General features: G+C 36.2%; 2 protein-coding genes, 2 long non-coding RNA genes and 1 other non-coding gene across 8 annotated transcripts; 2 read left to right on the top strand and 3 right to left on the bottom strand.

Annotated features, from left to right (window-relative positions):
- Window positions 1-3,924: 3,924 nt before the first annotated feature.
- Window positions 3,925-5,695, bottom strand: LOC133789501 (uncharacterized). The gene is made up of 3 exons (XR_009873583.1): window positions 5,445-5,695; window positions 4,615-4,651; window positions 3,925-4,158 (listed from the first exon to the last, which is right to left on the bottom strand). It is a non-coding gene; the product is annotated as an uncharacterized LOC133789501 (long non-coding RNA).
- A 13,316-nt stretch (window positions 5,696-19,011) lies between these two features.
- On the top strand, window positions 19,012-19,118 carry LOC133792987 (small nucleolar RNA R71). The gene has a single exon (XR_009874452.1). It is a non-coding gene; the product is annotated as a small nucleolar RNA R71 (small nucleolar RNA).
- A 15,349-nt stretch (window positions 19,119-34,467) lies between these two features.
- Window positions 34,468-35,241, top strand: LOC133791485 (secreted RxLR effector protein 161-like). Its single transcript, XM_062229410.1, has one exon. The coding sequence runs from the start codon at window positions 34,468-34,470 to the stop codon at window positions 35,239-35,241; it is 774 nt and encodes a 257-aa protein (XP_062085394.1).
- A 15,781-nt stretch (window positions 35,242-51,022) lies between these two features.
- LOC133789500 (uncharacterized) lies at window positions 51,023-53,525 on the bottom strand. Of its 3 annotated transcripts, none has more exons than XR_009873581.1 (4): window positions 53,233-53,525; window positions 52,864-53,034; window positions 52,448-52,556; window positions 51,023-51,380 (listed from the first exon to the last, which is right to left on the bottom strand). It is a non-coding gene; the product is annotated as an uncharacterized LOC133789500 (long non-coding RNA). The 3 variants fall into 3 exon arrangements; XR_009873582.1 differs by having other exon boundaries at window positions 51,023-51,322; XR_009873580.1 differs by having other exon boundaries at window positions 51,023-52,556.
- A 563-nt stretch (window positions 53,526-54,088) lies between these two features.
- On the bottom strand, window positions 54,089-57,456 carry LOC133789499 (sister-chromatid cohesion protein 3-like). 2 transcript variants are annotated; one of them, XR_009873579.1, is made up of 4 exons: window positions 57,288-57,456; window positions 54,911-55,047; window positions 54,683-54,810; window positions 54,089-54,256 (listed from the first exon to the last, which is right to left on the bottom strand). XR_009873579.1 is itself a non-coding variant. In XM_062227342.1 (4 exons), the coding sequence occupies exons 1-4, from the start codon at window positions 56,600-56,602 to the stop codon at window positions 54,149-54,151; spliced, it is 381 nt and encodes a 126-aa protein (XP_062083326.1). In that variant the 5' UTR covers window positions 56,603-56,792; the 3' UTR covers window positions 54,089-54,148. The 2 variants fall into 2 exon arrangements, 1 of the variants encoding a protein (XP_062083326.1); XM_062227342.1 differs by lacking the exon at window positions 57,288-57,456 and adding an exon at window positions 56,595-56,792.
- Between the last annotated feature and the right edge of the window lie 14,633 nt (window positions 57,457-72,089).

Genomic DNA, 72,089 nt, shown 5'->3' with positions numbered 1-72,089 from the left:
TATCATTAGACTAGTGGATAAGGAGGAGACACCAGCCAAGATTTGGAAGAACAATTTCATCAGAAATCACTCACCAATAAAATCTTTTTAAAAGAGAGGATTTTTGGGTTCAAGATGAGTCATTCAAAGAATCTTGAACATAATTTGGATGAGTTCCTAAGGATGCATATTGAGTTAGCAAACTCAGGGAAATATGAAGCATTGAGTGATGAAAATCAAGCCATTATTGTAACGCCTCAACTCCAGGGACCGTTACGGTGTGCCATGTAAACAGTGCTAAACTCGCTAATCGAATCATTTGGCCAAAATCGTGTAACTAAGTATGATTAGCGGTTTAGGGATTAAAATTTTTGGTTAAGATGTAACGTTTCACTAGAATGTTTAATATATACATTGGGATCCCGAAAACATAGTTTCAGAATCTATTACAGAAAATATTTACAACAGGCCGTTCTAAGCGGCAAAACGAGGTTCAACCCTAGTTCCACTTAAAACCTCGGCCGTGGTGGACGAGCAGCTGCATATGTACACATCATCACCTAAGCTCTCCAACTCAAGGATGTTCCAGCTTTCTTTTGCCTTTACCTGCACCACATAGCACCCGTGAGCTGAAGCCCAGCAAGAAAACTTAATATGCTCATGAACAGTTATAACATGTCATCAGATCATAAGGCACACGCCTAGCAGAGATAGCCCTATTCGGCAGGCAAATGAGTTCACGTAATGTTGAGTATAACACATCAACCAATGATCATAATAGCCATCCAGGGCTTTTAGCCCCAATATAGAAGAGTGACAGTGGTACAGTCACTAAAGTGGGTTTCGCTCCCAACAGCCTTGTGACGATAGGGTCACCGGGGCTTAAAGATAAGTGATCCTTTCACTAGCTTAGATAGAATAGGTGCATGATGATTAGTCACCAACATAACCTTCCTCATGACCATAGAGTCATAACCCTGGAACATCGTTCCCTAGCCATGTGACAAGTGGTCACCTAGGCCTTAGGCCCTGGCTCTCAGTAACTAGTCTTAGACTAGGCAAGCGCTTATAAGTTCATCGACCTTAGGGTCGGTCTAGCATTAATGTTGTAGAGCCATTCAATGCTGGTATCGATTAGATCTAATCTCCCGACTCTAGAGTTGTAACTATGGACATCGTCCCCTAGCCATGTGACAAATAGTCACCGGGGTCATATACCTTGGCTATAAACATCTGGTCTTAGACCAGGCAAGCGCTTATAAATTCTTCGACTTTAGGGTCGGTCCAGCATTAATGCCATAGAGCCATTCAATGCATGTTCATCGACTTTAGGGTCGGTCCCTGACTAGTCAGTGCCATACACAGGTAAGCCATGCTCCAAACATATATCACATGTTAAATATCCATAAACAAGGTATTCAACATGCTTACTAAATAGGTACTAGTACAATTAGGATCATGCATAAACACAGAGGCTCAAGCTCCGAACGATAACATACTCAGTTTACAAAGCATGTCCTAATCACATGTTTCTCAAGCATCATATGCATAATATTCAACAATCCAACATGCACCAATAATAGCCATGCATGTCACATTTAATAATCTACCAACATGCATCAAGAATAGCCATGCATGTCATACTTAATAATTAACCAACATGCATCAAGAATAGCCATGCATGTCATCCATATACACAGGGTGCAGTTTTCTTACCATTGGTCCAAGCACAGGTTACCAACAAGCGAGCAACAAGCACGGTCCTGATTCCAAGCCTCTAGTGATAACCTAGTCACAACCACAAATGGTGATCCAATGAGTTCAAGTTCTAAAACCAATCCCAGAACCAAGACCTAGCCTCCGAGACATCAAATGCCACCAATCCGGGTAGTAGGAATGATCCCGAGGCCTAAGGTTTGAGTTCCCATGACTAAAAACCCATTTTGGTCACTTTTCCTCTTTTGAGCCGCGGCCCCAACCCTTAGAGCCGCAGCCCCACTCAAGTCAGGCCCAAAAATGCCCTCTGACAGCAATTAGAGCCTCAGCTCTACCCCATAGAGCCGCAGCTCAAATAGCCCATCAGCACCAAAATAGCAACTTCTTCAAGCTTGAGCCGCAGCGCCTAAGAACAGAGCCGCGGCTCAACCTCGAACCCAGCCAAAAATCCTCCATTTCTTCATCTAAAATCCTTTCATAAACATAACCAAACATCTCCATACTCAAAAATCAAAGTTCCCAAACATCCCCATGATCCAAAACCCATAAAACCCAAGTCTCAAATCACCCAAAAACACATTAAAACACAAAATCCAATTCAAGCTTAAAAACTTTAAAAACTTAGAACTTAAAACTTGAATTACCTCCAATTGAGTTGTTTCCAACTAAATCCTCCGGCTAATAAGCTTCTAATCTTTCCTAGGATCGCTATGCTTCGATCCTCGCTTGAATCCGAGTCCTAGAACTCAAGTTTCCTTCGAAAATGCGATCGGGAGACGAAAGTGGAACTTAGAGGGAGAGAGAACGTACAGAACGTTCTTTTTTATTCTTTTAAAAGGTTACTTCAAGCTTAAGTAGCCTCAACCAAATCCTAATGCTCGGGGTCCCGAAAACACCCCCGGGGACAAAATAGTCAAAACCTCCAGAATTTCCCCCTGATCTTACTAACTCCCAATTTATCACCAAATATTAATTCCCATTACCCAATAACCCGGTAATGCTCTAAATACCCCTTGACTTACTCCAAGTCAAGCTTAAATCCCGTTGTGACTTTCCCACTAGCTTACCTCCTAGGATCGTCTTGTGCTGGGTAACCCTGGCATAACCAAATAATAACAAAGCACCACGCCCATTTCACATATATGCCAAAAATGCCCGAAATGGCCGAAATATGAAAATCACCCAATTCATCACAAATGGGTTCACATGCATATTTAATACACCTAAACATGCATATTATCATTAAATAACACAATAAAGCAATTGTGGCCCTCCCGGCCTCCTAATCAAGGTCCTAAACCTTATTAGGAAATTTGGGGCATTACAATTATAATTCTCAACTCACTGCCAGAGCCATACCGAGAGGTGAAAACAGCCATTAAATATGGTAGAACAAAGATAACACCGGAAGAGGTCATTTTTTCCCTCAAGTATAAATACTTAGAGATGAAGAATGACAAACTAGGAAACACTCATGGGGAGCTAAATATGAGCCATGGGAAACAAACTCAAAAGAAACCTTGGCATATGAGAGGCAGAAGTCAGAGTAGAGGACATTACAAAGGAAATTACAATTTGAGACAGGAAGGTCTAGCTCAAAGGGTCCAAGTGACCATAAGGGATGCTATCACTGTGGCAAGCCTGGGCATTTCAAGAGGGACTGTTATCTACTGAACAGAAAGAATAAAAACAAGGCAGAAGAGCAAGAATTCAACTTTCAGAAAACAAATCAACAATCAGCCAACTATAGTGATGGCTATGATAGTGCAGAAGTGTACATGGCTGCCACATCTTTAAGAGATGAATGAATATTAGATTTTGGCTGTACATTTCATATGACTAACAACAAATGTTTACTTACTGATTTCAGGGAATCTGAAGGAGGAAAATTCATACTTGCCAATAACCAAACCTGTGAATTGAAGGCTTGTGTAATGCCCTAAACTCCAGGGACCGTTATGGTGTGCCTTTTAAACAGTGCTAATGTAACGACCTCCTTTCTTAACATACATATATAGTGTAAAAACAAATTTTAACCTAAATATGACAATACTGAAATTCTGAAATTTACAAAAAACTTTATTAAACAATACATAAATAATGTTTATAACCTCAAACCACATAATACTCACAACTAAATAAAAACTTTATCTTACATACAAATCTTAATACTTTTATAAATCATTTTCGTGGCGTAACTACACCTTAATGTAGAAATGAAAATGTATCCAACTGATAAATTGAAAAGCTTTATGTAAATTACAAAGTTCATGAAATACTTTTAAAGCTTTAAGTAAGTGATAAAGTTCACAAAATACTTTTAATGAAATATAATAAAACCAAGTTTCTTGTTTATTTATAAAATAGCATAGCAGAACTCCACTCCCTTCAGGTCAGCCCCATATGTACAGTCATGTTGGCTCCACGTATACTCATCAACGATTTATATTTGGGGCCTCTTACCTACAATACAAAACATTAACTGATGAGCTAAGGCTCAGTAAGTAGAATAACTACCTCATATGCATTAAAATAAACGTGCAACATGCTATGTATTCTCTTTCTTTCTTTCACTTTCCTTTCTTTTGGGCCCTAGAGGATGCTGCTGCCGGCATTACATAGGGAATCACATTCCCACCTGAACATAAACATGATAATAGGGAATTTCCCTCATAAACATTCATCATATAGGGACGTACATCTCCTTCCTTACATTTTTGGGACTTAGGTCTCCCAAGCAGCACCTCTACTTTAACGTTTTCAATAACTTGTCTGTGAACATTAAGCGTGCTTATGCATAATATAACATTCTTGAAAATAACTTATGCATAAGAACAATATGACAGATTAACATATAAAGCATATAAATGCACATAAGACACATAAAATACTTGTATTGTAGATGAGGATTCTACTTACCTTGCGTCTTGATAAAACAACCGAAATTGTTAGCTTCCTGGTAAAAACACAAACTATTAACTTACATAAAATCTACATGATGTAATTTTAGTTTATAATTGTTGTTATTCTATTTTTCTCTTCTTCTTATTTTATTGTTTATTTTATGTCCAGGCATATGGTCATACTATAATTGTCCATGGCAAGATCCTGGTCTAAAAGTCGTGGTCATGGTCATGGTCATACGGAAATGTCCAGGTCATAGTATCAGTCCATAATAATAGGGAATAAGGTCATATAATAAAAATCCAAATAGTCCAAAGTGTGACCATAGCCTATATAAGTTTAGTATTATAAAGATACATAACAAAAATAGTTTATATTTCAATTTTGGCATTTGTAAAATATGACGACATGGTAAAATAATCCATATATAAATTTTAGCATTTTAATGGCATAGTAAAGTAATCTATATAAATTTTGGCATTATAATGGCATGGTAACATAATCCATATATAAATTTGGCATTATAGTAAAATAATCTATATATAAATTTTTTTTGTATTATAACGGCATAGTAAAATAATCTATATATAACTTTTGGCATTATAACGTCATAGTAAAATAATCTATATATAAATTTTGGCATTATAACGGCATAGTAAAATAATCTATATATAAATTTTAGCATTATAACGGCATAGTAAATTAATCTATATATAAATTTTTGCATTATAACGGCATAGTAAAATAATCTATATATAACTTTTGGCATTATAACGGCATAGTAAAATAATCTATACATATATAATAACTAAATAACTGAAAATAAAGGCTCGGGAAGAGCTTACCTAAAAGGTTTTCGTAGGCTAGCGTTATGGACAGAACTTCGCCTAGATCTCCGAGGTTTAGAACTTTAGAAGGATGTTAAGAAGATTTTTGGGTATAGTAAGAGAAAGGAAAATGAGGTTTTTGTGATTTCAAGATGAGTTTTGGAAGGGCTATTTATAGGAAAAACTTGGGATACTATTCTAATAAAATATTAAAAATAATAAGCATAGTGGAATAATAACATATTCAAAATATCAAGCATAGTAATTTGCTTAAGTCATCAATGTGTCATTACTGCATCAACATGTGGAACCCATGGGGTGGACCCCGCTGTGGGACCCATGTGGACCCTACTGTGGGACCCTTGCGGACCCCACTGTGGGACCCAGTATGAATAGTACCCGGTGAATAGTAAAAAAATGAAAATTTCCCAATCTTCTTATATTACTTAGTCCAGCATTTTTGACTCACAAACTTTTCTGAAAAAGTTTCTCTAACACCCATAAATTAATTATTCCCATCTGTTGGTTACTTTAACAACTTAGAATTGTTAAAATCCCATAATAGAAAACAACTACACCCCCAACGGTCATGAACACTATTCACCAACGGTCATAAACGGCTAGTTTTTGCCCTATAAATACTTGTTCCTTCAACCATTTATTTGCACAACTTCTTCATCTCTTAACCTTCTAGATAAAATTCATCATCAAAACATGAATTTCTCTTTATTTTTCATAACTTTAGTGATTGTTTGCTTGTATTTAGCATCATTCTATGGGTATTATACTAATGAAATGCCCATGAATGTTATAGTTGCATATTCATTAGTTATTCTTCCACTTTACTTAATAGCTCTAACATTCGGTTAGCATTGTAATGCACTAAAAAATGAATAAAAAAAATATTTTCTCTTATCTTTCATAATTGTTATAATTTGTAAAAAGAAAATGGGAGTTACAGCTAAACTCGCTAATCGAGTCATTTGGCCATAATCGTGTAACTAGTATGATTAGAGGTTTAGGGTTAAATTTTTTTGTTAAGATATAACGTTTCATTAAAACATTTACCATATACATTCGGATCCCAAAAATATAATTTAAAGGTTAATTACAACAAAATATTTATAACCAACTGTTCTAAGCGGCAAAATAGGGTTTAACCCTAGTTCCTCTTTCAACCCTCGGCCGTGGCGGTCGAACAGCTGCATATGTACACATCGCCACCTAAGCTCTTCAACTCAAGGATGGTCCAGCTTTCTTTTGCCTTTACCTGCACCACATATCACCCATGAGCCGAAGCCCAGTGATATCGCCCAATAAATTCCTAAGCGGTCACAATAGTAATCGGGCTATGTCGTATCCACAGAGAGGTAAAATACAAAATTAAAAGAAAGATTAGTAAATTAAAAATAATAAACTTTGTAAAAATGTAAATTTGAAAAAGAATATAAACATTAAATGAATAAAATCGAGGAATTAGAATCAGAAAGAAAGTATGGAAGGCATAAGTTTCATTCATGCAAACATATATATATTTTCATAAAATCGATTCATTCTACTCAACTATAATTCTACACCATTAATTATAGTTGGAAAATATATATAATAAAGCTCACCTTAAAATATGTTCTTTAATTAAATTATATTAACTTCTAATTTTAAAAACCTATCATATTATATACCTTAGAGCGACAAAATACCAATGGCAGAATGCAGTAAAAAGCATATAATATAACAAATATCCTAAATTAAATTAAAAGCCTAAATTACATAAGAAGAGCATGACTAGACTTATGTAAAAGACACTAATAAATTTAGAATAAAAATCAGAAGAAATTAAATTTAATTGTAACAAATATATAGAAATGAAGAACAAAATAAAGAATCAATATATTAAAAATATAATGTTAAACATGAACTCCACTCTAGCCTTTCCGCAAGAGAATTTAGTCTAAAATAGGCATTGTTTTCACTCACAAAAATGTAAAAGAAAAATAGGAAAAATAAGTATTTTTCTCTCCAACAATACTCTCTACTCTCCTTCCCCAATCTGATGAGATTTTACCCCATTTGGTACTCTATTTATAGTGTAAATAGGACTCAAAAACGTGTAGAATCGTGTACAAAATAGTGGGAAAAATGGCTGCAAAATAGGTGCAAAGTGGGAAGTGGCTGCTGGTGGAGTGGGGGACAAGGGCCATGTGGCGCATTGTGGTTGGCTGCGTCAGACGTGGCAGGCGGAATGGCAGGCTGTAGTTGGGCACGTGACGACAAGGGACAGGTGGCGTGCTCGGGTTGGATGCTGGACTGGAGGCATCAGTCGTGGCAGGCCGTGTCAGGCAGCAGGTGGTGCAGCTGGCAGCTGGAGGCTTGGCTTTGGTGGCGCGGCTGGAGGCTCGGCTGGCTTCGTCAGGCGGCTGGTGGGATGCGTGTTGCATGCTGTTGGAACGGCTCGGCTCGCGTGGCTTGGCTGGCCGAATGGCGGGCTTCCAAGTGGCAGCGTGAGGAGCAGCCATTGCTTGGGTTTGGGCTCCATTTGGGCCATTTCATCTTCAAAAATCCCATTTTCTTCATGATTTCTTAAATTTTAATTCTTTCTTTCTCCTTTCTTTTTCTTTGTGTCAAAAATATATTTTATTTCCTGAAAATTAAACACAAATTAAATTAAAATTAATATTTTCAAATATAAAATATATGAAAATAAATCCATGAAAATATTAATTAAAACTTAATTAATTTTACACTTTAAGATTAATAAAATGATATTTTTGAGCACTAATCACAACCCCCAACCAGCTTATTGCTAGTCTCTAGCAATTCAAGCGAAATGATAAATGTCAACATGATATATTTCTGGTCAAAATGATAAAAAGAACTTAAGTATTAACACAAAATGTTAGTAATAAGTCAACAAGAGTTATCAAAATTACTTTGAATAAATCTAGAGTTGTGAGTGTGTGCACCAAACTTGTACCTTCTTACCGCAAACCATAGCACATAAAGCCTTCGAAATTATGCCAAGTAAAAGTCTCAACTCCATTAACCTTTTATGTAATTGAAAATATTTAAAGTTTAAGGGTATCACTCATGGAGTTGGAAAAGAATTAAGCACTCATCAAATGGGTATATATTTAGGACAAACTCTTAACTAATTATTGAAACGAAGATAGGAAATAAACTATTTGGACAACCACCATAAAGAATACCACAAAACCAGTTTTTCGGGATTTTAAGTTAAATAGACAATCTTTACATTTATTCTAAGAGCCATAAAATAAAACATGAAATTAATAAACACACATTTTTTTTGGACACAAGAGACAACATAATTGAAAATGATAGAAATATTGCTCTTGTGTCTTTCTCCTTTTTTTTCTTCTTTTTTCTTTTCTCTTTTCTTCTTCTTTTTTTTTTTCATTTTCTTTTTCATGAACAACATAATAAAAGGCTCTCTAATAAGATTTGTCTATAGAAAATATTATCCCTAAAACATCATCCATTCATACCACAATACCTTGTCCAAATAATTATAACCATTTCTAAGAATCAATAAAAATTAAAAAGTTGTTTTCTCAAGTCTCACTTCTCACACAAAAGAATGAATTACTTAAACATGGCAGATTTCTAAGCAAATATGTGTTAACAACCATCTTACCACAACATTTGGCATGTGCATTAGATAACTCTAGAGAAACTCTTAGTAATACAGATAAGAAAAATTGACTCAAAAGTAACATTTTGCAAAAATAAATAAGTAATTTTTAAAAAATTTGACCGTGAAAATATTAATATGAAAAAAATCAACATGAACGTGCATGAATATGCTCACCACCCCCAACCAAAATCTGACAGTGTCCTCAATGTCTCAAAAGATAATAAATGTAAAAGAGTAGGGAAAGAGAACACCTGGATAGCGAGCGTCGAGTGATAGAGCGAATATTGATTCTCTAAAATATGAAAAACTGAAAACACAAAATGATAACAAATAAAATAAAATGACAAAAGGGAAATAAACAGAAAACAAACCTATGTACAAACAATTTGGAACACTACTCAGACTTGGTAAACCGGTTCCATGAGAGTGACTTCTTTAGGCTGGGTCACCCTCTCTATGTAGTGTTTCAGTCGCTGGCCATTTACTTTGAATTCTTTCCCATCAGTTGGGTCTATGACCTCAACAACACCGTTGGGAAAGACAGATTTCACAACATATGGGCCAGTCCACCTTGATCTCAGCTTGCTAGGGTGGATATGCAGACGAGAGTCATAAAGATGCACTTGTTGGTTTGGCTCAAATTCTTTTCTTAGGATCTGCTTGTCATGGGTCGCTTTCATTTTAGCCTTGTAGATCTTAGAGTTGTCATAAGCATCATTCCTTAACTCTTCAATTTCTGACAACTGAAGCTTACGATTAAGTCCTGCCGCCTTGAGATCAAAATTTAGGCTTTTAACTGCCCAATAAGCTTTGTGTTCTAGCTCAACAGGAAGGTGGCAGGCTTTACCATAGACTAGCCTATAAGGAGACATACCAAGTTGAGTTTTGTAAGCAGTGCGGTATGCCCAGAGAGCATCGAGAAGTCGTGAGGACCAATCTTTGCGATCAGGATTAACCGTTTTTTCTAAGATTTGTTTAATTTCTCGATTAGCTAACTCAGCTTGGCCATTTGTCTGTGGGTGATAAGGCAATGCAACCTTATGAATTACACCATATATTTGCATTAAGGTCTCGAAAGAATAGTTGCAAAAATGGGTGCCTTGATCACTTATGATAGCGCGAGGTGTGCCAAACCTAGATAACACATTTTCCTTTAAGAATTTCACAACATTTGTGTTATCATTATTTCGACAAGGCACAGCTTCCACCCATTTTGAGACATAGTCTATGGCGAGGAGAATGTAAAGGTCGCCAGAAGAAGGTAGAAATGGTCCCATAAAGTCTATCCCCCAACAATCGAATATTTCTATTACGAGAATTGGGTTTAATGGCATCATATGTCGTCGGGACAGGGCACCTAATTTCTGACACCTTTCACATGATTAGCAGAAATTGTTAGTGTCTTTGAACAAAGTGGGCCAATAAAGACCACACTATAAGATTTTTGCAGCAGTCTTTTTCATAGAAAAATGACCACCACAAGCTTCATTATGACAAAAGTTCAGAACACTAAAAATTTCATCATCTGGAATGCAACGTCTCATAATATGGTCGGGGCAATACTTGAAAAGATATGGGTCCTCCCAATAAAAGTTACGAACCTCGACAAAAAATTTACGTTTATATTGTGCACTCCATGCAGTTGGAAGTTCGCCAGTCACTAAGTAATTAACAATATGAGCGTACCATGGAAACTTAGTGACTGCGAAGAGATGTTCATCAGGGAAGTCATCTCGAATGGCTGGGCCATCAGCGGAATCAGAAAATTCAAGACGAGATAAATGGTCCGCTACCACGTTTTCAACTCCTTTCTTGTCTTTTATGGTCAGATCAAATTCCTGTAACAGAAGGATCCACCTAATTAAACGCGCCTTAGCATCCTTTTTGGAAAGGAGATATTTTAAGGCAGAATGGTCCGTAAAGACTGTGATAGGTGAACCAATCAGGTAGGAACGAAACTTGTCAAGTGCGAATACTTCAGCAAGTAACTCTTTTTCAGTGGTAGAATATTTCATTTGAGCACTGTTAAGAGTTCTACTTACGTAATAAACAACGAAGGGCTTCCCTTCCCTTCTTTGACCTAAGACGGCCCCTATAGCATAATTGCTAGCATCACACATGACTTCGAACGGTAAGTTCCAATCTGGTGGCTGAATGATAGGGGCGGAAGTGAGTTTTACAATGAGTGTTCAGAAAGATTCCTCACACTCAGGTGTCCAACTGAACACAACATCTTTTGCTAGGAGGTTTGACAAAGGGCGAGCAATTGTCGAAAAAATTTGTATGAACCTCCTATAGAATCCTGCATGCCCAAGAAAAGATCGAATGTCTTTAACAGTCTTGGGGGTGGGCAGCTTTGATATGAGTTCAATCTTTGATTGATCAACCTCAATTCCTCGTTCCGACATGACATGCCCCAAGACTATGCCTAATGGCACCATGAAATGACACTTTTCCCAGTTGAGTACCAAGCCTTTCTCTTTGCAACGTTTAAGCACATACTCTAAATTGAGAAGGCTTGATTCAAAGGAATCTCCAAAGACTGTCAAATCATCCATGAATACTTCCATACATTTCTCGATCATATCACTAAATATGCTCATCATGCATCGCTGGAAAGTGGCGGGAGCATTATACAGGTCAAATGGCATACGCCGGAAGGAAAAAGTACCAAAAGGACAAGTGAATGTGGTCTTATCCTGATCTTCTAAGAAAATCTCGATTTGGTAATACCCTGAATAACCATCGAGAAAACTATAGAAAGGATGACCTGCCACACGTTCCAATATTTGATCGATGAATGGAAGTGGAAAATGGTCTTTGCGGGTGGCTGCATTTAATTTTCTATAATCAATGCACATGCGCCACCCAGTTGTGACCTTGGTAGGAACAAGTTCCCCTTTTTCATTTTGTACCACTGTTACCCCAGATTTCTTGGGAACAACTTGAGTTAGGCTGACCCATTTACTGTCAACAACATGATAGATTATGCCAGAATCTAGAAGTTTCAAGACTTCAGTCTTCACTACTTCCTTCATCGTTGGGTTCAATCTTCTTTGAGGGTCACGACGCGGTATAGCCCCGTCTTCCAATTGAATGTGATGGGGACAAATTAAAGGACTTATACCTTTGATGTCAGCTATCGTCCATCCTAATGCATCTCTTTGTTCTTGCAACACATTGATGAGTTAACGTTCTTGTGTGGCATCGATCTTGGAGGATATTATGATAGGAAAAGTGTTGTCAGCTCCTAGGAAAACATGCTTAAGACCCTCGGGAAGTTGTGCCAACTTTGGTTGAGGAGCTTGTTCAATAGATGGTTTTGGTGTTTCTCGATCTTGAGGAAGTTCCTCAAAGATTGGATTCCAAAACATGGTTCTTTTAGCCTGTGAGTGTTTGACGATTTCAGGGTTGATGGTAGACTCATCGGGCTCAGAACTTTCTGAAATTTGGAAAAGGTGATCAAAATGACTTGACGTGTATTTCGATTCGACCTCTTCCGAAATAAGTGTATCGATCAGATAGGATTGGAAACACTCATCGTTATCAGGTGGTTGTTTGCCAATGTGGAAAACATTTACTTCTAAAGTCATGTTCCCGAAACAGATTTTCATGAGACCATTCCTACAGTTAATGAGTGCATTTGCTGTTGCGAGGAAAGGTCTACCGATAATTATGGGAATTTTGGACTCTATACTCACTTCAGATTGAGTGTCCAAGATGAGAAAATCAACAGGGTAATAGAATTTTTTAATTTGAATCAGAACGTCTTCTACTATTCCCTGAGGTTTCTTAACTGATCGATCGGCCAATTGTAGCACCACAAATGTGGGCTTGAGTTCTCCTAGACCTAATTGCAAGTATATTGAATATGGCATGAGATTTACACTTGCCCCTAAGTCTAGAAGGGCTTGACCAAATTCCTGCTCCCCAATTTGACATGAGATGGTGGGACAACCAGGATCTTTGTACTTAGGCGGTGTTTTGCAGTCAATTACCGCGCTAGCTTGTTCTGCCAAGAATGCAGTTTTCGTGTCATGGTGCTTTCTTTTAACGGTGCACAGGATAACCTTGGCATAAGCCAGCACTTGTTTGATCACATTCAACAATGGCAAGTTGATCTTCACTTGTGTTAAAAGGTCTAGGATTTCACCATGATTTTCCAGTACCTTTCCAGTGGATTTCAAAGCTTGAGGAAAGGGTGCCTTTACTGGTATGCTTATTGGCACATCATCATCTGGAGCGGGTATTGACATACTCGTTGTCTTAGTTAACGGTGAAACTGTACTTTGACCACTTCGAGTAGTGATGGCATTAACCTCTTTGAAATTTGTATCTGCAGAGGAGGAGGTTTGTGCCATGTGTGTTATATTATTTCATATAATATAATATTATATTAAATAATGTGACAAAATGTGATTTGTCACACCTTGTAACATATTATTGAGAGTCACAAAATTGGACTAATGTGTGTGCCCAAATGTGACATATTTTGGAGTTACAAAATTAGTTACAAATTTGTAACTCCCAAATATTACCCAATAATGTGTATATTATATGTTACACATTTGAGATTGGATTTCATAAAGTCATGATGATATATGACTGTTGGAGACATGTTTTTAACTCCCAATAGGTGTTTGGAGGTTACAAAATCATGTGGGAAAGGATTTGGGACGTTTTGGAACGTTTTGGAAAAATAACTTTTTTGTGCTGAAAATGGTCTGCGGCCGCGGCCACTGAATTTTAGTGGCCGCGGCTTGGGGGACAGAAGCTAGTGGCCGTGGCCACTGAAAAGTCGCGGCCACGGCCAGTGAGGCTAACAACCTATGTGAATTTTCAGTTTTTTCCAAATTGAACGGTTCTAACATCCCAAATAACTCCCAAATCTCCATTTTAATTCCATAAACATCCAATTAAACATTGGTAACAGCCATGGGGGTTGGTGGAATTTGAAATTCAAAGGGGTATCTCAAACTCTATAAATAGGAGCCTAATGCTCACTTGTATGACACACCGTTTTTCATTCACAAAGCACTTGGCTGAAAAATACACCTTGAGGCTTGATAATTCCATAGAGCTATTTCCTTGAGAGATCCCTTAGTGCTTAGAGAATAGGGGGAAATAAGCTTTTGGACAAAGGTCTTGAACCTTGTTCAAGTTGGTGATCCCCACTACTCTACACTTTGGTTGAGTGTGAGAGTTTGTTTGTGTTTTCATTCTTTTGTTCCTCTTGTTCTTCTTATTTACTTGTATTATTATAGTATTGAGTTTGTAATCTTCTTCCTCCACATCTTTTTATTTACTTGTATTTTGAGCAATTGAGTTGTAATACTTATTTAATCAATATTATCTTGTCAATTGTATTTTTGCATAGAGTTGTATTTGATTTTTCCATAATTCCATTGAGCAATAATATATATTCTCTAACAATCAAAAGCTTAATTTCCTTTTCAATGGAAGGAGAAACCATGGAGATCATATGAGGATCCAACTTTGAAAAGATGGTAAGATAAGGTAATGCTCTTCTTTGGTTTTCTTAAAGACCTAATGGTTTTCATATAGTGATAGAAATGAGAAGAAGAAAAGTTTATAAATGAGATTCATTGTTTTCTAATCTCCTTTGTTTTATAATGGTTAGATTAGAAGATAATTCAATATGTTGAGTTTTTGTTATATGTGATTAACATGTAAATAATCTAGTAGATTATTGGGTAGTATGCTAGCATGTCATAGAACTTATTTTGTGTTAATGGGAAATTATTAGAATGACAACTATGAGTTTTATATGACATGTATAAATATATTGATTTTGTGAATCAATAGAAATATGAAATCATGTGTGTATGATATTTGTAATTCATGTTTTCATATTAATAAAGAGCCATATTAGTATGATATTAGTCATGTATGTTGACAACTATGTGAAATCATAATCATGCAAACATTTATGAGATGTTAATATGTTTTATCATCCTATATTGATGAGAATTATCATGATTATTATGGTGTGCCATATAATATGATTATTAAGGTGATAATAATATTAATATGTTTTATCCTCTATTATTGCAATGTGATGAGTTACCATTTATTTGGTAAATAAAGAGAATTATTTGTAAATTAAAATTCTCATTTAAAGTGTTGAGCATCTCAATTATGAGATAAGAAAAGATGAACCTAAGGGGGTTACATCTTTTGATATGTGTCTTGCCATTGCAAGAAAAATGAATCAAAGTGGATTCAAAAATTGTGGGATGACATATTGACTCAATAGACTAATAGTCTAGAGTGTGGTCAAATACAATATATTTGAGAATTATTTAGTGACAATAATTCTTAAATATTCAATGAGGAGACATTTCAAAATTGGAGAACCAATTTTGAATCTTTACACCAATGGTGAATAAAAGAGAACTTTATTCATTTTGGTTAAAGATGGTGATATGTTTAAATTAATCTCAATGAGGAGATAATTTTAAACAAAACATAAGAAATCAAAGTGTTTAAATAAATCAATGAAGGTTTATTTTCTTTGATTTAAAATGTTTAAAAAATTGACTTTTTCATTTTGATTTTGATGAGAAAATCAATGGATGTCAAATTGATGTTTTCAAAATAATCTCAAAGAGACTCTTAAGAAATACACAAAAATTGTTTAAGTGATTTTGAGATTATTTAGACAACTAAAAATGAAAATTTGTGATTATTTGTTTGAGAAATTCTCACATTACATTTGTGTTCACATTTAATTTTGTGAAATATGTAAAAGAAAGCAACTAAGTGAAAGTTACTTTCAAATAAGTGTGCCTTGCTTTAGCAAGTAAATGAATCAAGATAAACATTGAGGTTTTTTATCTTGATCTATTGAGTGTTTATCATGAAGCTTAAGGACTCATGATGAACTTTGAGAATCATAGGTCTAGATTTATCTTGGAGGATAAATGACTTATTAGAAATAAAGAGATTTTTATTTTAAAGTGATATTTTATTATCATTATGTGAGAAATGTGGGGGTGATGCTCCAAAGTTAATCAATTTATTTTGTTGTTAATCAATTGATTAATTTGGTCATCCTATCAAATAGGTGATTTGGAATTCCACATTCTAAATGTCATTGGATATATGCGTATAGATCTAGACATGCTTGGTGTCTAAAGTTACTGTTTGTAACATTTTGATTCAAGAAGGAATCAATTTAAAACATAAAGGAGAATTTTAGAAACAAAGAGGTTTCTAGAATTAATATTCAAGGAAAATGTTTATCTTGGATATAAAACTATAAAATAGTGGGGGTGTTGACTATGGTCAAAATCACTATTTTAAAGGGGTAACTATTTTAATCAAACTATGGCTAGCAACAAAGTTTGAATAAAATAATGAGAGTGTCTAAGTATGCATACATGAGAAAAGAAATGATTCAAATGGAATCATTTCTACATTTCAAGGGGTGGGACTTAGACTCCCTAAAGAGATTCACGATTGATGGTAACCTATCTTAATACTAGTCACCAAACTAGTATTAGGTTCAATAGGTAATAACAAGTCAATCAAGTGAATAGTAGTAGTACTCAGATTTTGTCCCATCTGAGATATGAGTACTAGTGTGTTACCAAAATGAGGGTTAAAACCAAAAGGTTTTTTAATAGAACTCAGTCTTGAAAAGACAAGTATTTTAGGGTAACAAAATACTGCAAGAGTTCTACCTGTATAGATCTAGGGGTGGTGCCGCCCCTCATGAGAATTGGGAGTCATTCTCAAGAAAAGTCTATGAATGGAATGTGCACATGTCCATTAACGGTGCAAAAGCGAGACATTGAGGTCTCAAGTGAACACAGCAAAGGTGTGTGTGTTATCACCGGTTTGTTATTATGGGATAGTGGTTCAATGCTTCGGCAACCAAAATTTCAACAAACTTTGTGATAATTACACTAAGGTAAAATTCAAGTCGAAAGACATTTTACTTTATGCACCAATGCAAAGGTTTCTATAGGGAGTGATTATTTAATCAAGTGGGAGAATATTATATTTTAATATAATGTTTGATTGATTAAATAAGTGTTACAAAAAGTGATTATTTAATATAGTGGGGGAATGTTATATTATTTCATATAATATAATATTAGATTAAATAATGTGACAAAATGTGATTTGTCACACCTTGTAACATATTATTGAGAGTCATAAAATTGGACTAATGTGTGTGCCCAAATGTGACATATTTTGGAGTTACAAAATCAGTTACAAATTTGTAACTCCCAAATATTACCCAATAATGTGTATATTATATGTTACACATTTGAGATTGGATTTCATAAAGTCATGATGATATATGACTGTTGGAGACATGTTTTTAACTCCCAATAGGTGTTTGGAGGTTACAAAATCATGTGGGAAAGGATTTGGGACGTTTTGGAACGTTTTGGAAAAATGACCTTTTTGTGCTGAAAATGGCCTGTGGCCGCGGCCACTGACTTTTAGTGGCCGCGGCCTGAGGGACAGAAGCTAGTGGCCGCGGCCAGTGAGGCTAACAGCCTATGTGAATTTTCAGTTTTTTCCAAACTGAACAGTTCTAACATCCCAAATAACTCCCAAATCTCCATTTTAATTCCATAAACATCCAATTAAACATTGGTAACAGCCATGGGGGTTGGTGGAATTTGAAATTCAAAGGGGTATCTCAAACTCTATAAATAGGAGCCTAATGCTCACTTGTATGACACACCGTTTTTCATCCACAAAGCACTTGGCTGAAAAATACACCTTGAGGCTTGATAATTCCAGAGAGCTATTTCCTTGAGAGATCCCTTAGTGCTTAGAGAATAGGGGGAAATAAGCTTTTGGACAAAGGTCTTGAACCTTGTTCAAGTTGGTGATCCCCACTACTCTACACTTTGGTTGAGTGTGAGAGTTTGTTTGTGTTTTCATTCTTTTTTTCCTCTTGTTCTTCTTATTTACTTGTATTATTATAGTATTGAGTTTGTAATCTTCTTCCTCCACATCTTTTTATTTACTTGTATTTTGAGCAATTGAGTTGTAATACTTATTTAATCAATATTATCTTGTCAATTGTATTTTTGCATAGAGTTGTATTTGGTTTTTCCATAATTCCATTGAGCAATAATATATATTCTCTAACTATGTGTTGCCCTTTTTGATGGATTAGAGGTTGAGCAGGAAGTCTCCCATGCTCTTGAATCGCCAAAGTAGTGTTTAGCTTTGTCATTTGGATTTTCATGTCCTTCATTTCCTCTACCATTTGTGTGAAACAAGATTTGAGCTCTTGAGTTGAGGCTATCTGAGTTTGCGCAAGCATTTGCAAAGTATTCTCAAGAGAATTACTTGACTACATGTTATTTTGAGGAGCAATGTATGATTTTGGTGGTTGTTGCTGCTCAGGCCTCCATTGGATTCCAGATGCTTGGTTTGAATCCTTCCAGCAGAAATTTGGATGGTTGCGCCAACCAGGATTGTAAGTGTTTGAGAAAGGGTTATAAGGCTTCTTGTAATCCCCTAAAGCATTGCAGTGTTCCTCATTTCCTCCTCTTAACTCACTAAGAGTTGGGCACTCTTGCGGTTGATGTTCCGTCCCTCCACAGATGAAGCATGGATCTCGTGTCTCTACCTTTGCAGCCATGTGGATTCCTCTACCATCTTGAGATTTGAAAGACTCTAATTGTTGTCTCAATGATTCAATTTGGCTTTTGATGTTGTCCTCTTCCCTCAATTGGTAGATTCCAGTTGATCGTGGCTTGTCCATAGGACTTGGTCCATTCCATATGTAGGATTTTTCAGCGAGATCGTCGAGGTACTCGAAAGCTTCATCAGGATCTTTTTGAAGGAAATTCGCCATTGCACATCATTTGTACGAATTGTCTTTGTCCAGTTGTGAGACCGTCATAGAAATAGCTGATTAGATGCCAGCTTTCGTATCCATGATGTGGGCATTGATTTATCAAATCTCTAAACCTCTCCCAGACCTGATGGAAAGTTTCATGGTCTTTCTGAATGAAGGTAGAGATTTGCCTCTTAAGGCTGCTAGTCTTATGGGGCAGGAAATATTTGGCAAAGAATGTTTTTGTCATTTCGTCCCATGTTTCGATAGATCTAGGCCTTAAGGAATACAACCAGCTTTTTGCTTTGAGCGAGAAAGGAAAGAATTTCAATCTCACAATGTTGGTGACATCAGCTCGGTTGTTGAATGTAGCCACCACCTCTTCGAATTCCCGTATATGCACGTACGGACTCTCATTTTCCAACCCATGGAAGGTTGGTAAGAGGTTAATCATGCCGGGTTTGAAATCGAAATTCGGCATATTGTTGGGATACATTATGCATGAAGGTGTGGCTGTACGCGTAGGATGTAAATATTCCTGTAGCGTTCTTGGTTGGACTTCATCTTGATGAGCCATCATGGGTGGTTCAGGAAGTCTCGGTGAATCGGGAGTGTTTGAACGAATGGAAGAAAACGACGAACTAGGAGAGTTTTCTAAAGTTTCTACTTGTTGTTTCACAAATCTCCCTAGTGCATCTCTGTTTCGTGGCATAAATATTATTTTATTTTGTAAGTATTATAAGCGCAAGTGTGTAATAATGTAATAAGTATACACCAAAATGTTCCCAGGCCAATTGGAAAGGCTGCCAAGGTACCACTTTAGGCCCAAGAGCTTTTCTAGAACTCCCCGAGGTTCTTAGAAAATATTGGAGGGTAACGCTAACACATGCCTTATTTAAGAACCAATTTTTCTAAGACAGAACAAGTTTGGTTTTTACTAATTTCCACAATTACACAAATGTTCTCAATACTTTGTTTTTTTTTTTTTTTTTAATTTTATGACTTAAAATTTTATGCTTTTTTTCGGAAAAAACCTAAATCTAGAAAATAAAATTCTAAACCTAAAAATAAAATAAAAAAAAGAAATGAATAAATAAATAAAAATTACTAAGGAAAAATAAAATAAAAGAGAAATTAAAAAAAATTATACTATGTTTTTTTTTAAATAGAAAAAAAATTAATTTACTATGCAAACCTTTAATTGTAGAATTACCTCCTCGGCAACGACGCCAAAAATTGATATCGCCCAATAAATTCTTAAGCGGTCACAGTAGTAATCGGGCTATGTCGTATCCACAGAGAGGTAAAATACAAAATTAAAAGAAAGATTAGTAAATTAAAAATAATAAACTTTGGAAAAATGTAAATTTGAAAAAGAATATAAACATTAAATGAATAAAATTGAGGAATTAGAATCAGAAAGAAAGTATGGAAGGCATAAGTTTCATTCATGCAAACATATATATATATTTTAATAAAATCGATTTATTCTACTCAACTATAATTCTACACCATTAATTATAGTTGGAAAATATATATAATAAAGCTCACCATAAAATATGTTCTTTAATTAAATTATACTAACTTCTAATTTTAAAAACCTATCATATTATATACCTTAGAGCGACAAAATACCAATGGAAGAATGCAGTAAAAAGCATATAATATAACAAATATCCTAAATTAAATTAAAAGCTTAAATTACATAAGAAGAGCATGACTAGACTTATGTAAAAGACACTAATAAATTTAGAATAAAAATCAGAAGAAAATAAATTTAATTGTAACAAATATATAGAAATGAAGAACAAAATAAAGAATCAATATATTAAAAATATAATGTTAAACATGAACTCCACTCTAGCCTTTCCACAAGAGAATTTAGCCTAAAATAGGTATTGTTTTCACTCACAAAAATGTAAAAGAAAAATAGGAAAAATAAGTGTTTTTCTCTCCAACAATACTCTCTACTCTCCTTCCCCAATATGATGAGATTTTACCCCATTTGGTACTCTATTTATAGTATAAATAGGACTAAAAAATGTGTAGAATCGTGTACAAAATAGTGGGAAAAATGGCTGCAAAATAGGTGCAAAGGGGGAAGTGGCTGCTGGTGGAGTGGGGGACAAGGGCCATGTGGCGCATTGTGGTTGGCTGCGTCAGACATGGCAGGCGGAATGGCAGGCTGTAGTTGGGCACGTGGGGGACAGGTGGCGTGCTCGGGTTGGATGCTGGGCTGGAGGCGTCAGTCGTGGCAGGCCGTGTCAGGCAGCAGGTGGTGCATCTGGTGGCTCGAGGCTTGGCTTTGGCGGCACGGCTGGAGGCTCGGCTGGCTTCGTCAGGCGGCTGGTGGGACGCGTGTCGCATGCTGGAGGAACGACTCGGCTGGCGTGGCTTGGCTGGCCGAATGATGGGCTTCCAAGTGGCAGCGTGAGGAGCAGCCATTGCTTGGGTATGGGCTCCATTTGGGCCATTTCATCTTCAAAAATGTCATTTTCTTCATGATTTCTTATATTTTAATTCTTTCTTTCTCCTTTCTTTTTCTTTGTGTCAAAAATATATTTTATTTCCTAAAAATTAAACACAAATTAAATTAAAATTAATATTTTCAAATATAAAATATATGACAATAAATCCATGAAAATATTAATTAAAACTTAATTAATTTTCTACTTTAAGATTAATAAAATAATATTTTTGAGCAATAATCACCCAACAAGAAAACTCAATATGGTCATGAACAGTAATAACATGTCCTCAAATCATAATATGCATGCCTAGCAATATTAGCCTTAATCATGCATGCAAATAAGTTCTGATAATGATGGGGGATTCATGATGAGGAATCCTGCCCTCTTGAATGGATGACTATCAAGTCAATCCTAATCAGATGAGTGATTTAACACTTTGTGGTTCCATTAACCATAATGAGTGACTGACGAGGAAGTCACAACGGGGCTCAGCATCCACAACCATGTGACTGATGATCATTATAATCATACAGAGCTTATAGCCCTGAACAGATGAGTGAATATCACTTTGAGGTTCTGTTTAACCATAATGAGTGACTAGCGAGCAAGTCACCACGGGGCTCAGCACCCACAGCCATGTGACGGCGCAATGAGTGACTGATGGGTTGTCACTACGGGCTCAGCACCCATAGCCATGTGACGAAAAATCCACCTGGGCCTTCCGGCCCAGGCTTTAATCAGATGAGTGCCTGATGGGTAAGTCACTACGGGCCCAACACCCATATCCATGTGACGCAACAGTCACTTAGGCTATCTGGCCCTAGCTCTAAGTGACTAGCCATAGGCTAGACAAGCGCTATTAGTTTTCATCGAACTTGAGGTCGGTCCGAAATTAATGCTCATTTGAGTCATTCAATGCAGATGTCGATTAGATCTAATATTTATCGGCTTGCGTTAAACACGCTAAGACCGTTCTTGACTTATTAGTCAATACCAGGTGACTAGTGCTCAGTACTACTGCCGAACTTTACTAGTGAGTCACAGCTTCACAGTTAATACTGACACCATTGCCAATTCTGACTATTTAGTCAGTGCCACGCAAAAGTAAGCAATGCTACCAGGCATATATCATATGTAAAAAATCCAAATGTAGGGCATTCAGCATGCTTACTTATATTTGCTAGCATAATTATGATCATGCACAAACACAGAGACTCAAGCTCTGATCAATCTCATATTCAACATTCATGGCATGCCCTAATCACATGTTTCCCATGCATCACATGCATCACATATTGGGTGCAGTTTTCCTACCTTTGGTTCGAGCGAGAAATAGCAAATGAGCGACCCTTGATAACGATCAATCCTTTGATTATTTAACGGTCACCTAGTCATAACCTAATATGGGATTCCATCAATAAAATCAATAATAAAGGTTCCCAGACTAAGACCTAGCCTCTGGGACATCAAATCCCACTAAATCGGGTAGTAAAAACGATCCCGAGGCCTAAGGTTTGAGTTCCCATGATGAAAACACTTCCCTGGCCAAAAATGCCACTAAGGGCTGCAACCCTATATCCATTATGCCGCGACTCACCTCCCAAAACAGAGCGGCCAACCTCAAATCCCCAGCACGAGCCGTGGCCCTACCTTTCCCATGCCGCGGCCCAACGACCTTCTTGCACCATCTTACATCTTCATCGAGCTTGGGCCACGACGCTCTAGAACAAAATTGCGGCCCCACCTAAAACCCAGCCAAAAAACCCTATTTTTCCTCTTCAAACCCAATTCAAAACCTCACTAAAACACCTCCAACATCACAAAGAAAAGGTCCCAAGTATTCCCACAACTTGACCAACATATAACCTACAAAACCCAAGCCTTAAACCATCCAAAAACCACACCAATTACTCAATTATATAATCAAAAGTTCTAACTCAAAACTAACTCCAAAAACAGAGTAAGGAACTAGAAAATTGAACTAAAATCTTACCTTGAACCCGAATTGAATCCTCCTCTATGGCTGAACACAAGCCTAAACCCTCAAGCCTTGATTCCCCCACTAGAATCCTCAAACTTGAGCTTCAAAATTGAAAGAGAAGGAAGAGGAAATGATGATCGATTGAAGGAAGAGGAGGTGCTCTGTTTTTATACTGCCTAAAGCTTCTTAAGGTTATATATATCTTTTAGGTCAAAAGACCAAAATGCCCCTAGACTTATCTTATTTCCGTAATATCCCCCAAGGGCAAAATTGTCATTTCCCGCCTATCTCATTAATCATAATTATCACCCTCCAATTCCCTTTATTCTCAAATGCTAATAAATCACATCCCATTACCCTTTTAATTCCCAGTAATGAACTAATCCTCAATTTCCCCCGAGACTCACCCCGAGCCCCGAAACTAACTCCGTTATGACCAGATCGATAACTTGCATTCTGAGATCGCCTCATGCCGAATGGCTCGAACAAATCCACATATAATGTGGTATTAATCATAATTCACCCACATGCATTAAAATACACAATTATGCCCTCAACGGGCCAAATTACCAAAATGCCCTTGTAATTAAAAATGGACCCATATGCATGCATTTATCATCATACCATAATATAATTCACATAACACTGCACATAATCATTTAATAATATAATAAATCAATTATGGCCATCCCGACCTCCTAATCAAGGTCCTAAACCTTATTAGGGATTTTGGGGCATTACAACTATCCCCTCCTTATAGAAATTTCGTCCTCGAAATTTATCTGAACTGCCCGGAATATAAATTCCGCACAACTGATTCCAGTCTCCCAGATCGTTCCCTCGACCTCACTATCCCTGAAACATTATCTTGACTTAAGGTATAACTTTGTTCCTCAGAACCTTATTCTTTTAGTCTCATATCTGAGCTGGTTATTCTTTTCAGGATAACTTAGCCTCAATCTCTAGATTCTCATAACTCAACACATGAGTTTCCTTCTAACCCATGTCCTCAACATGGAAATACAAATACAGTATACAGTTGATAGATCCAATCCAAAGGCAACCTGACCGATCCTATCCAGGATTCAAACGGTCATAATAATTTAGGGCTCAACTTGCCCCTATCTCCTAACCCCTTTCCATGGTGATACTTTAAAGAAGATACAATCTTCTACTTGGAACTCCAGGTTCCTGCTTCTCAATTCAGTAAAGCTTTTCCATTTACTCTGAGAAGTGAGCATCCAAGCTCTAATCTTTTCAATAACCTCAATGGTCCCCTGAACTACTTCAGGATCCAGATATAACCTCTCACCCATCTCATTCCAAATGAATGAGCGATACACATTCTCTATCATACCTCATCTCATAAGGTACCTTTCCAATAACTGGATAACTCTCTATCTAATTTACCACCAATTTGAGGATAATGAACTATACTACATTCCAACTATATACTCATCGCCTTCCTTAACCCTTCCAAGACCTGGAAGTAATAATAGAGTCTTCATCTGATAAGATAGACCTTGAATTTCATGAAGGCACACTACCTCTCTCACATAGAGGTCTGAATACTGATCAGCTGTATTACTTGTTCTTACTGATAGAAGTGAACTCACTTTAAATACTGGTCCACAATGACCCAGATCAAATCACGCTGACCCACTAACCTGGGGAATCCCACCGCGAAAACCATCGTGATGCTTTATTATTTTCATTATAAAAATACTCAAAGGCTACAATAGCCTTACTGATTTCTGATACCCTGTCTTGACCTGCTAACAGGTTAATTGCTTTGCCACGTATTCTGATACGTCCCTCTCCATTACAGGCCATCAATATAAAGCTTTCAAACTCTGGTACCTTTTCCATTATGCGTTGATGAAGAGAATAAAAGATTAGTATAAGATTCATCCAGAATCTCCCATTTAAGCTTAGTGTCCATCAGATTCCAAATCCGATCCTTATACCATAATAAATTCATACCTGACTCTGCAAAAACCTTAGCTAATCCAGCTAAGAATTTCCACTCAGTCTTCCTATCCGTGGCTCACTTAATTATTTTCCTTTTGATCATTTCCGAAATGATAATCTCAAGCAAAAAATTGGCCACCTCGCCCACCAGAAACTCTACTCTAGTTATGGTCAAATCCTTTAACCAACATGTTGCATAAGCAATCACTTCTCCCTGTCACTGAGGTGTCATAACAACCTACAACCTGATTCTGATCTATAAGAAGACTCAGAACTCTTTCCCAAGGCACATATAATATCTTGCCCATCCAAGGAAACTCCTGCCCCTAAGGCGTTCCTTGACCTTGGAAAATTCCAATCAAGAATATATCACAATACCATCGATAAAAACGATCACAAATTCAATTCACATAAATCTTGATTACTCTGATCATCTAATCCATCCAGACATAACTTAACGTTAACCAAATCCTCAAAATATACTCAGCACTCCCAGTGCCCTTATCTGATACAAAAGCAATCTTCTGCATATCCTTCTCCCTGATCTCTAACTGGTATTAACCAGATTAAAGATCCACCTTGGAGAATACCACCTTATCCAATAATTGAGTCTTTTAGTTCTTACAACTTTGCTAAAACCATTCAAAATAGTGCCCTAGACCTGATTTCATCCATGGCACCAATCCAATCACCGTTTTATCCTTTTTGTGTAAAGGAAATCCTGACCAATCCCTTGGAACACATCGAGAAACTCACAGACTAATCCAGTCTGTCCTGATCCCACTGGCACAATCTAAGTGGTATCCACCACACTAGCTAAGAGTTCTATGCATCTCCCTGCAATAAACCTCTAGCTGTTAATACGATGTCATAAGCATATGAAGTCCATGCACAGTGCCAGATACCACAAGGATTTCCCACTCTCAAACCTAAGGTTTACTATCCTTTCCTTGCAATTTAGCATTGCCCCATACTTACTTAACCAATCCATATCCTGAATCATACCGAAGCCAATCATAACCAGCTTTATCAAAATCACTGATGAGTCCTTTTTATCATAACCCAATTCATCTCTTGAATCACCAACACAGTATCACATTCCCATGATAACATAACCATGTAATCTGCATATCATCTCTATGCTTCTCTATATGCAACAAACAAAGAAACAGCATGGCACCAAAACCAGTCAGCACAATACAAAAATTAAACTAGAAAGCTGACCTGCCATCCCTGAGGGACTAGTCTCAGTCTCAGTCTTTGACTGCATCGAAACGAACACTCGAGCTGTAGTTGAGCTGTCCATCCCCTTTTGCTCATCCTTTCTTAGCCTTGGGCAGTCCTTCTTGAAATTCCCAACCATGTCACATAAGAAACATGCCTTTGCTCGGCATTCTCCCAAATGACGCCTTGTGCATCAAGCACATACTGGACGGATCCTCCACTCCTTCTTCTTGCTTAGTCCAATTAATGGAGGCATCACTGCTTGAGTTCCATGCTCTCCAGCACTCTCCTGCCCAATCTGATTTCCTGCGCTCTCAACAACAAGAGCCTTCCCTACCACCTAAGCGTAGGTAGAGATTTCATGCATTGGGGCAACTCTAATGCCCTGAGCTATTCCGGGATTCAATCCCTGAATAAACTTTTTCTTTCGAGCTGCATCTGTGGGTACCATGTCAACAACGAACTTGGCCAACCCATCAAATCTCTTAATATACTCGGTTACGGTTGCATTTCCCTGAACGAGATTGAGAAACTCATTCATCTTAGCAGTCTTGGCTGCATCATAGTAATATTTCTCATCGAACAACAGCCTAAATTCTTTCCAATCCATCACAGCTGTGTCTCGTGTCTGGGATACTACCTCCCACCATGTCCGGGCATCATCCCACAACACATATATTGCACATATCACCCTATTGTGACCTGCTAGCCCCATACTGTCATGAATGGAACTAATCATGCCCATCCATTGCTCAACTCTGAATGGATTTAGGCCTCCCTCAAAGACTGGAGGGTAATACTTCTGGAATCTTCCACAGAGAAATTCTCATCTATTCTCAACCCTAGGCTGAGCAAAAACTGGTGCCACTCCTGGCATAGCAAAGGAAGAAGTGCTCCCCGACAGATTACGCTGTTGCTTCAAACACCTAATCTCTTCCTCTTGCCTCTGCAATCTTATTTGCACATCTGTAAGCACTTGCTCGAAATTTTGAGGGGAAGATGAAGAACTCAACCCCTGGCTGAAACCCCCAGCCTCTGTATAACCACCACTAGGCCTCATTATCTGCCTTGGATACAAACCTGCTGATTGAATCTACAGTCAATAACGTGGCCCATTAAACATGATGAACATATCAAGAGCTTTCCCAATGGGATCAATCTTACCACTCCACATTCAAAAATCACTGCAGTGCTAAAACACATGCCCATGGCATTCATACATCAATCATAATCCTTGCTCTTCCAACATTCACACCATGCCTCCAACTCCAGCATGCAAATATCACAATTTTATATATTCATGGAGCAAGTAATCATATAGTCAAGAGCCAGGCTCTATTAGAATCTCATGCTCCCTAATACAATGTGCAGGTAAAGCATTTACATTCTATTTAAGCAGTTAAGCACATAATTACAGAAATAGTTACCATTCCCCGAGTGAAGCTATCTTTGGTGACGAGTGTACATGCCCAGCTTGTCTTCAGGAACCCTTAACCTTGGCTCGCTCTGATACCAAGTTGTAATGCCCTAAACTCCAGGGACCGTTACAGTGTACCTTTTAAACAGTGCTAAACTCACTAATCGAGTCATTTGACCATAATCGTGTAACTAAGTATGATTAGCAGTTTAGGGTTAAAATTTTTGGTTAAGATATAACGTTTCATTAAAACGTTTACCATATACATTGGCATCCCAAAACTATAATTTTAAGGTTAATTACAAAATAATATTTACAACCGACTGATATTAGCGACAAAATAGGGTTTAACTCTAGTTCCTCTTTCAACCCTCGGTCGTGGCGGTCGAGCAGCCGCATATGTACACATCATCACCTAAGCTCTTCAACTCAAGGATGGTCCAGTTTTCTTTTGCCTTTACCTACACCACATAGCACCCGTGAGCCGAACCCCAGCAAGAAAACTCAACATGCACATGAATAATATAACATGTCATCAAATCATAATGTGCATGCCTATCAATATTAGCCTTAATCACGCATGCAAACAAGTTCTGATAATGACAGAGGATTCATGATGAGGAATCCTGCTCTCCTGAATGGATGACTATCAAGTCAATCCTAATAAGATGAGTGATTTAACACTTTGTGGTTCCACTAACCATAATGAGTGACTGGCGAGCAAGTCACTACGGGGCTCAGCACCCACAGCCATGTGACTGATGATCATTATAATCATACAGAGCTTATAGCCCTGAACAGATGAGTGAATATCAATTCGAGGTTCTGTTTAACCATAATGAGTGACTGTCGAGCAAGTCACCACGGGGCTCAGCACCCACAGCCATGTGACGACGCAGTCAGTGACTGATGGGTAGTCACTATGGGCTTAGCACTCAAAGCCATGTGACGAAAAAGTATCCTGTGCCTTTGGCCCTGGCTCTTATCAGATGAATGACTGATGGGTAAGTCAGTACGGGCCCAACACCCATAGCCATTTGACGAAGCAGTCACATGGGCTCTCTGGCCCTGACTCTAAGTGACTAGCCATAGGCTAGATAAGTGCTTTTAGTTTTCATCGAACTTCAAGTCGGTCTGACATTAATGCTCATTTGAGCCATTCAATTCAGATGTCGATTAAATCTAATCTTTGTCGGCTTGCGTTAAACACGCTAAGACCGTTCTTGACTTATTAGTCAATACTAGGTGATCATTGCTCAGTACTACTGCCGAACTTGACTAGTGAGTCACAGCTTAACAGTTAATACTGGCACCATTGCCAATTCTGACTATTTAGTCAGTGCCACACATAAGTAAGCAATGCTACCAGGCATATATCATATGTCAAATATCCAAATGTAGGGTATTCAACATGCTTACTTATAGTTGCTAGCATAATTATGATCATGCACAAACACAGAGACTCAACCTCTGATCAATCTCATATTCAACATTCATGGCATGCCCTAATCACATGTTTCTCATGAATCACATGCATCACATACTAGGCGCAGTTTTCTTACCTCAGGTTCAAGCGAGAAATAGCAAATGAGCGACTACCCTTGAGAACGATCGATCCTTTGATTCTTTAACGGTCACCTAGTCATAACCAAATATGGGTTTCCATAAATAAATTCAATAATAAAGGTTCCCGGACCAAGACCTAGCCTCCAGGACATCAAATCCCACTAAACCGGATAGTATGAACGATCCCGAGGTCTAAGGTTTGAGTTCCCATGATGAAAACACTTCCCTGGCCAAAAATGCCACTAAGGGCTGCGACCCTATATCCACTATGCCGCGGTTCACCTCCCAAAATAGAGGTGGGCAACCTCAAATCCCCAACACGGGTCGCGACCCTACCTTTCCCATGGTGCGGCCCAACGACCTTCTTGCACCATCCTACATCTTCATCGAGCTTGGGCCGCAGCACTCTAGAACATAGCCGCGACCCCACCTAAAACCCAGCCAAAAAACCCTTGTTTTTCCTCTTCGAACCCAATTCAAAACCTCACTAAAAAACTTCCAACATCACAAAGCAAATGTCCCTACTATTCCCACAACTTGACCAACATATAACCAACAAATCCCAAACCTTAAACCATCCAAAAAGCACACCAATTAATCAATTCTATAATAAAAAGTTCTAACTCAAAACTAACTCCAAAAACAGAGTTAGGAACCAGAAAATTGAACTAAAACCTTACCTTGAACCCGAATTGAATCCTCCTCTATGGCTGAACACAAGCCTAAACCCTCAAGCCTTGATTGCCACACTAGAATCCTGAAACTTGAGCTTCAAAATTGAAAGAGAAGGAAGAGGAAATGATGATCGGTTGAAGGAAGAGGAGGTGCTCTGTTTTTCTGCTGCCTAAAGCTTCTTAAGGTTATATATATCTTTTAGGTCAAAAGACCAAAATGCCCCTAGGCTTATCTTCTTTACTTAATAGCCCCCAAGGGAAAAATTGTCCTTTCCCGCCTATCTCATTAATTATAATTATCACCCTCCAATTCCTGTTATTCTCAAATGCTAATAAATCACATCCCATTACCCTTTTAATTCTCGATAATGAACTAATCCTCAATTTCCCCCGAGACACACCCCGAGCCCCGAAACTAACCCTGTTATGACCATACCGATAACTTGCATTCTGAGATCGTCTCATGCCGAATGGCTCGAAAAAAATCCAAATATAATGTGGTAGTAATCATAATTTTCCCACATGCATGAAAATACACAATTATGCCCTCAACGGGCCAAGTTACCAAAATGCCCTTGTAATTAAAAATGGACCCATATGCATGCATTTATCATCATATCATAATATAATTCACATAAACATGCATATAATCATTTAATAATTTAATAAATCAATTATGGCATTCCCGACCTCCTAATCAAGGTCCTAAACCTTATTAGGGATTTTGGGGCATTACAGCTTGGGTACTGCAAGCTTCAAGATGTTTGATGGAGTAATACGATCACTCACAGAAGTAAGGTATTTGCCTAACTTGTCTAGAAGTTTGATTTCACTAAGTGTGCTTGATGACATGAAAATAGAAAGCAAGATCAAGGATAGATAGATAAAGTTATGCAAAGGATCAATGGTTATAATGAAAGGCCTAAAGGTAGATGGACTGTACTACCTATGTGGGGAACCTATTGCTAAATGCCATAACACTATGGAAAAGTCACCTGAAGATGCCAAAGTTATTCTATGGCATAGGCGGCTTGGACACATCAGTGAGAAAGGACTGCAAATTGTAAGTGAGCAGAAACTTCTTGGCAAAGACAAGGTAACAAAGGTAGACTTTTGTGAATATTGTATTTTAGGAAAACATCATAGACTAAAATTCAAAACTGGAACTCATAAATCAAAAGGAATATTAGATTATATTCATTCAGATTTATGGGGACCTGAAAAGACTAATACACATGGTGGCTGCTCTTATTTTATGTCTATTGTTGATGATTTTTCTAGAAAATTTTGGATTTTCCTTCTTAAAAATAAAATTGATGCTTTTAAGAAATTTAAGGATTGGAAAACATTGATAGAAAACCAAACAAACAGAAAAATTAAAGTCCTAAGAACTGATAATGGGTTGGAATTCTGTAATGAGTATTTTGATAAATACTGTAGAGACCATGGTATACAAAGACACATAACAGTTAGGCTTACACCTCAACAGAATGGGGTGGCTGAATGTATGAATAGAACCATATTAGATAAGTCTAGATGCATGTTGTTTAATGCTGGTTTATCTCGGGGTTTTTGGGGAGAAGCTATTATAACAGCAGCATACTAGATAAATAGATGTCCCTCAAGTGCCATAGAGTTAAAGACACCTGAGGAAAAGTGGTTAGGAAAACCTCCAGATTTATCAAATATGAGAGTGTTTGGATGTGCAGCCTATGCACATCAAAATATTGGGAAACTTGAACCAAGAGCTGTAAAAGGGGTGTTTCTAGGATACCCTGAAGGTGTTAAATATTATAGGATCTGGTTAAGGGAAAATGGAGGTTTTAAAACTGTAATTAGTAGGGATGTCATTTTTCAAGAAGATATTTTTCCTTGTATATCTAATATAACTGTTAGTAAATATATATTTGCCTCAATGGAAATGGTAAGAAAATACAACTCTAGAAAAAATATTACAAATAAATATTGATTGATTAAATAAAGTGTTACAACTCTATAACTGAAAATACAAATAAACAAAAGAAGAAATAGAAGTAGAGAATAGTGAAATACAACTCTAAGCAAAAGATACAAATAAAGTGAAGGGTTTGAAACAAAAGAAATAAATATTACAACTCTAAACAAAGATACAAGTAACTATAACAAGAATGATGAGAAGAGAAGCAATGGAAGAAAAATAAGAACAAGAACAAGAACAAAACAATAAGAAAACTCTCACACACACAACCAAAGTGAAGAGTGTTGGGGATCGCCAACTTGAACACAGTTTGAAACCTTTGTCCAAAAGCTTATTTCCCTCTAACTCAAGCACTAAGGGATCTCTCACAGATTTTGGAAATGCTTTCTGGAATAATCAAGCCTCAATGTGTTTCTAGCCAAGTGCTCTAGTGGATAGAAAAGTTGTGTCTTTCAAGTGAGCATTAGGCTCCTATTTATAGAGTTTTAAGACATCCTTTGAATTTTAAATTCCACCAACCCCCATGGCTGTTACCAATAATTAATTGGATGTTTATGGAATTAAAATAGAGATTTGGGAGTTACTTGGCTATTGGAAATGTTCAAACTTGGATAAAATCGAAGTTTGGAAAATGTTATCAGCTGCTCCGGCTGTGGCCTGAAAAACACAAGCCGCGACCCACGATGTGTTTTTGCCTCTTGGGTCGCGGCCTGAAAAACTCAGGTCGTGGCCCAAGACGTTTTTCAGCAACCAATTTTCCAACTTTGCCAAAACGTTCCAAATTCATTCCCACTTGATTTTGTAACTTCCATACACATTATGGGAGTTAAAATCACATATCTAGCAGTCATATCTCTTATGACTTTAAGAAATTCATCTCAATATTGTGTAGCAACAAATTTACACAATAATGGGTAATATTTAGACATTACAAATTTGTGATTAAATTTGTAACACCAAATATGTTACATATTTGGATATTTCACATATATCTAAATAATGTAACTCTTTATTATATGTAACAATATGTGACACTCTATGTCACATTTATTTAATCTAAAAGATTATTTTATAAAATAATATAATATTACATTATATTATAAAATAATATAACAATAACCTCTAGTGTAGGTACACCATATACCAACAATGCACGTACCTCTACAGTAATTCAAATCGATAAAACTCAGATTGTACAAGCAACACAAGACCATGACACATATCAGGTGGAACAAACAGACCCAGAAATTGATGCAAATCAGGTTGAACCAAGACAAATAGATCCAAGTCAGGTGGAACAAACCCAAGAAGGATTGACTGAAACCCAAATTGAATAAAGTACTGAAGAAAATAGAGAAGACCTGTCTGAATACCAACTGACCAGAGACAGAACAAAAAAAGTACCTAAACCTACACATAGATTCAGTTTCAACACATGGAATGAGGTTATGGCATATGCATTTCTGAGTGCTATGGAAATATATGTTACAGAACCTAACAGTTATGAAGAAGCTATTAAGGACAGAAATGCAATGATGTGAAAATAGCTATGGAAGAAGAAATGAGATCCCTAGCTAAGAACTAGACCTGGAAACTAACCTGAAAACCCAAAGGCAAAAGTATAATAGCTTGTAAGTGGCTGTATAAGCTAAAAGAAGGACAGAACAAAGGAGAACCATGAAGATTTAAAGCAAGACTAGTTGCTAAGGGGTTTACACAGAAGGAGGGAATAGACTTCACTGAAATATTTTCCCTAGTAGTTAAGTATAAAACTATAAGGATCATGCTTGCCCTAGCCACTCATTTTGATCTAAAAGTAGAACAAATGGATGTTACCATTGCCTTCTTACATGGAGAATTAGAGGAAGAGATCCACATGGAGCAACCTAAGGGTTTCATAAAGAAAGGTCAGGAACAACTTGTGTGCAAACTAAAAAAATCTTTATATGGGCTCAAACAATCACCGACGCAATGGAATAAAAAGTTTAGCTCTTTTATGTTTAAACAAGGGTTTTCTAGGAGTTATTATGATACATGTTTGTACTTCAAAGGCACTCAAGTTATGGAAGCTACCTATCTACTACTATATGTAGATGACATGCTAATTATTAGCAAAAAAAAAGGCTAAAGTGGAGAACCTTAAGGAGTTACTAAAGTCTGAATTGGAAATGAAAGACTTGGGAAAAGCTGCCAAAATTTTGGGGATGCATATAAAGAGAGAGAGAGAAATAAAGGAAAATTAGTTTTAAGCTAGGAAGACTACATTGGAAAGATACTGGATATATTTGCTATGAAAGATGCCAAGATTACTAAGCAACCTATAACTCATCAATTTCAGCAGTCAAAGAATCAAAGTTCAATTTCAAAGGAAGACATTGAGTACATGAACAATATACCATATTCTAATGCAGTTGGGTCAATTACGTACCTAATGGTCTGTACTCGACCTGACTTAGCACATGTTATGAGTGTACTTAGTAAGTATATGGCTAGCCCAGGAAAAGAATATTGGCAGGCTATGAAGTGGACTCTTAGATACCTAGCAAGCACTGCTAAGGTTGGTCTGATCTACAAAAGAAAACATTCAATTACAGATTTGGAAGGATACTGTGATGCAGACAATGCAGGGGACAGAGACAGCAAGAGATCGATTTCAGTTTATTTCTTTCTAATTGGAGGTAATTGTGTAAGTTGGAAGGTTCAAATACAACCTGTGGTTGCTCTATCTACAACTGAATCTGAATACATAGCAGTGACAGAGGTTATTAAGGAAGCACTTTGGCTAAGAGGATTACTAGAAGAAGTAATTGGGTACAAGAAGACTCCTACAATGTACTCGGACAGCCGTAGTTGTATGCACTTGTGTAAAAATCTTGTCTTTCATGACAGGACCAAACATGTGGAGATAAAATACCATTTTATAAGAGACAAGATAACTGAAGGACATGTTTCTATTCTAAAGGTTCCTACAGAAGAGAACCCAGCAGATATGGGTACTAAGGTAGTAACTCTACACAAATTCAAGCTTTGCATGAATTTGCTGGGAGTAGACTATGGAGGATAACCTAGGAACCTATCGAGCTAAGACCCTTAGAGAACATTCACTACCAAGCTAGCTCGTATGAGGATTTAGGTGGAAATTGTAAGTTAAATCCCCACATGAGCTAACATGAAAACAGAATCAACAAACAATAATAAAAATCAGTTACAACTTTCCAACTCAACTCAGTTTATTCAAAGCCTACTCTAACCGTTTTTAATCAAAACTAGCAGTATAAATAAAAAGGGCAGAATACTAAAGGAAGACACAGAAAAACTTACGAAGCAATTTTTGAGAGAAGTCCACAATATTCTGCTGCTTGTGATCTAAGAGAGAATTGTTGGGTTTTGGAGAGTGTACCTCAGAAAGAAAGAAAATAGAGAATCAGGGGAAAATTTCTGGGAAAATTAAAACTGAGGGAAGGCAAGAAAGATAAACAGAGGGAATCAATCTAAGATTACCAGTCAAAGTTTGTGACTCAGAATCTTACCTGAAAATTGTAATCTGGATCTTTATATTAGTGGATTGACTGGGCTTTCTCTGAGGCAAGCTCAAAGAGGACGTAGCCCCAAGTTTTTGGTGGTGAACCTCTATAATTCTCTGTTTGCATCTCTCTTCCCTTATTTCCTCTCTTGATAGTATTTTTCCTTTGATTTATGCTTGCGTTTTCTTGGTTGTGTATGTGGTTCTTTTATGATCTCTGAGATTTGAGTTGTCGAAGGAGAGGATTCAATTCCATTTCTGCATTTGAAAGGATATTAGGTTAACATTGATTTTTTTGATAAAGGGAAAGTTACCTAATAAACAAATAAAATATCAGAATAGGGGAAAGGTCAAAAGTGACCTTGTGGTTTTTTGTTAACTGTGTATTGAATTGTGTAGGGATAACAGGGTAAAATCCTTACACTTATTATAACTTACGTGTTCATAAGCATGTGCAATGATGGATTTGGAATTGTGTCCTCCTGGTATGGTCATTTTTTCTCGAGCCTCTTTATTTCTCTTCGATATACGCTTCAAAGAAAAAAAAATAATACTCATTAATTAGATTGTAAAATTTAATTAAACATTAATTTAAAAACTAAAGTATATCTTTTGATCATCAGAAGCCCAATAATCACATAGAATTTCTCAATTAGATGAACTAACACTATTAAAAGGTTTTGCCTTCGCTCCCTCATTGTCAACCTCTCCCCCAACCTGTACCGAGTGCATCTTCATCGTATGACGCCAATCACTCAGATGATTTTGCATATGTCTTACCATGACATCATTTATTACATGATTATCTTGTGGGTAAATGAATTTTTCCTAAAATCACAAATTTGGAATTTGTTAAAATATTATGAAGATAGAAAAAATAATTAATAGTGATTTATTCAAAATTTACAAAAACACTTACACATAATCTCTACCGAATAACTTCTCGATCAACTCGTGTTACTTGTTCCCAAGCTAGTGTAGTTGGAGGTACGATGTCACGCAGATAACGAGCCATGACATTGTTGAACCACTTGTTGTACGTTTGAACAACTTTTCCAGTTTCTTCATCAAACTCTACTTTGAGGTGGCTAACTTTTTTGGTGGCCAACTCCTCAATATTGGCACTATAAAAAGCTCCCCGACCCCTCTTGGAGCCACCACCGGTGTCATTACTTGGTTCGGTCATGCTACATTAAAATATTCATCAATCAATTAATTCATATTATGTATATCTATCGCTTTTTGTTATTAAATTAATATTTTATTACTTTTTTCCCAACCTACATGTTATACCCCGATTCCGAGAAATGGAATCGTGATCTCGAAACTTAGGCTCGTAAGGTGTAAGCTCGAGACAAGCATAGTCGTCATGTGATCAGCAAGTCAGAGACAATCTCGTTGAGCAGTAAATGTGACAACGTCGGGATTAGGTGAGCTCAGAAACTATGTAGTCTCAGAGGTGTTTCGAGAATATAAGTTAGGCTTGAAACTCACAATGGAAATAGTTCAACACTTGTATAAAATCTCTTGATTCATTTCCTGTCCTCAAACAGGGCGATTCGAGCTCGAGTATTGTGAGATCGAAGAAGATGGTTTCGTCAACATTACTTGTCGACAATAGAGGCGAACCGAGGTTACGAGCTCGCGATGGGTGAACGACCTCGAAGGCGTATGAGTCAAATGCCTATGCTCGTAAACTGTGTGTGTACATATTTGTTGTTGTAAAATCCCTACATTTAAGGGATCTGATGTAATCTGTTATTAATCCCTTATATCATGGGATATAACCATGTACGTAGTAACTAATGCATTTAATAGCATTTATTTTAATTGATTTGTATTATATCAACCTGAATTCTGTGGGAAGATATTTGGTAAACCACTCTATAAATAGAGTGAAACCATTCATTTGTAGGGGAGAAGAAACTAGGACTGGAAAAACTCTGTATAATTGCTTCTAGAAAGCTTTAAGAGAATTCCAAATAGTTAATAGCACAGACTCGTGGACTAGGCAGATTTTAACTGCTGAACCGCGTAAAAAATCGTATCTATATTATTTGTTTCCTCTGGTATTTTTAGTTTAATTGCTCTTCTTTTCTCAGTGACGAAAAACGGCGTCAACACTACCCTATTCTGACCTAGTGAATCCCTTGGAGATAGTATGTAGTCATGTAATTCTCCCCATCTTTTCAAGATGTTTAGAAACATCTTAAAAAAATGAGGAGTAGTACATGAATACATTGGCTATCCTAAGGCATCCACTAGGTGTATGTCTATGTCTATGTATATCTCATACTATCATTAATGAATGATAATAAATATCACGACTCTCTGTCTCCCTAATTATCACTATGTGATAATAATATCTCATCTTTGGCAAAAATAAATATTTATAATTACCAAAGAAAATATATTTAATTATAACCTCTTATTTTTATAATATCAAATTATGATGTGTTATATGCAAGAATAAATTATTACGTCTTCTGCAATTTTATTTTTTGGATTATTATTAAATTAGTAATATTCTATTAAAATTAAACTTTTATTTAACTATTTATTTAATTATTAATTATTACAATTTTTTAAATTAGTTAATTTTATATTGATTTTATTTATTCATTATTTAATTAAGTAGTAATTAATTAAAATATAATTTTAAATTTATTTAATTATATATTAATTTCATTTTGTAATTTTTTAAAATATTCTTCAAATTTTATTTACCCATTTACATAATTATTAATTAATAACAATTTTATTATATTTATATTTTACTTAATTATATTTTATTTAATAATTAAATTATTTATATTTTTTAATATTTTTAATTCTAATTAAACTTTTAATTTATTTACTATTTTATTGATAATTTACTTCATTATGCATATTTTAATATATTAATGTTAAAATTAAACTTTATTTTTCAATCTAACTTTTTAAGTAAAACTTTACAAATTTAAAAAAAAAAAATCTGTAGCATAACCTTAACTTTCAACTACCCAAAAAATTTAAGCCTCCAAACAACAAATTTACAACATCCAAACCCAACATATAACAACAATTAATTTTACAAATTCACATAAAAATACAACATATACATCTTTTCAATACAAACTTCCCAACATAATGCATTTTCACAAATAAAAAAATATTAATATTGAAAACATACATTCATCAAACATGTATAAAAACATACAAAACATAAAACTAACTGATTTTATTTTAAAAAAGTTAAAAATATCAAAACTAAATATATATATATATATATTTATATGCTCACAATAACGGGCTTGGGGTCAGCAGAGGCTCAAGGAGGCAGCTGTCAAGGGCTCGAGGAGGCGGCCGTCAAGGGCTTGGGGAGGCTCTCCACAAGATTTACTAAAAAACACAAAAAGATAACCAAATTTAAAAAAAAAAGTTTAAAAACTTTAAATTAAAAATTGATACCTAACAGGTGGCTTGGGGGTCGGCAAAGGCTCGGGGCAATGGCGGTGTACGATTCGAAGGTCCTTGCCTTAGAGGAATGAGAGACGACAGAGAGGGAGGGCGAGTGAGAGGGATGGGGCGAGTGAGAGGGAGGCGGTGGTGGTGGTGGGTTGGTTTGTAGAGAAAAATTAGAGAGATGGAGAGAAATAGTAGAACGAAAATGGTGGGGAAGAAGGGTCGGGCGACTGGTCTAATATCATTAGACTTTTGCCGGCGCATTTCATTGCGCTGACAAAAGTAAGCTCTGAAACCCTAAAACAAAACAACACCGTTTCAATTATGGGGCTTTTGCCGACGCAGATTTTGACTTTTTCTAGTGCATCAAAATGTGCCGACAAAAGTCTATTCACCAAACACCAAACTCATTAAATACATGGACTTTTGCTGATGTTTTTCACCAAACATGCCGGCAAAAGTCACAATGGTAATAAACACATGGATTTTTGCCGGTGTGTTAGGTGAGTTGCGCTAGCAAAAGTACCTAACTCGAGGCTTTCAAATTTGCCAAAGGCGGGTGTTTTCCCGCCAACTTTTGTCGACGCAACAGGGAATTACACCGGCACAATTCGTTACACCAGCGTAAGTTTGTGCCGGTAACGATATTTTAGCGCCGGCAAAAATAATGAAATTTTTATTTTTTAATTTTATTTTTAAACTAAAAATAATAATTGGGTGTTGGGGACAATAATGATATCATTAATTATTTTTAAATAAAAAATAAAAGTCTTCGAGTATCATCGAACTGCCACTCTGGATATGTCAAGTCAAATCGCAGGGGAAGAAAATATGTTAAAGTAGGGAGAGTACATAGCATATTTACTAACTTGTTCTCACGAGTTTTGCTATACGTAGTAGTAGTACTTTATTTATTTATTTATTTATTTTGACAATATCATTTTTGTGTGTTATTTGTGTTACACTGAGTGAAAAAAATTCCTCTGGGGACAAAACAAGGATAAATTGAGCATAATAGAGCACTCAAAGTTAGACTAGCTACCACGCACTTTGATAAAATGAAGATGTAATGGAGATCAAAACAAGGAAAAATATTGGATTCTGTTGATACGTTTTTAAAGTTGATTATTAATTACTTCAAATTTCATGTCAATCGACTACAAAAATTGAAGTTATTTCCAGCGCAAATTTCATTCAAGGCCATGGTATTGGATGTGTTTAGGTGGCTGTATGGGTCCGAGCTCCCGTCAAATGGAGCTACGTGGGGTATCTTGAACCCATGAGGGACTGGTGTATTGGAAATATGTGGAGCAAAAGGCTTGAGCTTCTCATTGGAGTCATCAGCCTTGTCCCTGTTCCTTTCATCCTGAAGGAGCCTGAACGCTCTTTCAAGCTAGTTAATTCTCTCCTGGACCAAGTCCACTGGAGGCTGAGCTTGTGCTTGGGGGGAGTTGGCTATTGTTTATAAAATCTCCAACTCCCTGTCCCGGCATAGGGTTATACTGATTCCCATATGCCGGTTGTACATGTTCCTTTCGGCTGTTCAAATGATCACGTAAATTGGGGTTTATAGGATTGGCCTGCCCTCAGTTTTAGTTCAGATGATCTTGAAGATCAAGATTATTTCCATAATTCCTAGTATTCCTGGGTTCGGTATCATATACGCTTACAGACCTAGAGAGGTCTAATCTCCCACTCATAAAATTGACGTTTCTGTCTGGTTGATGGGTTCGGTGGTTACGAGGTGGATCTTCCACCGGCCTTCTTGCTCCAGTTGCTTACGATCTCGACATGTGGCTTCCCGCTGGCTGGGCAGCCCTATGTCCTCAAGCCGCTTCTCTTTTGCCCCCATGTCCAAGTCGGGTTTAATGGTTCCCATCTCGACTACCACTACGGGATGGCCTTTGTGGCGCAGGCTCCCTTGCCTGGTTCCTATGAGGAGCTAGCTGGGGTGCCTCATTACGATCGCCTTGAGTCGAATACTATAAATATATCCACATAATAATGTGGTCTCAATCATTTAACGCATATAATCACATTTATGCCCTTAACGGACCAAAATTACATATATGTACCCTTATAAACAAGAAAGGGCCCACATGCATATTTAATACTCATAATCATGCATTTATAATCATATTGTCATATAAATCATGCATGTCACATAGTCACGCATTTAATCAATTAATCACACATATATCCAATTATGTCCTCCCACCATGCTAATCAAAACATTAAACCTTATTAGCATTTTTGGGACGTAACACCATATACATCTTTTCTTAAAAATAAAAATAAGACATTAAAATTAGATAAAAATGAAATTTGATAATAAATTTGTGAGTAATGCTACACATCCAATTTGCATACTCTAATTACACACTCTAATGTGTATTCAATATCAACCATGCATAAATAAGTTCCCACTTAAAAATATTTGTGATTGAGATTGAATATATATTATAGTGTATAATTAGAGTATACAAATACGTGTACCAATCCTTACTCTGAATTTTTATAGTTTATCTCCTTATTACAAATATTAATTAACTTTCTGATTTTGGATTTATAGTATAAACTCATTCACACCCTTTCAAATGAATAGGTGTTATATAATTAAAGGTTGTAACGGCCAAAAAAAAAAAATAGCTGTATATTTCGACTGGATAGTTGTAATAATGCATAATATACTATATATACCCAATACCAAAGGTTTACAACTCTTCTTTGTCAAAAAAAAAGGTTTACAACTCTTCATAGGGGTGCGTATATTATACTATATTTGGTACGCATATATATCTTTTTGTTTTGCACATATTCTACTTTTGACCTTTCAAAATTACTAATAACATATTACCATTTTTAATAACTATTACAATTTAATTATCTAACACATTTTGTGAAATAGTTATAAATTGAATAAAATAAATTAAGTTAAATAAAAAGAAATTCCAAGACAACAAATTTACCATATTGTTTTGTTGTTTTCTAACATGTCGTTAAGAAGATAAGAAGAGATTTGCTGAAAAAAAAGGCAAGAAAAGATTCCTCAAAAAAAAAAAATTAAAGAAAAGAAATGATCAATTATTTACACGTAAGCACTAAACTCGAAGAAAATAAAATGAATCCTAATTATCTTTAGGCATATACAAAATTATATGTATTATATATTATTTCCACAGCTAAACAATCAAAATTAAAAACTATTTTTAAAACAAAAACAAAAAAAAATATTTTTAAAATATAATAATTATGACAAAGAATACATATTACTATGAATAATTTTTTTTAAAGAGTAAATACTTATTTGGTATATTGTGTTTTATCAAAATACAAACTTTGTACCATGTATTTATGATAATTATCAATTGATACGCTCTATTTGCAAATTTTATATACTTTGGTACCCTCCTCCGTGTGTCCAAATTTCTAATATTCTGAAATTACCCCCAATTTGAATAATATATATTATTTTTGGACAATTTTTCTATAGGGGCTTTACTTTAAGCCCTACCGGTGAGGCTCTCAGTATTTCTCGACCCATGAACAATTTTCGGCGTGATTTCTTTTATGACCGTGTATATTGTAGCTATTTAAAGCATCTTGCAAATTTTTAGAAAATTCCGAATAGTTTACAGTACCGAAAACTAGGTTCAAACATGTTGATTTCCACGCGCATAAAAAAAATTAGTCACGAGTGCAACAACATGTTTGAACTTAATTTTTAGTACTGTAAACTATTCGGAATTTTCTAAACATTTGCATGATGCTCTAAATAGCTACAATATACACGGTCATAAAAAAAAATCGCCCCAAAAACTGTTCACAGGTAGAGAACACTGAGAATCCCACCGGTAGGGCTTAAAGTGAAGCCCCTATAGAAGAATTCCCCTATGATTTTTATATGTTTTTGTTATTTTTAATTGATCTAATTATATTTTATGAATTAATAATTCAAAAACCAAAATAAAAAAATGATAACATTTACTAAAATATAAAAATCAATTTTAAATATATTTTTTATTTATTAAAACTAAAATCAAAGCATAAAATAAATATAATTGTAATAAATTAAACTAAAATAAATTAAAACCATTAACTAAAAATAATTAAAATAAATTAAAACCATAAACCTAATCTATTTCCCAGATATTTTTTGCTCTTCTTTTTCCTCATCTCCTTCTTCCTTCAACCCCTAGGACTCCAATCCAGCCACTACCCAACAACCCCGACGAACTGCTCCACCACCTCGTACCCCGACGAACTTGCTCCGACCCACACGGCCAGCCCTGTCGCGCAGTCTTTCTCCACCCAGATCTATCGGGGCTGAGCCTTCCTCCTTCGATGTCAAGTTGATATGGGATTTTGATTCAGGTCAAGGGGGCTCGGCGAGGATGAAGGGATGAGGTCAATGGAGGGCAACTGTCGACAAGGCACACAACAACATGGGCTTGGATGCAGACTTGTGGATTAGGAGTTTTTTTTTTTCGTTTAGATCAATTTGTGTAGTTGGAGTGGAGGTGTTTGGATTTTGTTCTATAGTTGGACAATGGGTTTTATTTCAAAATCAATCAAATTTTGTAAATTGTTTGTGATTGATTTTATCATCATTAATAAAAATGCATTTTATTTCATTTGTATTATATTTTTAATCATTTTTATTTAATTTTTAATCTCTTTATTGTATATATAAATAATTTTTCATTTTAGTTTTTATTTTATTAATTCAGAAATTATTTTTAAATCAACAAAGAATAACAAAAACATATAAAAATAAGATAAATTATTAACATTAGGGGTAATCTCGGAATATCATAAATTTGGACACAGAGGGTACCGAAGTATGTAGGATTGCAAATAGAGGTTATTGATTGATAATTATCAGAAATATAGGGTACCAAATGTGTATTTATCATTTTTTTCGAAAATAAAGCAAGCACTAAAATAATTGAAAAAATAACTTTTTTTTAAGGGAGAAAAAATAAAATGAATAATTATTAGCTTGATTTAGATGTACAAATTTTTATGTATTGTATTATTTTTTAACAGCTAAACAAGCAAACTTAAAACATATTTTTTTAAAACAAGAAAATGTCTTTTTTTCGACAGGATATATGTTACTATGAATAATTTTATTTTCAAATAAGGTAGAAAATTATTGAAAACAACCCTAGCTAACATATATGTCACTATAAATATGAAGGCTGGGCTAAGTCATCGACCACTGTCTCTTCCAACTTCACGATTTGAGCTAACGGTGTTGTACGGCATAGGTACCTATTTCTTCTGTCTTTTTCTTCTTTAATTTTCATAGATCTTATGTATGAACTAGCTAATTCATGATCATGTTTGTCAAACTTTTACATCATTAATCTTCTAGGTCAAGTATATGTAGAACTCTTTATTCTTTGGATCGATACATATTAATATCATTAAGCATAAGAGATAGTCTCTATTGACTATGATTTTGGTTATTTCTTCTAGATCTGAAACTGGAATCGGTTCTTCAATGTTAAAGATCGAAACATATCATTTTCTTTTTATTCTAGTTACAATAATATAGCAATTTTTTTTAATACTTATATAAAAAAATTTCCTGATTTTTTTTTCATATATATATTTGGTGATTAGCAAGAAGTACTTAAATCATCAAAATCAAGAAGTATGGCCAAGTTGTTGATATTTACTATTGCTGATGATGAAGAGACTAGAAGAAACAATCGTGAAGAAGTGGTTAAGAAAATTATAAGAGATACAATGGTGGTTGTGAATACATCGATTCGTAAAATACATATGAAACTTGATGAAGATGTTAGAGACGAATGGAATATGGAGCACAGAATGAATGCATACACGTAAGTATAAATATATATATAATATTCCCTTTTGATTTTCAAAGTTTAAACATATATAAATAATAGATTGTGTTAATTATATTTTAACATATTACCAATTTCCATGTTATACAGAGCTGTTTACAACGTTTTCTGTACGAAAGACATACATGGTTTTTTGCATTATGTAATTCATGAGTTTTATGATAAATATGAGAGCATTTTGACACAAAGGATTTCAAACTATGTAAGCTTCGTGACTTAATTCATAGGTTTTTTTTACCTAGTATAAAAATGATATCATATAGATTCTTTATTAAAAATATGATATTATTAAGTTTGTGTGTTGATGTAGGTGATTCCTTCACTGGAAGATATGTACGGCGAAGAGTTCATGATTGAAATTGTGATACAATGGACAGAGCTAGAACAATACAAAAGATATCTTCAGATAATATTTGCTCGTGTGGAGAAAGTTGCAGCGCATTTACATCTAGAAAATCATTCATTGATTGATATTTGTAAAACCCAATTCTGTGACAGGGTATAATTATATATATATATATATATAGGTTCCAATTATCTTATAAGAAAAAGAAAAAGAAAAATTATTTGATTTTTTATTTTTTAAGTGTTGATGTTTTTTTTCTTTTACTTTTCAGGTCTGGGATAGGTTCCACACTGAAATCGACTTTTCAGTAACTAAGATGGTAAAACAATCATTGCCACCATTTCTTGTTTTTATTTAATTGTTTATATATTTATAACAAGATAATAATTAATTATATGTGTTATATATACAACACAGAAAGAGGCAGGGGTGTTTAGCAATGAAAATCCATTGAAGAATGACCTGATTCAATTCTTCACTGATATGGAGAAAACACGTCCCAATGAACAATTTCAAACGACTTATGATATTGTCAAACAGCAGTAGAATGTCGATCGTGCCAAAAATTATTGAAAATTTCTTTGGATTTTATATATGGGGACTTTCTTATTTGGATTTTACATGGGATTTTGTTTGTTTTTCTTGAATAATTATCGAGTAGTAGAGTAGTATACCTACTCATGGAACATTGCTATTAGTATTAGCATATTATTTCTATTGTTTTAAGGTTCATGATCATATATGTTTGTTTTTATGTATTTTGATTTATATATATATATATATATATATAAGTTTCTATAAACACGGGTGCAACCTGGGCCAAAAAAATTAGAACAACGTCCGGGCAGGCAGTGGCCTTAGTTATAGTTTCTGCACCGAATGTCTAAGAGAATAGTTAAATAAGAATAAATAGCTTACACAGTGGGCCACCTAAAAAAAATATTAGAAAAGCAAAATGAAAACTTATCGATCAACATGTATAATAGCAGGAATAATATATACATATATAGCTCCCTTTCGAAAGATATATTACTTATCATCAGCTTCAATATATTTGTTGGTTTTTCCGTTTGTAAACTTTCAAAAAAAAAAAAAAAAAAAAGCTTAAAAAGCTGGGGAGCGCAAATAATGCGTTACACACACATATAATATTATTAGAATATTTCTAATAGGAAGAATAATGTGGATATTATATACTTCATAATTATCCAATACAATAGTAAACATATGCTTTGAAATAAAGTTTTTTTTTTTAAAAAAAATAATAATAAAGTTCAGTGCGCTAGCTAAACACAAAATTTTAGGCAGCACGTTTTTTTTGGCACGTGAAGCACCGGAAAAGTGATTTTTTGCTTTTGAAGAAAATATTTAACACAAAAAAAATATATATTTTGAAGGTTAAAAAAAATTCATTTGCACAAATACCAATTAATCATAGCATAAATATGTAACAAAATCGATACTTGTTTCAAATTTTCAGGTTGCAGTGTGTATATATATTGCTCACACCCGCACAATTAATGTAACATTCTTCTAACTCTTTCAATGCGTAGAATATAACTGGTACGTATTTCTGCTTTCTTTATAAGTTCTTCTTTCTATATTTATACTTTAATTATTACATAATTATGAACTTCTTACTTTTTTTTGACAAAAATTACATAATGATCGATGATTAGACTCGTATTGTATATATATGAACTAAACGTTAAGATTTTATAAAACTTCTTCTTTTAATTTCTTGTCTATATTATATATGCGTGTACTTATTTGAATTGATACAAGAACTTTAACGATGGATCACCACTTTCATATTTTTGTATATGATTCAGTAATTATTCTGTACTATAGTGTTTAAATTTCTATGAATGAATAATATTCCTCTTAGTCTCTTCGGTCACATTATACATAAACTTGTTATTTTTTTCTTTATATTTTATTCTGAATTAAAGAAAGTATATATATACACACTCACTGTTTTTATCACAGCGTACATGATATTTACAGTAGGTCTGCCAATTTTCAGAAAAATTTGAATAATTTACAGTGTCAAAATTATATTTCAAATAGTGTGTTTTCCACGCGTATAAAAAAATCAGGCATGCATGCAACTCACTGTTTGAACTCGAATTTTGGTAAATTATTACAAATTTCCAAAATATTGGCGGGTTGCATGCTATAACTATAAGATACGCTAACATGCAAAAAAAAAAAACGGTATAATTTTGTCAAGTACCGAAAATAGAAAACGTCGTTACGGTAGAGGCAAAGTGATGCCCTACCTAAAAAAATTTCTATATATATAATTAAGCATGTATCAGCAATAATATTATTAGTTTTTTTCTCAAGATAGAATTCACCAAGAAATCATATCTTTTAGTGGTTTGGGTGCAATATTAATATAACTTCAACGTACTTTCCTGACCATTGGCAGGATTTAATTGAGATCAAAGTCAAGAAATCAAGGCCAAGATGGCCAATAATACTGATGTGGTTGAGATTGATGAAAGTGCTAAGAAGTTATTAGAAGATGCAATGGATGTAATAGACATATCAGTTGAGAAGATAAAGCAGATGTTGGATAATGGAGCAGAATGGAATATTGAGAGGAAAGAACACTATAAATATATATATATATATACTAGGTAGAAGCAACGTGCTAGTGCATTTTTGTTTAGTTTTAAAGTTGTAAACATTGTCTATAATTTTAATAAAAACTAGTTCACTATTTTTTTAAATATATATATATTTATATAATAGAATAAATTATAATTTTATAGTATATATAAATATTTATAACAATAATCTCTACATATATGATATCTAAATACAACATTAATATAGATATATATATTTATATGACTACATGATATATATATATATATAGAATACAGTAATATTTAAAAAGAATTAATAATAGAAATAAATAAAAAAGTAGAAAAAATCATAATGTAAACAACAATATAATGTATCTCGTAATGTCTTTTCGGTGAATTTGATGAAGAAAATTAATAAAAAACAAACAAACTATCACACAAATTTATAAGATAAAAAAATGATATATGTATGTCTTTATTATGTTTAAATAAATATGATTTAAATTATCATAAAATATCTTTAAAATATATTATTTTAATTAATTAATTAATTAATTTTTGTTTAAGTTTATGTTTGTTCTAATTTTTGAATTTGGCCGTGACAACAAATATTATATATTATATGTTTAAGATAATATTAAGTTTAATTAAATGTTATTTAAGTTAAAAAATTGTAGAGAAATTATAGGAAATGACAAAAAAAAAATATAGCACTAAGAAGCTAATGTCCTCATTTTTAAAATTGTAGAGAAATGACCATTTTACATTATTGATTACCTAAATAGCCATTTTTTATAATTTTATTTATTTAGGAACGTATAACTTTATTATAGTGGTATATATATTAGTTTTGTTTAATTAGTTTTTATTTTAAAGTTATATTGATTTTTTAAGTTTTTTATGGGTTGTTGGTATATTATTTTCCAAGTAGTGTATATATTTTTTATAGTATGGTATATTTTTTTTTATGATATTTAGTTTATATCTTATTATACATAATGGTAGTATATAATTTTTTTAGCGTAGTATATATATTTTTTAGTAATAATTTTGTAAGTTTTGTTGGTAAATTATTTTTCAACTCAGTATATGTATTTTATTGTATGGTATATCATTCAACAACCCATAAAAAACAAAAAAATCCAAATAACTTTAAAATAAAAACTAAGTAAACAAAACTAATATACATATACCAAAATTAAAATATTCAGAATAAAATAGTAATTTGCTAAATGACATATTTGGCAATATATAATATTTAAAAGGTGGTTAGGCTATTTTGCTACAAAATTAAAAATATGGACATTTACTTACTTTCACACACCATTAAGGGTTATTTTCCACCAATGCCCAAAAATGTATGGTTTTATTATTTTTAAATAATTATCATAATAAAATATCTCAAAATTATCATTTTTTATTTTTTTTAATTATTTATTTATTTAATTTTATTTAAATTTAAGTCAAGTTTACAATCTATCGTTAAATATATGAATATTCTGTTAAATATAAGAATATTCCGTTAAAGTTAGCGGAAAAAAATAAAAATTGTTAAAACTAGGAATTTTCGTTATCTACACAGGTTTTATATAGAAGAGATAAAGTTTCTTTAAAATCGTCATATTAATATCTTGAAAATAAATTGTTATTTATATATAATAAAAACACTAAAGAATGATTTGCACGTTGATGCAGGCAAGCTTACCGAATATACGTCTTCATGAAACAAAACAAGACCAACAATGCTAGAAATTGTTACACTCAAATTTTGAGAATAAATAATCAGCCTCGAAATATATGCTCGTAAGGTGTAAGCTCGAAGTTGCACTACTACAAAAAAAGGTTTTTTTAGGACTTGCGGGGCGTGAGTCATCTATTTGAGAGCCTTAAAAATTGATGTTTTTTAAGGCTCGCAATGAATGTTTTTAGGGCTCGAATTGCGAGTCCTAAAATGTTTTATTTTTAATTTTTTAAAAATTAATTGAAAGCCAAAGCTCTCGTCGGAGCTCCTACGTTAACGGCGGTGCCACCACCCCACGGTGGTGTTTTGAGAAAATGATGACTGGGCATCGAAGCCCAAGTCTCGGGGAGAGTCTTGGTGGTGGTGGTTCTTCTTGGAAAGGCCTTGAATGGTGGGATATGAACTATGATTTCTCAGACCATCATGGATTCCAGCAAATGTCGACTTCCAATTCTGATGGGCATTGATTTCAATCCTTCAGTGGGTTTTGATGCCCAAAGCACAAGGAATGCATTGGTGGTGGTCATTTGGGTCGGGGTGGTTTGAGGCGGTCGGAAAACACTCGGAAGTTTTTGGGAAAGATAGCACCACCGCGACTTCGAATAACTCTAGGCGGCGGAGGGCGGTGCGTGAGGGGCTGGGCTCGCGGGGGTCGAAGGTCGGCGACCTTCTGAGTCCAATGAGGCGGCGCGTATCGATGGGGGATGGCAGCAGGGCAGCGGTCGGGGCCTCGTACTGACGCAAGCGGGAGAGATTTCTAGAGGGAAAGACACTACAAGAAAAAACAGTATTCATAACACTTAAAAACTGCTAACCGGGAGTATTGATAACGCTTCTGAAAATGCTAACATAGCCCATGTTATTAAAAGTCCTGTCTTTTCTATAACAGTATTCGAATGTTATGTTCAATGTTATCTTAAACTATTCAATAACACATTTTTAGTTGCTATAATATTCAAATAATAACATTTAGTTAGAGTATTTGATTATAAATTTGGAGTTTAATCTTATACTTTATGTATAACACTTTTCTACTGTTACATTTGATTATTTTGATAGTATTTTTAGTTTGTTATATTATATAAATCATAATGATTTGTTATGCTTATAATATGTTTCTAAATCATAACATATTAAAAGTCTAGTAATAAAATTTTGTTATTTTAGTGTGGATAATATATTTTAAATTTTATTTTGATAAGTATACTTATAAGGTTTTTTTTTAATTAAAAGATTTTCATTATTGTATTTTGATAAAAAAAAAAATCAAAATTAATCATAAAATGTAATTCTCAATAGATTGATAAACCACAAGTATTACATTAAACAATAACTAATTCAAACCATAAATATGTCTACTTCATGAGATCTTAGTTCTAACTTAAATTTGAAAGCATAACATAATAAAGTTTTATAATCTTGAACATTTTTTACTTTCAAAATGAAAAACAGAAACATTACAAGATACACAAAGTAAATCATGCATGAAACTTGCTCCATCCTTCAATTCATCATCCAACCAAGTACTTGCTGCTGAAGTTGTTTGTTGCCATCTGAAGCTCTCTAAATTGAAATCTCCTCAGGTTTCCAAGGCAAACCTCCTCATGATGTTGCTCTGAAATTTTTTAAAGCCTACAACTGTTAATCTCTTCTTAATGTCAAACAATTTAACTCTGCAATGAAACATATATGAAAAGCAAAAAGCAATGAAACCCAACACTACTTAAGTAAGTAATGTTAGATTAAACAAAAATATGTACAGTATAAACCAAAACAAAGCAGCTTTGCAAGATATGAAACATATATGAAATAGTCATGTTCATTAGTGTAAAACTAAACCCAAATTCTCTTCTGAACTAGTCAGTAATGAGGTCAAAATTAGTAAAGAAGGTGAAAATCGCTTAAGGAGTTCAAATGGCTAAATCGCTTAAGGAGTTCAAATGGCTAAGAGCTTAAGGAGCTATTCTAATTGTTAACAGTCCTTACATTTTCATGTCCAATATGGCATAGGAGTTCAATATCTTCCCCAATTTAGTTGAAGCAACTGCTTATGAGCAAATAAAAAGAAAAGGCCAGTTAAGCAGTGGCTGGACATGGTTTACATTGTATTTGAATGGAATAATTACATATGATCAACACTTAAATCTCATCAATAATGAATACATTAATATATAACCAATAATAGAAAATAACAAGAAATCAAATGCACAAAGTAAGATCTTGAGATCATTTCAATCTATCTAATCCCCGTCTTCATATATTTCAATGATAAGAAAAAAAAATTACAACTTTATACCCAACTTGTTTCCTTCTAATTTATCATTCAAAAATGATTATTTTATTCATTCTTTTATGTTTTTTACCTTATATTTTTTAATCCAATCCAATTTCACATTCCAAACATGACCTAAAAATACTGATGTTGTGCTTCTTGTAATGTTCGATTTGTCTCCAGATATGTCTATGCTTATTTTTATAAGAATTGCTCAAACCATATAGCAAATTAGATACTTCAACAAAAATCATGAAAAAGATGGCCTACAGCTGTGTTGAACAAGTCTAATGGTCAACCAATTAAGCAAATAAAATGTGAGACACCATTCAGGATTCCTTAATTATAATATACTTAATAAGCTAGCTATAACAAATAAAAACACTTAGTGACACTATAATAAATAAGAGTTCAAGCAAATGTTTTGCAACTGTTAATGAGACAAGAAAACAACAACAGAACAAAAACCTGAACACCAGGATGTGTCTCATGCATGAACTCAAACAATTTGTTCACAACAGTTTTTAGGAACTTCCAGTGAGCTCTTAGAAACCTCGGGTACTATCCAACAACATACCTGCAGAAAGAGAGGAGGATTATGTACAAGATTTCAAAAAAGTACTGGTTGTATACCTCCAACCAAGTTTCTCATAGTTCTCAAATTTACTCAATTAAAATCAAGTGGCTAAAATTCATGGTTTGTACAAATGACCAAAGAATCTGGATGGAATGAGGTGTTATGGCCTAGCAGGCTATAACAATCTCAGACCTATCAGCCTATTAAAAAAGAAAAAGCTAAGCAATAGTGATTTTTCCACAAAACAAACATTTAAGTTCAGAAATGAAAGAGAGAAAATCAGAGCAGAAGAGAATACAACACTTACTTATAATGATCTAAAAATAAGAGCAAGACTAACATATTCATAGTAAACCATAACAGATCAATCAGCTGCCACTTAACTAACTGTCAACCAACTTTGCAGCAACGACCTTAACACATCATCTGTTTGTGTCCTCAACATACTCCTTGTTAACATCATCATCTTCTGTCTCATCTGTGAAAATATTTTGCATGCAACCAAGAGTTCTTAAAGTGCAAAACCAATCGGCATAATGTAGCAAAGTATGTTTTCTGAGTTAAACCAATGTCCAAAAAACAGATGTTCTGAAGTTTTACTTTCCTCTTTCAGAAGAAAGAAGCCAATTCTAAGTACAACGGAGGAAGTAAAATATAGAGTAGCCAAATAACGTACCTGAAATATTAAGTTGTTGCTCACAAAGTTTCCAAAACTTTTGGAGAATTGCCTCATCTGGACAATATCAACTTAGAACGAGCAAAATCTTGTAGCTCCCCTTGGCTCTCCGTAGAACAAAAGTTAATAGCCTTCACACAAGATCTTAATGCTTCCTTCTCACCATGTTTGAAAAATGCATCTTTCATGAGCTGGAGGACATTTTTAAAATTCTGGGGGGAGGAACAAAACCATAAAAGCACCCAGCTTTTGATAAGATAATCTAAAATCAATTAAAAGTTAGTAAGAAAAAGAAAAACCAATGCCCACTTGTTCTTGCCTCTCCAGAGAATAAAGCTCAAGATTCATATGCACAATAATTTCAACTAGCGATGGTATTTTCGATTTGTCAGCCATGAACTTGCGTAAAAGCAATGGGTAGTTCTTCATCATAGCAACAGTAACATCCCTTCTGTTGTGTTCAAATATTTCCTGAATAAAGACTTACCATTATGAGAATTTGGTCCTGTAAACCCAAACACAATGGCTACAAAATTTGAAGAAAGCATGTGAAATATTACATCTAAAAGTCCTTCCTAAATCATACACTTTCTAACTAGCAAAAAAAATTCACATTTAGATAAACAAACTAAAATAAACTTTCCTCATCAAATTTATAAAAGCATAATTGACATTTAGAGAATCATTATCATAAAACATGAACTTGTGGATAAAAACTTTTGAATGGAACTTCTTCAGTATAAAAGGCTCCAAATGAAAATTTCAAAAAACCATTATAAATGATAATTGATATGAACTAACTTTTTGAGAATTAAAGTTTAACAAAATAAAAACCAATTTATAGCTCACTTTTCTAAGCTTTATTGTAATACAGCTTGCGGGTATCAGTTGCAGGTACTATTCTCTCTCCAACAACCTATTTGACAGATGCACTAAGAAGTCGTACTAAGTTGGTTCCATCCTCATCAGTAAGCTCAACTAAAGGATTTTCATCCAAAAGCATAGATATAATACACTTCCAGTCCTGCAAGCACAAACTACATCCTATGAAAAAATAACAAATTACAAAGAAAGTCAAGAATTAGCTCTTTTTCTTCCTTTTTTAATTTGATCCTATATATGATCCAGCTATAAAAAGATGAAATCAATTAATTATATAATTACATCTTCTCACCACTAAAAGGTTCACTACACTTGTAACTAAAACATGTATTTACAATTTGTACCATGCTTTACTTTTAGGTCATCTTTTTTATTTTTACTCAAGTCTATCTAAACTACAACTCAGGTTAAAATTCAATTTATAAGAAACTGCCTCTATATATTTTGAGGATAACAAAATCTGTCAGTTGAAGCACTCAGCCTGAGGCTGCTAGTAGTGGTCAAGTGTGACAACTTCCTCCCTCCTGAATTCTAACCTCTTACTATAGGTCGGTCTAGAAGCTAATACCTTCATGGCCTTCATGTACTCCCAAACATCATCAATCACGTAATTGCTTAGAATTTGATCAGTGGAGAATTCTCTCAGTATCTGCAACATTCTGCCCAGATGGACCTCAGAAGAGTTGCTTCCTTCACCTGGAAAGAATATGTTTTGAACAAAAGTACTGTATACATGAGAAGACAGATAAATTGAGTCAAACGAATATGATCTAGGTAATGATGAAATGTTTCGCACCAGATTGGGAGCTATTAAACTTTGGGGCAATCAAGTGATCATACACTAATGCTCCGATGGCATGCCTGATTTCTGGCGGCTCGTCAATAAGCAAGTCGTATAATGGACCCAAATCATCATCAGGTAGAAGTTGATGTCTGCACCATACATTTATCTCAAGGAGAGTCATTATTCTCAAGGAGAGTCATTAATATATATATTTATATATATAGATGTATATATATATTAATATATATATATGAGAGAACACTTTTCAAAAGGAGATATTTCCTAATAATCAAAACACATTCACAAACAAAAGTCATAATAAGAGCAGGCACAACAATGATGGCTGCAAAAGGGAAAACAAATAGAAGATAACTAACATGTAAGAGAAACAAAACAGATAAGCAGAAAAGTTTCCTTCCCTCTCTCCTGTTTCTTTTTAAGAAGAAAATAACAAAGAACATTATAATTTCAACTTTCCACAACATCACCTAGATATTTCAATAACAATGGAAAGGGAAACTATGAAGCAATATGTCTTTCGTATCCAGACATAATATGAGCAAAGCCTGCAAACATAAACTGATGACAATAGTACAAAGGGGGTGCCAAGTTTTCAAAACGCAATATCATATACTTTAATGTGCAACAAAGAAAAGAAGAAACAAATATAATTGACAACTAGAATAGCAAAAAGAGAAAAATAAAAAGGCAAGAGAAAGTTGGGTTGTGCCTGTCTTCATGAACTAAATTGCTGAGACATAAGCACTCATTAAAGTTGTAATATTTATAATAGATGTTAAGAGGTCATCTTTGGTTACAGAAATAATAGTGAAACTACAATGACTACATCCCAAAATTCCAGTCTCTTAGTCAATCAGAAAAAGAAAAATTGCTGAAATGTTTGGTGCATCAATTCTCTTTTGACACCCTGAAAAGTTTGAACATTCCTTTCAAGCCAAAGTTGCCAACATAGAGCTAGTTTTGAAGATTGGTCATTACAGAAAAACATTTTAATTGATGAGTAACAGCATAGACTTCCAAGAAATATGTAACTGCATGTTTTATGGGAAGAAAAAACTGCAGAAGCATGTATGAAAACATGTTTGCAGGCAGTAAATACATGGCAATTTTTTTTAAGAATATACATGCTAATCCCGAAGGGAAAATTAATTGAGATTAAAGTAAAAATTCTTCATTGTAAACTATCTTACGAATACAAATACATGACACATTAACCCATAGAATAATGACCTGGACATCACTAGTTCCAGGAAAAAACTTGTCTCCAAACTTGTGAAAGCTAACCGTCATATCCCTTCCATGTTAAACTATGAAGATTCGATTAGAGTTCCAAGCGAGTGTGACAGCTACAATAAAATTTTTGATACCCTATGATTTTACTGGTTGCCAACATAGAGCTAGTTTTGAAGATTGGTCATTACAGAAAAACATTTTAATTGATGAGTAACAGCATAGACTTCCAAGAAATATGTAACTGCATGTTTTATGGGAAGAAAAAACTGCAGAAGCATGTACGAAAACATGTTTGCAGACAGTAAATACATGGCAATTTTTTTTTTAAGAATATACATGCTAATTCCGAAGGGAAAATTAATTGAGATTAAAGTAAAAATTCTTCATTGTAAACTATCTTACGAATACAAATACATGAAACATTAACCCATAGAATAATGACCTTGACATCACTGGTTCCAGGAAAAAACTTGTCTCCAAACTTGTGAAAGCTAACCGTCATCACCCTGCCATGTTAAACTATGAAGATTCGATTAGAGTTCCAAGCGAGTGTGACAGCTACAATAAAAATTTTGATACCCTATGATTTTACTGGTAGTAATTGACAGGCAGGGAGCACACAATAATTCAAAGATTCATGCTCATTCAAAAGTTGAATCGTCATAATGGACTGTAAATGAGTATCAAAACTCAAACAAATTCTCAAAGACAGTGCAATCTTCTCCAAGATTATCTAGCAAAAGAGAAATAAATTAATTAGAAGTCTTATTCTTAATAATACATAAATCCAACGAGAACCTGTGAGTGGAATGAAACAAAAATAGAAAAAATAAGAAACTAAACAGGAGTGTTTATTAGTTTCAGAATCCCCAAATCAACAAAACCCATATGATTAATGGAGCTATAACACTACTTAAGGGATTCAATATCCCCAAATAAAAAATTTTAGTATCTCACAAATAAAAAATAAAACTAAAAAATAGAGCACATTAAAGCAAATAAGGTCCGAAATTTCCTTTAGAAGAAAGATTTGTAGCTAAAATTTGAGGCAAAAAAACAGAGGTAATGGGTGAAAGCTAGTAAATCCACTCAAAATAAGAGCATAACTGTCAAAATCAGGGAGAGAGAGAAATACCGTCGAGCCCACGCACCGTTGAGCCCCGTTTCCGACGCTGTCCAGCCTCTTGCGCCAGCCACCTACATGAGAAATGGTAAAACTTGAAGACAGATCCAAGAGGTTAGATGTGAAGGAGATAGAGAAGTGAGACTGAGAATAGAGAAGTGAAGGAGATAGAGTTGATTGAGAATAGAGTTGAGAAGTGAGAGAGAGAATGAGAGACTGAGAATAGAGTTAGGGATTGAGAAGTGAGAGAGACGGGATGAGAAAGGTTGGGTTAGATAATAAAACCAAAAAAACACGTGTGTATTTTAATTGGCGCCTATTATTTCAGTTGCCGCCTGTTTCTTATTATTTACCCATAGCATTAATAACGCTTTTTAAATTTTGTCATATTTGACCGTAATATTTGGTCAAAAATGTTGTAGTGAGAGGCAGCTCATTTTTTCTTCTTCCTTTGTGTGTGCTGATGAGAAATAATGCCCTAATATAGCCCAATTCGAAAATGATAGAAATTTTTGTCATTTTTTACTTAAAAGTTTTTAGGACATGCTTTGGGAGCCCTTAATATACTTTTAGGACACCCAAAGTGAGCCCTTTAAAAGACACCACTCATATTACACTTAAATTTTTTATTTAGGTTTTTTTAGGACCCACATATGTTTTTAGGACACTCATTGCAAGTCCTAAAATGTGTTTTTAAAGACTCTCAATAAGTGTCCTAAAAAGTCCAGGATATATGTTGTATCTTTATTTAAATACACTTTAATTTGTATTATTATTCAGATTTCATTTGAATTTAAAATTTTGGATATATGTTGTAACTTCCCTAAATTTATAGGAAGATATTCTCGTAACTAGGTCTATAATAGCCTGGATTTAGTCATTTGTAGTCATGCGCAAATGGGCAATGAGAAACATTTTGTGGAAATTGCTCTTTCTTGAAGCTTTAACGCAACGATCTAATAAAAGTGACTCGTGGAAGTAGGCAGATTTTAACTACTGAACCACGTAAAAAATCTCTTTCTTTTCTTTTCTTCATGATTAATTGTTTAATTACCTACATAATTAAGTTGACGAAAAATAGCGTCAATAGTTTGGTTCTTTCGTTGAGAGAATTAAGCAATTCTTCCTACCATTTAGCATAAAGCTTCCCGCTTAGCAACAATTGGATGCCCTGAACATTCCTAGAACTAGTGGGAGACCTATACCCTAAATCCCCGAGGAGCATACTTGTAACGTTCTCCTAATCTAGAATCGTTACACTGTGTAATTTAAATAGTGCTTAACTCGCTAAACGAGTCATTTGGACTTAACCGTGTAATTAAAACTAACCACAGGTTTAGCTACTAAAAATTTCGGTCAAAAGTCAATCATTTCATTAAAAGAGTTTGACTTCAATACATGGGATCCCAACATAGTTTAAAATGGTTACAAACCCAAAAATGTATACAAAAGCCGACCTAGGCGGCAAAATCAAGGTCCAACCCTAGTTCCAACTGATAACCTCGGTTGTGGCGGTCGAGCAGGCTGCATATGTACACTCTACCTCTGAAGCTCTCCAACTCATGGTTGGTCCAGCTTTTCTTTTCCTTTACCTGCACCATTTAGCACCTATGAGCCGAGGCTTGGGAAGAAAACATAATCAAGCTTATAAGCAGTACATTATCAGACCATTGATTCATAATTGGCATGCCTAGCAGTAATAACCCTACTTATGCATGCAATCAATCCAGATAAGTGGCTATAGAGTCACATCAGGGCCCGTTGCTCTAGATATGTGACCATGGAGTCACCTCGGGGTCACTGCTCTATCCTCTGTATAACCAGCCTTAGAGCTAAGCCAACTGATTAGTGCCCAAAAACACACATTTATTGATTTTAATAGTCAAAATAAATTAAGTTTTAATTATTATTTTCATGTAGTTAATATGATTTAATTTATAAAAGAAAATATATAATTTTAATTTAATTTGTTTTATTTTTTAGGATTTAATTGGTATTTTTGGCACTTGGAAATAAAGGAAAAAAAAGGAAGAAGGAAAAGGTTGGCATTTTTGAAGTATAAAAGCCCAAGAGTAAAGCTGGTATTTTTGTAATCCAAAAGCCCAAAAAAAAAAATAGCCCAGTCCGCTGCCTTCTCCCATCGCCCTCATGCGCCACCTAGGGCACCCCTGCAGCGCCACGCGTCTCAACCAGCCGCCTGGACCCCCAACAGCCCGCGCGACCTGGCCGCTTGACCCGCGCACAGGTTCAGCTCTGAACCGCGTCTGACCCGCCCATGACCCGCACCTGCAGTAGCCAGCATAGGCCGCATTGACTCGATCAAACAAGCCATTTTCCTCAACTTTTGAGCATCCACGTGGCCTCCTCTTATTGGTTGCGATAGTGTTAATACCACCAGCTGCCACCATCCCACTTTGTATGCATTTTGGGCCTTGGACCCTTCCATTTTGAGCTTTAAAGCTCACATTTTGTGTTAATTTAGAAAAATGTGTATGATGACCATTCACTAAAATAGCTAGGTTAATATAAATAATAAGATTTGATTTGTCAAAATCATATTTTGTTAATAATGTTTTAGATTTATTTTGTAGACCACATTTGTAGTTTAATTAATTTTTATTCATTTTCTTCTTCTATAAATAGGAACTCAACTTTCACATTTAGTATGTAATTTTGAGAGTAAATAAACTATAGCGAAATTTCTATTCACTTTCTTCTTAGAATTTTGTAAGAATCATGAGCATAATGGCCTAATCTTCCTAGGAAGGTTAGGGATGACTACATATGCTAGTGATGTTATTTTGCTAGTTTGATTTACTATGTTCTTAATATAATACATTTGAGTTGTTTATGTTCTTTCAACCTCATCTTTATTTTGTTATCTTTATTTAATTGTGCTAATAATATATAAGATTAATCATGCTCTTTCTATGTGTTTCTAATTAGTAAAAGTAATATCGATACATTATTTTATGTCTAATCTTCTATTACATTATTGCCCTTGGGTATTTTGTCATTTTTAGATTTTTCATAAGATTAACATTGTGCTCCTAAAGTGAAGAACTTTATAACTCAAATGGACTTTTGTTAGAAAAGAATATGGACTTTAATGTTAGATTTTCCAAGTAAATATTGAGATGTGAACTATTTACTTGTGTAGTTTTGTAAATCAAATAACTAAGTAACTAAACAAGTATATGGATGATTCTTGAAACCTTTATACTTTTCAACTCTTGATTACATCTTATTTTTATTTCACTTGACTTGTCTCATTTCATCATTACACCAAAAAGACAACAACAAAAAATCTCAAATCTATTTTCATTTCCATTTCTATTTATTTCATGTTACTAAATTTTTGTGTTAGTTTTCAACTAATATTTACCTCCTAGTAGATCGACCACCTGACTTTTACTACAACTACCGCTTAATGGTTGTCACAATTTGGGCGTTAAACACCAACGTACCTGGCGCTTTAGGTTTCTAACAACCATAGGGTCAGTCGAGCATATATCACACTCCTGATTAGGCCTAACAATATCGATCAGCGCTCAACACACTATTGTCGTCCTCGGTTCATAAGCTGAGTCATTTAACCTTCAATTGATAAGTCAAGTCTTCCAACCTTCGACTGATAAGTTGAGTCTCCTAATCTTCGCCTGATAAGTCGAGTCTTTTATCCTTCACCTGATAAGTCGAGTCTTTTAACCTTCGACTGATAAGTCGAGTCTTTTATCCTTTGACTAATAAGTCGAGTCCTTTATAACAGGTATACCCTTGACTGTTAAGTCAAGATTTTCATCAAATAACACAGATAAATCCTCGACTTATAAGTCGAGCTTCACAACTTGATAACTAGATAAGTAGCTATTATTTAACACAAGTTAAACCCAGCACAATTAACATGCTTAATCAACATTCTCAGCATAGTAATAATCATGTACCATAACCGAGCCAAGCCTTAAACATAGACTGGGTGTAGTTTTCTTACCTCAGGTCCTGAGAAACTAGTATTTGATGACCCTCGAGTACGGTTCTTTCCTCCCAAGCCTAACGGTTCAGCCTAGACACAACCATAACAATGAATAACTATCATGAATGAGCTAATAAAGGCTTCCAGACTCAATCCTAGCCTCCCGGACCATGCATCCTACTAACTCGGTAGTAGAACCATTCTTGAGCCTTTAGACTTGGGTTCCCAGCTCCCAAAACCCATTTTTCATATTTCCCCGATTTGAGCTGCGACTACCCCCAATTAGGGTCACAACGCAACAAGTCAGAGAGCCCTGAACCCAAAACTACAGGGCATGCGTCGCGGCGCAATCTGCCTGGCATCGCGGCACCAAGGCGATTTGAGGCACCAGCTTGTCCCTCTGAGCTCATAAGGGTCACATCGCCCAAGAACAGAGTCGCGGGGCGACATAGCGAAACCAAAAACTAGCAATTTTGAGAATCGTAAAACCCCTACAAACCATCGTTAAACATGGTTTTTACTTATTTCGACCATAGTAATGGTCTCAATAGCTCATAAACACAGTAAACAACTCTAAAACTCAAGTGAACATCCAAAATTCAATAAACTTCACAACTTAAAACAAAAACCAAACCAAAACTCATTGAACTGAATTACCTCCACTAAAATTGCTTTTCCTTGATGGTTACCAAGCTTAAAAGCTTCCCAGTTCTGCCTAGAGCCACTCCAAATTCCTAGTTAACTTGCTTCCGAGCTTTAAGATTATATTCCCTTCCAAACATAGAAAAAGAGTGTAAACATGAGAGAGAGAGAGAGAAAGAGAGAAAGACTCTGCTTTTGTGTCTTTTCCTCTATTTTCCCCCTGCTTCCTGAGGTAATAACCTCAGCTGCATGCTAGACTAAGGGTCCATCATTGGAATCTCGTCTCTCTTTACAATTAAATTCCCAGTTAATTCTGATAAACCCGGAATATCACTAACTCTCCCAAAATATAACTCATACTCTCGTTAGTCCCGGTAACTCACCGAGTTACCGAAATACCCCTTGGCTTACCCCGAGTTGGGTATAAATTCCCCGTTGTGAGTAAACCACTATCTTGCTCGAAAGGACCGACTCCTACTAAATATCTCAAATATATCCACATAATAATGTGGTCTCAATCACATAATATCATATAATTGCAATTAGACCCTCAACGGGTCAAAACTACAAATATGCCTCTTTAGATAAAAGCGGTCTAAATCACATAATTTCATAGAATTGTACATTATATGTTATATACTTTGCATGTGTAAATATATATATATATATATATTAAAAGATATACTTGATAAAGATTTTTAGCAAATATTACATATAAGGATTTTTTAATGGGAAATTTGAGTATTGATGCATTATAAGGGGTCCTAAATCAAAAATATCTCATGGTATGTACATATCATTATTTTATGCTAGTATTCTCTTGATTCAAAAAATGCCCCTAACATAACTTTTCTTTCTCTTGTCTTCTCTCTCTCACAATTTTCTCTAATGTCCAAGCTCTCTCACTAAAAAAACAAAGGCAAACACTATTTATTCTCTCAATTTATGACAAGTTTCGAGCACATCTAATCTTTGTTTTGAATTTTTTCTTTGGGCAAGTGTTGAATCCTTTCAAGGCAAGAAACTTGTAACGCACCACGTCATTATGGATGCTTCTTGGAATGACGAATGGCCCTACAAACCAACACAAGTCTTTCCAGCGTGCTTTGTCCTCACTCGCACGCTTCTTGGGAAAACTTCCCAGGAGATCATCCATCTTGAGACTACTCTAGGTCAAGCACGCTTAACTTTGGATTTCTCAAGTGATGGGCTACCGAAAAGAAGATGCATCTTGTTGGCATAGGTAGTACCCATCAATCCATTTAAGCCCTCTTCAACTGTGTAGTCCCATAGCTACACAGTCTTAGAATCATCACACTTGACATTTCCCAGGCGATGTGGGATTGCACAACTTTTTACCTGGCCTTTCCCCCTACGGATCACAGGATTTTGGCTGTCGCAATCACCCACCCTTAGGGGTCCAACGTTCTCGTCGACCACACTTCTGGCTGGATCAAGGCTTTGATACCATTTGTAATGCCTCACGTCATTATGGCTGCTTCTTGGAATGATGACTGGACCTACAAACCAACACGAGTCTTTCCAGCGTGCTTTGTCCTCACTCGCACGCTTCTTGGGAAAACTTCCCAGGAGGTCACCCATCTTGAGACTACTCCAGGTCAAGCACGCTTAACTTTGGAGTTCTCAAGGGATGGGCTACCGAAAAGAAGATGCATCTTGTTGGCATAGGTAATACCCATCAATCCATATAAGCCCTCTTCAACTGTGTAGTCCCATAGCTACATAGTCTTAGAATCATCACACTTGACATTCCCCAGGCTATGTGGGATTGCACAGCTTTTTACCCAGTCTTTCCCCCTATGGATAATGGGATTCTGACTGTCACAAAACTCCACTTTGGGTATTTCGATATAGGGGCAAGAATCTTATGGGTAGTCATATTTTCATTATATGTAGTAAGGAAACTTGTTTATTTACATTGCTTTAACTATTTCGAACAGATATATGTATGAATTCGTGTTTTATTTTACAGTTTTATGGTTGGATTGGATCTACATTTTTCCGCATTTTTATGGGTTTTTAATCTACCTCAATGAGTTTCGATGCAACTCGACATGCCTCGATGGGTTTAGGGAATAAGAGCCTCAATGCATTTCAATGTGCCTCGATGGACCTTGACTTGTCTCGATGGCCTTTAGGAATAGGTACCTCGACGAGGCTCGGCATACCTCGATGGATCTCGATAGGTTCCTAAGCCTAAACATAGATAGGCCTTGATGGATCTCGATAGGCTTTTCTGCCTTTACTTAGATAGGCTACCTCGATAGGAATCGATAGATTTACCTCGACGTACCTCGATTAAGCTTGATAGAACTTGATTTTTTTACATTTTTTTATAATATTAATTTTTGACAGATTTTTTTTTTCAATACAGATTCGACTGTTTCTATTTTTTTTTTTTTGCATATAATGGTGTTTAGGAACTGGAAGAGAGGGATTGGGTTTTCAGGGATGTTGAAAATCAAGTGTTATCTTTGGAGAAGGGTATGACGTATGAGCATCTATTTAACATTTTGTATGAAGATCATGAAGTGGATAAATGTGTGTATGACTTGAAACTTGAGGTCCCGTACACATGCCTTTCACAACCCTACAAACCTACCGTTATGAAAAATGATAGGCATGTTCATGCATTCATCAGGATAACATCGAAATCTGTAGAGAAGACGATTCCTTTGTGTGTAATATTGATTAAGAATAATTATGTAGTAAATGCATCGGCCTCTCCCAGAGTCAATAAAGAAGTTCATTTGAAGAGAACATTTCTCCCCCATGTCATGTTATCATGGGAACTAAAAGTGAGGTTGGGACATTTGTTCTAGTGACAAATCCTTAGGTTATTTTCCATGATGATATTCCTGTTAGAGATCCACTCAATGTTCCTAACATAGCAGAGTACGATCCCTATGACTACGATCCTTATGTCAATAACGATCTTGTTGTTGATTTAGTAGATGCTGATGGGCCAGATAATATGGCAGATTTTCTGACCCAGAGTTTAGATGTTATGCATGTACAAGTAGTAGAGGAAGAGCATGTTAGAAGACAAGGTTGGAAAACACCACCAGCAGTAGTCGTCCAGGTAGAACTGAAGATAGCAGTAAATGGAGTTCTCCATTGGAGTGCTCCCATGTTTACCAAAGAAGATATAGAGGCCTCTTATCAAAATCACCTTCCTCAACCGACACAACTTCATGGGAATTACACGTTCAGAAATTCTTTTAAAATAAGCATGTATTGAAAACTAAGGCAGCCATCTTTGTGATGAAGAATAATTTTGAGTTTATGGTGAAGAAATCTGGTATTGATGTGTGGTACATCACCTACAAGGATCCTGGTTGTGGATGGAGATTGAGGGGGAAAAATTATAGTCTAAAATATTTCAGATTACTGTCTAAAAAAATATACACACTTGCTCACCAAAAATCTGAGAGAAGGACCATCTGCAACTAGCATCGTTGGTTCTTGGCCACCTAATCAAGAGGAAATTTGCTACCAATGGTACTAGGTACATGGCTGTTACACCCAGATTTCGAGCCTTAAGAATTGTGATCTCAAAAGCTGGATTCGTTAGGAATGGGCTCATAATGTCTGGAACACGAGTCCGCAACCTAGGCACCGAACCTACAAGCAGCGGACAACCTCGAAGATGGTAGCCTCGAAACCATTACAGGCTCGAAAGACAGACATCAAAGCACGTCTGTTCTCGGATGGCCTCGGATCAGGGGCTCCGAGCCTGACATAAGTATTAGCTCGAAGTCGCATGATCTCCGGGAAATGTCATAGCTCGAAAGTCAGTAAGAGACCTGGGTGGGAACAGCATTGACAATGTAGATTGATAACTTTGAATATCCTAGTGAGTCATTTTGGAGAGACGCGGTCTACATTGATTGTTGTAAATCCCCTATAATAAAGGGATATTTATTATTCAGTTATACGCCCCCTGATCTTCAGGGGACGTTTCCTTGTATATAGGATTACAGGCTTTTAATGCCATTAAATTTATTTAAATATACAGAATAACTTCCCGAAATATGTGGGATAGTATTCTAAAATCTTCTCTATAAATAGAGAGGTCATGCACCATTGTAAAGGGGGGAATTTTGGTGATCTTGAGAGAAAACTCTAGAGAATTCATTCTTGAAGAATTTCCAGAGATCATCTTAAGTTTTAATAACAAAGACTCGTGGAGTAGGCAGAGTTAACTGCTGAACCACGTAAAAAATCCCATTTGTTTTATCATATTTTCTTGGCCATAATTACTTATAGTTTTCGTGCTCTTATTTCACTGTTGACGAAAAACGGCGTCAACAGTTTGGTGCTTTCATTGAAAGCCTTAAGCATTCAGTCCCTGAACAAGTTATGGCCGCTAATGATCAGAACGTTCTTGAAGAAAATTATCCGAGACGTCCTGGGAAACAGCCAATGGTAAATCCGGATGTTGAAGAGAGAAGTGAATCCTCCAATTCTCGGGACCACCCGCACCACCAAGGGATGAGGATATGCATTTCAATTCTGAGCGGTACGTTCCCATTGTGGAACTTGAAAACCGGCAGTTGAAACAGCAGTTGGCAGAAGCCAACAAGCGGAATGAGGAGTTAGCAAGGATAGTCGTAGAGGCGCAGGCGTCTCAGCCCCCGCCTCCGTGTGAAAACCAAGCTCCTCCTCCGAAGGACGTGCATGTTCCTCCCCGCAGGACTCATGGGCGTCCACGAATGAATGCTGCCACAAGAAGGCCGGAACAACCTCCGGCACCAGCAGAGTTATCCGCTCCTTCGAGACCCCAGATAAGTACCCGAGCTAGGGCCTCGGTTAATCCACCTACGGGGGCACCTACGGGAACTGAGAACAACCGAGCCCCTGCAGAGGCTTGGACTCAAGTCCCTGGGAACACACAAAATGCAACCAACCCATCTCGGGCAAACTTCGGACCGTCCATACCACGAAATGGGTGGCAGCCATCATCACCCATACGGTTCCCTCCATCACCTATAAGATATCCTTCACCTCCTCGTAGGAATGCTCAACCAGTTTGAGATCAGGACGAAAGGCATGTGGGGAGGAGACAAGGAAACTGGGAAGCTTTCCAGGAGCGGAGAGGCGCCTTATCTGAAAAAATTCAAATGTCTCGGTCTCGCACGGCAGACACGAGGCGGCACGAAAAAGAGCCATCTCGAAATAATCATGCGACAAGTTTTACTAGTGAGTACTCTAGAGATACCAGATCGGTCAGCATGCATGATCGAGGTTGAAAGAATACTGGGAGCCGCAGGAATCACCCGACCTACGGGAACACTTGAATCAAAGTGGGGGTAATGTTAACCCGATAAACTCGGACCTGAGGGATCTCTTAAATAGGCGTAAAGACCCCCTACGGAGGCGCGAACCTGGAATTGTGATCGACGACAACCGATTCCAGACAAGACCCCTCGCGGACCCAGTCCAGGAAATAATTAATCAGTTAGAAAAGGCCTTCAGGCTTTTGAAAAATGAGCAAGGTCAGGATCGATATGAAGATTATGATGAGGAGCTTAAACCATTCGCTCCCAATATTTCCAACACTTCATTTCCCCAAGGATTTTGGATCCCTCACGTCCCAACGTTTGAGGGAATGTCTGACCCGTACGGCCATTTGAGTACATTCAATACCATAATGAGAGCAAGTAACGTGGGTTACGAGCTTAGATGCATGTTATTTCCAGCATCACTGATAGGACCAGCCAAAAGCTGGTTCGAAAAATATAAAAGACACTCAATAACTTCTTGGGATCAGCTGTCTAAAGACTTCAAGAAGCAGTTCAGAGCCATGATGGGGGTTAGACCTGAGGCGTCAACCCTGACTAACGTTCGGCAGCAGCCAGGAGAGACATTGAAAATTTACCTTAAAAGGTTTAACTTGGAAGTTGCCCGAGCTTGGAATGTGGATGACAATGGTCACCTAATGGCTGTCCAAGCTGGAGTTATGCCAGGAAGTGCTCTCTGGGACGACATGCAGAGAAAACCGGTGAGGTCCCTAACCGAGTTTAATAAACGGGCACAGAGGTTTGTCAATGTAGAGGAAGCGAGGTCGACACTTAATGTGACTTCCCAGCCCGTAACTACAATGATAAACGTGAACTCTGCCTCAACCTCGGCGGACCCACCAGCTTCAAAGCCTGCTGCGGAAAAACCTTCCAAGAGAAAAAAGAACGAAGGGAGTAACCCCGAGGCCGAAGGAGGAAAGAAAAAGAAGGGGGAGAGATTTCTCCATGTACAGAGTGTACACCGAGCTCAACGAGTCTCGGGAGAACATATACCTGGCTAATGAAAACCAGGTCCCCTTCAGGCGTCCAGACCCAATGAAAAATCAGAAGTCCAAGAGGGACTCCAGGAAATATTGCCGGTTTCACAGAGACACCGGGCATACTACTGATGAATGTCGACAGCTGAAAGACGAGATCGAAGGGTTGATCTCGAGAGGTTATTTCAGGCAATATGTCTAGAACCCGAGTACTAATCAAGCGACCGCGAGCCAGAGAGCAGCCGCGCCGCAGCCCACACAAAACAATAATTCCCGAGCTAGGGAAAAAGATAGGCCCCCACCGATAGATGAAGAAGACGTGATAACCATCTCGGGAGGGCCTCATCCCACGGGCATGGGCAGAAATGCCCAAAAGAGATACGTTAACGAGCTAAAGACTGGGGACGGGTCTCCCTATGAACCCGAACCTAGAGCTCCAAAAAGTCAAAAGATTGAATCCCAACCAATAACCTTCACTGAGGAAGACGCGTCCCATGTTCAGTTTCCTCACCATGATCCGCTGGTCATCACTCTCCAGCTGGCAAATAAAAGGGTCCACCGAGTTCTCATAGACAATGGGAGCTCAGTTAACATTCTCTATAAAGAAACCCTTGAAAAGATGGGACTTTCCCTTCGCGACCTAAAAGCATGTGCGACTACGCTATACGGCTTTTCAGAAGAAGGAACCGCCTGCATGGGGTCCATCGAACTCCTCGTGACCTTGGGAGACTACCTAGTCTCAACAACCAAGATTATGGAGTTTGTGGTAGTAGACTTGCCATCGGCCTACAACGTGCTGTTCGGGAGACCCGCCCTGGTTGGGCTAGGGGCAGTCTCATCCGTAAGGCATCTGGCCATTAAGTTCCCGACCCCTAGCGGCGTCGGGACGCTGAAGGGAGATCAGTTAGCTGGAAGGGAATGCTACAGCATTTCCTTAAGAGGAAAGAAACAGAAGAGCACACAAGCACTCGTCATTGTTCAAAGTAAAGACGGGATGGTCTTAGAGATTGATGAAGAAATCGATCCAAGGGTTGAGGAGAAAGCTGACCTCGAACCTTTAGAAGAGCTCGAAGAGATTTAGCTTGAGGAGTCCGAACCCTCGAAAAAGGTAAAGGTTGGAAAACACCTCCAGGAAGAAACCAAATAGCAACTAATTTGCTTTTTGAAGAGAAACCAGGACGTCTTCGCATGGTCACATTCGGATATGGTAGGAATAAGTCCGAACATAGCAAGCCACGCACTAAATATAGACAAAAGCTTCCCTCCGAAGCAACAAAAGCGAAGACAACTGGATGATGACAGAAAGAAGGCACTGAAGGAGGAGGTCGACAGGTTAAAAGCAAACCGATTCATTAGGGATGCTTTTTACCTTGACTGGGTAGCCAATCCGGTGTTGGTCCCAAAACCTAATGGGACGTGGCGAACCTGTATTGACTATTCGGACCTCAACAAAGCTTGCCCGAAGGACTGTTTTCCTTTACCGAGGATTGACCAGCTCGTGGATGCCACGGCGGGGCATGAACGGATGTCGTTTATGGATGCCTATTCTGGATATAACCAGATTCCCATGCATGACCCCGACCAGGAACATACGAGCTTCATAACGGATAAGGGGCTATACTGCTATAATGTCATGCCATTCGGGCTCAAAAATGCTGGAGCCACATACCAGGGGCTCGTGAATATGATGTTTTCAGAACAAATAGGGAACAACATGGAAGTTTATGTTGACGACATGCTTGTCAAGTCTCAACTTAACAATAACCATGTTGATGACCTCGAAGAGTGCTTTGGCGTGCTCCGGAAGTATAACATGAAACTAAATCCTTAGAAGTGCACCTTCGGGGTATCTTCAGGAAAATTCCTGGGCTTTATCGTGAACGCTCGTGGAATAGAAGCCAACCCCGACAAGATCCAGGCCCTAATTGACATGCCCTCACCTCGAAGACACAAGGATGTCCAAAGTTTAACCGGCAGGATGACAGCACTAAGTAGGTTTATTTCGAAATCTACAGACCGTTGTCTTCTGTTTTTCAACCTTTTGAGGGGAGGCAAGAAATTCGAATGGACAGAGGAGTGCGAGCTGGCCTTCCAGGAGCTTAAAAAGCACCTCGCAGAACCTCCTGTCTTATCAAAGCCTATTACGGGAGAAGTACTGTACTTGTATCTTTCCACCACCGAACATGCGATAAGTGCAGTGCTCGTGCGAGAAGAAGAAAAGATACAGAGACCCGTCTATTACATCAGCAAAAGGTTACTGGGGGCAGAGTCGAGATACCCCTTGATGGAGAAGCTGGCTCTCAGCTTAATTCATTCATCTCATAAACTTCGACCCTACTTTCAGGTGCACCCCATCCATGTGTTGACTGATCAACCACTTAGGCAAGTCCTATCTAAACCGGAGGCTTCAGGTCGACTTCTTAAATGGGTGGTTGAACTCGGACAGTTTGAGATCACTTACCACCCGACGACGACCAGTAGGGCCCAGGCATTGGTAGATTTTATAGTGGAATGTACTGGCATGACCAACGATGAAGTTATAACCCCAGCCCACGAGCTGTGGAAACTTTACATCGATGGTTCATCTAATGAAAATGGATTGGGGGCAGGGGTCATTTTGATTACCCCCGCAGGGAGCAGATTTCATTCTTCCTTAAGATTCGACTTCAAGGCATTGAATAACGAGGCCAAATACGAAGCTTTACTGGCGGGACTTCGTATAGCCAAAGAGCTCAAAGCTAAAGCAATACATTGCTACAGTGACTCCCAGCTTGTGGTTAATCAAATCTTGGGAGAATACCAAGCTCGTGGCACGAAAATGGCAACTTACTTAGAGAAGGCAAAATCCGCATTGGAACATTTCGAGTTTTATGCGATCGAACAGGTTCCCCGAGAGAAAAACTCAAATGCAGATGCCTTAGCTCGACTTGCTACTTCCACCGAGAATGATGAGCTAAACGTTGTGCCCATAGAACACCTCTCAGCACCTAGCATTAACGAGCTGGAGGAGGAAGACGTGTGTATGATTGAGTCCAAGCCTACCTGGATGACCCCGATAGTCGAATATCTTGAGACCGGAGTCCTTCCAAAAGATCGGAACGAGGCTCAAAAGTTGATGTATCAGCTTCCCCGTTACACCATGTTGGACGGAAAGCTATATAGAAGGGGATATTCCATGCCATTACTTCGGTGCATGACTACACCCGAAGCCAAAAAGATCATCGAAGAGATTCATGAAGGGTTCTGTGGAGACCATATTGGGGGGCATAGCCTGTCCAAGAAAATCATACACCAAGGTTATTTCTGGCCTACCATTAAATCAAATTCTTTCGAGTACGTAAAAAAATGCGATAAATTCCAGAGATTCGCCACGATTCCTCAAGCTCCACCATCCGAGCTGACCATGATGACTTCCCCATGGCCCTTTGCGGTATAGAGAATTGACCTCATAGGTTCTCTCCCAACTGACAAGGGCGGTGTGAAGTATGTTGTAGTCGCCGTAGATTACTTCACAAAGTGGACAGAGGCTGAACCGTTAGCAACAATAACTTCCAAAAAGGTCCTTGACTTCGTGGTAAAAAAACATCGTGTGCCGAGGAAAATTGTATCCGACAGCGGAACCCAGTTCGATAGCGACTTGTTCACCAACTTTTGCAAGTAGAATGGAATAATAAAGAGTTTTTCGTCAGTAGCTCATCCTCAGGCAAATGGCCAGGTCGAAGTTGTAAACAAAACTCTCAAGAGTTCGGTAAAGAAAAAGTTGGAGGAAGAAAAAGGACGATGGCCCGAAGAATTGCCCCAAGTCCTATGGGGATATAGGACTACAGCTCGAACATCAACGGGACATACCCCGTTCTCTCTAGCATACGGTTGCGAAGCTATGTTGCCTATCGAGGTC

The sequence above is a fragment of the Humulus lupulus genome, chromosome 7, assembly GCF_963169125.1.
Source record: "Humulus lupulus chromosome 7, drHumLupu1.1, whole genome shotgun sequence".
Classification (NCBI taxonomy): Eukaryota; Viridiplantae; Streptophyta; class Magnoliopsida; order Rosales; family Cannabaceae; genus Humulus; species Humulus lupulus.
Note: the sequence above shows the minus strand (reverse complement) of the source record. Positions and strands in the feature narration are given on the sequence as shown.

Excerpts from the sequence above, each read along its gene's own strand:
- LOC133791485 (XM_062229410.1), top strand. The coding sequence starts at position 34,468 with ATGAAAGATGCCAAGATTACTAAGCAACCTATAACTCATCAATTTCAG.
- LOC133789499 (XM_062227342.1), bottom strand. Across the intron at positions 54,811-54,910 it reads GTTTAATAGCTCCCAATCTG|GTGAAGGAAGCAACTCTTCT; the intron begins GTGCGAAACATT and ends TATTCTTTCCAG. Across the intron at positions 54,257-54,682 it reads AGTACATGAAGGCCATGAAG|GACTGGAAGTGTATTATATC; the intron begins GTATTAGCTTCT and ends TTGTGCTTGCAG.